Below are 72,089 nucleotides of genomic sequence, written 5' to 3'. Positions count from 1 at the left end.
CTAATGGTTTGCAATTAAAATTGAATATCTCAGCGTAAGCGGGTTGATCTAATGAAAATATGATGTCGTTAGGTGAAGGATTTTCTATTTCTACAAATCCGCGACTACCGGTAACAGTTGTAAGACATTCGTGAATAATGCAATTACATAGAACTTGTTCGTTAATAAAAACTTCGCCATCCGGGGCGTTAATGGGTATTTTTACTAATTTTGAACTTCTACCTGGGATAATATCTTCGTATAAATTAACGTTACGGGAATTGTAAACCTTAATAAAGTTTGTTGCATTTCGTGTAATTAATTTGAAATCTTTTAAATCTATTTTAGCTTGCCACTCAGATAATAAATCTAACCCTATTAAACCATCGAAATAATCATGAAAACGATAAACGAATAACTTTATATTATTATCTTCATTGAATTCGTTAAAACAGGGCAGTGTTACGGAATAATCATTTCTACTAATACCATGTACGTTTGTAACTTCGAAGGGGTCATAATTTAAAGGATAATTAGGATAAAAATTTTGTACGGCCTCGGGGCTAATAAACGATTGGTTAGCACCTGTATCTATCAAGAACTTTAAAGGTGGCTGTGAGATTTCAATATAGGGCAACTGTCGTTGAGTCTGTAAATTAACGTCTATCCTTGCTCTTTTGATTTTTTGTCTACTTGAAAATCCTGAGGTTGGGATTCACCGCTAGGGCCTGGCTGAGATTCTAACTCATTTACTATTTCATTGTCATAACTATCGTTACAGTAAGTCGGGTTGGCAGCATAATCATAGGGGTTGAAGTAGTCATTCGGGTCTGTATAATAGTCATAGTCCGGATAGTCAGTATAGTATGAACAGTCGGGTGAATAAAATTCATTTAGATTGACCTCGCGTGTTTTAAAATAATTAGTTGGTGGTGGGTTCCCAGATTTACGCCAATCATGACCTGACATCATAGGCTTAGGAGTATAATGTTGAACTCCACTCATTGGTTTCGCATTAAAATTTTGTGGTGGATTTGATCGGGGTGGTAAGCGAAACACATTACTTTGGGGGTTGTAATTCGGTGGTGGTGCGCGAAACATTTGTTGGGTTCGACTAGGGAAACGATTTTGTTGACTATTGAACTTAAAAGCTTGGGGCTGTGCGATAGGAGAGTTAAATCTAAAACCTTGGGGTTCCGGCTGGTAATAACGCGGTCCTACTGGAACGGGCCAGTTAGGTACGGGTCGCATAGCGCTGGGCGTATTTAATACTATGTTATGTGACGTAGCTTTAGACGTATTCTGAGTATTATGCTTAGGAAGATCATTACGCTGCTGTAAATAAATTACATTTAGTTCTTCTTGAACGAATTCTAAAGCCTTTTCAATAGTTTCCGGGCGCATGCAACGGATACGTGAACCTAGGGGTTCTTTTAAACCTCGTACGAAGGCCTGCATTGTAACCTTTTTATAAAGTGTCCGCTTAGCTTCAATTGTCGTCTGTAAGCTCTCATGTAACGTTACGTATGTCATTATAGTGCTGAACAAGGTTTGACATTGATCATAAAATTCCTGAGGGGATTTATTACCCTGCGTAGCTAAAGAGAGGTCATTGTACAAAGCCGTTTCATCTCTTTGATCCGAAAAATTATTAATTAATGCTGATCTTATACCAGTCCAAGTGTCAGGGATGCCGTTGGAATTAATAGTTGACGCGGCGGACCCTGTTATTTTATTTAGTATACCGTTTAAGAGACATAAATTACTTAATTCACTACCTGGCTCGGCACTCGCATATTGCAAAACTATTTGATCACATATATTTATGAACCTAGTTAATATATTCGGGTTACCATCGAACTCTGGCACCAGGCGTAAGGCCTTAAAAATAACGTCGGGATCGTATGACATGTTTGAATTATATGAAATATTTAAATTAAAATCTAATTTACTGTCTATATTTCTATAACTATCTACTATATAACGGCGAGCCTGACGGGATGCAGGTTCCCGGGGACAAGGCTTTTCGTGATGAAAAATCTTGAGGATAAAATGACTTAGGATAGAAGGAAGCAACACGAGAAAGATTCAAGTGTACTTACATATGTTTCATCTCTGGCTCTTTTTCGTGAATCGATGCTTGGATTCTCCACTCAGCTTGGCAGCTCCGTAGATTCTGGATACTCGTAGCGTGACTTGACAGCCTCCCGGGCGACTCGCGAACGCGAATATCGATATGAGAAAATTCTAATGCTCGCGAACCGGCCCGCGAGTATCCTACCGACTGCGCCAATTACGTTTACTGCAGCCGATGGATCGAAAAAAAACCAAAATGACTTAAAAAATACTTTAATTAATTAAAATAAAATTACAATTAAGAGAGGTGAAACCTATTCGATGCGAGAATTAGGAATGACAAAATTTTGAATAAAAATTAATAATGAAATTAAATTTAAAATATGACGAAATCGCTGCGTCGGCGGCTCGTGGCTGGACGGACGTTGCGACATGGGCTGCATCGGTTTTCCGTTGTTTATTGAATATGGATATTAAATGCATGCTCGGCATTTTCATGGATGAGCTTAGGGTACTGTATGATAGATAGTACGGTTCCGTACTTAACAGGCATGTAACAGCAAAGCTTAGGTACATGTTTCGCATAGTCATAATACTAAAATTAATGTTTATCTATACTAATATTATAAAGAGGTAAAGTTTCTAATTTTGTTTGTTTGTAGGGGGTAATCTTTGCAAATACTGATCCGATCATGAACATTCTTTCACTTACAGAAAGCTACACTATTCAGGAGTGATATAGGCTAAATTTTATTGTTATTGAACCAGATATTTAGTGAAAAATAATAGTATATGTAACTCAAGTCGGAGAAATGAGAGCGACATGAAAACTTTACTATATAAATATTTAAATCACAAAAATAATAATCAAAGCCCAACGAAGTGGACACGGGTCGGCTAGTAATGAATAAATTAAAAAAACTTCTGAATCTTTACCCAATATAATAACCTTATTCTTAGTATTTCTTAGAAATGGAAGACAGTGTAATACATAGTTTGAAAATTATAAGATTGAGCCGCCGTCGGTACACGCACTTTCAGTAGAAAACCACGATAGAAGCAACTTCATCTAAATTTGAATCCACTACTGCATCTACCGCTAGTTTATCTACAATAACTAAAAAGAGTTAGGTATTATGAAATAATAAACTACACTAATCAAATCAAATCTAAAATTCATTATTAAAGTAGGCTTCTATGACATTATCGAATAGTCATTTTAATAATTGTGTTTGCAAGCAAACGAAAAAACCCAACTTCAATTACATCGACAAGTAACATAACGTAAGTAGACGAAAAAAATTACAAACGCATTAGTGGCCACTAAGATTCCCCTCGATTTCCCTAGGATGCCATCTTCAGATTCTAGTTTTCTGATCATAGTAACACCCTTGGGACATCTCCTTGCCAACAAAAAAAAAGGACCATCAAAATCGATTCATAAACGACGAAGTCATCCGCGAACACATAAAAAAATACGGTCGAATTGAGTACCTCCTCCTTTTTAAAAAATTATGATTTTTAATAAATTAATTAAAGTTATATTAGTACGATGCTACCATCAATTAGGAATATACAAGCGACTAAGGCTACTTTTGCCGAACCATAATTATGCGAATATGGATGTCTTTATATTCAGTCTTTGTAATCATTCTTTGGTTTGTCTCATTGGATTCTATCTCAGTGAACGTTCGACATTTTCTAAATCATCTTAGCTCTTCCGATCGGTTTTTAATCGTTATAAAAAGCTATTATTAGAAAAAAGTATTCATTATTTTTAACCGACTTCCAAAAAAGGAGGAGGTTCTCAATTTTTTTCTATGTATGTTACATCAGAACTTTTGACCGGGTGGACCGATTTCGACAATTTTTTTTTTTATCGAAAGGTGGTGTGTGTCAATTGGTCCCATTTAAATTTATTTGAGATCTAACAACTACATTTCGAGTTATATCTAATAACGCGTTTTTACTTGACGCTTTTTTTGTCGACCTACGTTGTATTATACCGCATAACTTTCTACTGGATGTACCGATTTTGATAATTATTTTTTTGTTAGAAAGGGGATATCCCTAGTTTGGTATCATGATAAGGAAATCAGGATCTGATGATGGGATCTCCGAGAAATCGAGGGAAACTCTCGAAAATCCGCAATAACTTTTTACTGGGTGTACCGATTTTGATAATTTTAATTTAATCGAAAGCTGATGTTTATCCTGGGTCACATATAAATTTTATCGAGATCTGATTACTACTTTTTGAGTAATCTTTGATAACGCGTAGTTACTTGACTATTTTTTCGTCGATCTACGTTGTATTACTCGTCGATGTAATTGAAGTCGGTTTTTTTTTCGTTTGCGAGCAAACACAATTATTAATGGTATATTTTTAAGTATATATTTTTAATTGTGAACCATAAACAATGTTGATTTATAGTTGGTACCTAAATCGAATGCTTAACAAACAAGGTTCAAGTATACTTCATCCTAGTTAACATATGTCTAAAGTTAAAAAACCTTAACTTTGTCATTCTAATTAAAATAATCTATACAATTCGACGAATTCCATCTATTTTCCTTTCAGCCACACACAACCCGTGTCCAATCGCAATAAACACACATACCTATAGTATGAAACAAGATTATTTATTTACATTTTAAAATATCGACCGAAACTAATCATTTGCTACCGGGTATACCATTGACAAGCATCGCAGCAGGGACGTCGCTATATTGACAAATAAAACCTTTTTTGAGCAATCACTGTATGATTCTTAACGTAATTAAGGGTGGCGACTTTTTTCACTATTTTTTTTCGTCACGTCAAAATGTTGCCGTCGGAACAAGTAAGCGACGTCAGCGCTTTGTTTGAAATATTATGTCGAATGTAATATAAACGATTGCTTTTAACGCTGTTTGAAGAAATTCTGTAACAATTTCTTTCTGGTTAGATACTCGTAGCTTTGTATGGTTGGTTTTCTAGAAACGACTGTTTTTTTTTTACCAGCTTCCTGTTGTAACGTTTTTTTTTGACAGATGAGTCACTAAAGAAGCGATGTAATGCTTATTATTTATACAATCTATACTAATATTATAAAGCTGACGAGTTTGTTTGTCTGTTTGTTTGTTTGATTATTTGTTTGTTTGTTTGAAGGCGCTAATCTCAGGAGCTACTGGTCCGATTTGAAAAATTCTTTCAGTGTTAGATAACCCTATCGAGGAAGGCTATATGTCATTACACGGCGACCATTAGGAGCGGAGCACCATGAAGAATGTTTCAAAATCGGGGTTTTTTTCCTTTTGAAAGCTTCTGCTGCATACGCTGCGTAAACTGTTAAGCTTTCGAAAAATCATGTATGACAGAATGTTCTCCTTTAAAAGTTCAACGCGGACGAAGTCACGCGCAGAAGCTAGTATGTTTATAAAAAGTTTCCAAGTATGTTGTCGTATGAAATATGGATAAACATTTCGAATTCGTTTAGTAGTTTCATCGTAATACGCTTACAAAATACAGATACCTATATGAAAAAGACATTCAATTGTTTTTTTACTTTTTTATTCTATGGTCTCTGAAGAAATTTAAGTGGCAGCTGCTTTTTTTATCTGGGCCTTATGAAAGGGTCGATTTATAATCTATATTTATCTTTCCACACTTTAAATACAGAGCTTGTGAGCGTGAATAATATTAAATAAATAATAATAATGAAACAAATAACAAATAAAAACATAGAAAATAGGGCAGACAGAATGCTGGTAAAACCATGAAACATAATAATATTTTCTGCTGTGGCCTACCGCCTAACTCAATTGTACAATGCTGGTATGAAAAATCGCCGAAAATCCTTGTAAGCAAATTATTAGTACAACAACCGACTTGTTCACTTCGTAGTTCTTAACTGTTAAGCTGTTCTTTATACGTTTGTATATGTTTTTAGTTTTATTTGTGTTATAAGAATTGTGTTGGGCTTATTAATTAAAACACTTCAACTTTTACGTATTTTATTTAATTTCGAGGCACTAGGAAGATACAATATGCAATGTTAGCGCTTCAAGACGTAGTTATAAACTGAACAGATATTATCAAATTAGAGTGTATTTATATTTTTCTGAAGGAAGTCATAATCGCAACTATTTTAATAAGGAGCTAATTTTTGTATATTTTATTCACATAAACCAACACGCCCCCTCAAAAATTAATCCTTATTTATTACAATGCAATTTTTGTATATTATATCAGTCTTATCTTCCTAGTGCTACCCTGGGAGTAAAATATATTTACAATGGTCCAACATTTGTTGCAAAGGATCAGGAAAACCAGGGAAAACCTGACCAGACCATAAATCATTTATAACAGTAATTATAAATTAAACAATATAAATCAATGGATTATTCTAAACCAATTTTAGGTCTTAAGTATTGAAAAGACACAGCTGGAAGTGGCTTCGTTAGGATATCTGCAAGCTGCTGACCTGTGGGAATATAATTTAGTTTAATTATATTTCTTTCTACTTGCTCTCTTGAAAAATGATACTTTATATCAATATGTTTTGATCTTTTATGATTACTTGGATTACTGGCAATACAAATACACCCATTATTATCCTCATAAATCGGTATAGGTTTTTCAATACAAAAATTAATGCTGTTCGCCAGTGACTTGAGCCACAATGCCTCTTTAACAGCTTCATATAAAGCCATATATTCAGCTTCAGTAGAAGAAGCAGCTACTGATGTTTGCCTCTTTGTATTCCAGGTAATCGTACATTGATCAAATAACATAAACAAGTATCCTGTAGTGCTTTTTCTATCACTATTATCATTGCCACCCCAGTCAGAATCTACATAACCACTTAGTATATTATCATAGTTGCTACATTTTCGGTATGTCAGTTTTAAATTAATTGTGCCCTTTAAGTATCTTAATACCCGTTTTAGACATTTCCACAATTCCTCATTATTTTTATTCGTATATCTACTTAATATATTTACACATGCACTTAAATCAGGACGAGTACATACCATAAGATACATTAAATTCCCTACTAAATTTCTACACGGCGCATTACAAACGACATCTGAATTTAATGCTTCATAATTAAGTTTAGTTTCTAATGGAGTACCTATAGGGTTACAATCTTGCATACCATATTTGTTTAATATTGATTTTATGTAAGAACTGTGATCCAAAGTTATTTTATCATTTTCTCTAGTGACTTTAATACCAAGGAATAATTTAATATCTTGTGAATCTGTCATTTGAAATTTTTTTCATTAAATAAATCTTTACATCATTCATTATAATAATATCACCACAAGCTATCACTAAATCATCAACATACAATACTAAATAAACGTTTTTATTTATATTCCTATTGTCTAAAATGTATATACACCTGTCTACTAATGAATTTTGGAAACCTTTTTCTTTAATAAATTGTTCAAAAACTTGAAACCAGCATCTAGCCGCTTGCTTAAGACCGTATAAAGCTTTATTTAATTTACATACATAATTATCTTTACTTTGTATACCTTCAGGTACTTTCATGTATATTTCCTCACTTGGTTCGCCATTTAAAAATGCAGTTTTTACGTCTAAATGGTGAATTAATAAACTAAATTGATTAGCAAAGGCAACGATAAAACGAAAACTAGCTATTCTGGCAACTGGTGCAAAAGTTTCATCATAATCGCAAAGATATTTTTGACTAAAACCTCTAGCCACTAATCTAGCCTTATATCTTAAAGGTTTTCCAAATTCATCATTTTTAATATTAAAAATCCATTTGCAATCTACAATATTTTTACCTATCGGTTTAGGAACTAAAGTCCAAGTATTATTGATTAAAAGTGAATTTAACTCATCCTTGATAGCATTTTCCCATAAGATTTTATCATCACGAGATTCTATTTCACTATATGAATTAGGTATATTACATCCTACATACATTAGATAATCATTTTCAATTTTATCATAACGGATAGAGCGCTTATTCTTTAATCTATCACTCCTTCTAAGTTCCTGCGTGTTAACTGCGTTTTCACTTTGATTGTTACTTAATTGTGAAGTTACATTTTTAGTATTAACTTTGCGAATTTTTATGGGACTGTTATATATTTCATCAGATTTATTTGCATCTGATTTAGAGCTACTAGGCTCCTGAGACTTTAATAACACTGATTTAAATGCATCAGTTTCATTACAGGAATATTCTTTACTATTCCTTTCAAGCCCTATAGCTGGCCTGGTTTCCATAAAAGTTGTCTCATCAACAATAACATCCCTTACAGTAACATATTTTTCGCATTCTACATTCCACACTCTGTAACCATTTGGTTCATAGCCCACCAGTATTCCTTTCCAAGATTTGTCATCAAATTTTGATGTACTGGTTTTGTTATGGACATAAGCGGTGGAACCAAATACTTTTAAATATTTTATTGTAGGTTTCCTATTATGCCATAACTCATATGGTGTGCGAAATTCTTTTAAAGCCTTTGTTGGAGTAATATTAATTAAATATACAGCAGTTAATACCGCGTCACCCCAAAAAACTTTTTCTAATTTCGCACCATTTAATATACTACGGGCCTTTTCAGTTATAGTTCGAACCATTCGTTCTGAAACACCATTCTGTTGTGGTGTTCGTGGTACAGTTAAGTGGTAAGTAATTCCTTTCTCAATACAATAATTTTTCATGTCGGTAGATAAATATTCTCTACTGTTATCACTATAAAGATTTACTAATTTATAATTAAATTTTGCTTCACTTTTTGTAACAAAATCTTTAAAAACCGAAAACACATCCGATTTATATGTTATTAGGTACGTTACGCAGTAATGAGTAAATTGATCTACAAATAATACAAAATAATTTTTGTTGTTGAGGGTAGAAGGAGTGATAGGCCCACAAACATCCGTATGAACAATGAACAATGGCCGATTAACATAATTATTATTTTTACTTTTATTAAATGGTAATCTTGACTGTTTACCACTAATACAAGCCTCACATAAAGTATCATTAGGAATTACAGATTTTATTTGTATCAAGTCATCGACCATTCTATGACCTTTTAATTTTAAAAACTTATTTTTACTAATATGGCCCAAGCGCTGATGCCATAAATCATAACTGTGTTTTTCATTATTTAATTTTGAAATTAATTGACAGTTTTTAGGTAATAAGAATTCTATAACTACTAAATTATTTACATTCTTACCTCGCATTATGATTTTACCGTCTTTAAGTATTTGCACGCCATCTTTACCAAAGATGACCGTCATTCCAGCTCGCTGCATCTTTGAAACGGATAATAAATTGTACGGCACCTCCCGACAGAACAGCACATCCTCCAGAACTCCTTGTACATCCATATCACTTATGACATTAATATTTCCTCGTTTGGTAGCTGAAATAAATTCATTGTGCTTAGCAACAGACAATTTAATCGGAACCTGTAAATTTATAGAATTTATAAAGAGATCTTCCCTGTTAATAATGTGATCCGATGCTCCAGAGTCTAGTAAAAATATTAATTTATTTTCTTGTGTACTTTGTCCCAAAAATTGTCGTCCCATCATAAATGCAAAACCTGAAAAGTTATTAGCTTGCGACGTCGACCCTCGAGTTGTATCAATTGCTTGAACTGTCCGTGTATTTTTCTGTTGTCTTTTATAATAATAGCAATCCTTTTTAACATGACCCTTTCTTCCACAATGATGACACTTTGTAGTTTTTGACAACTTCCTTTTTGGTTTAAATTTATAATTTTGTTGGTAACTATTTAACGGTTTTTCGTTTTCAAATTTTCTTCTTTTATTTTCTATATATAGTACTTTATTACTTGTGTCACTACTTTCATTCTTTATCTTTATTTCATGGTCCAATAACCTCGTTTTAACAAACGACAAGGTTAAATTGTCTTCTGACAGAGTTTCTATAGCAGTAATAATACCGTCGTAGGTATTAGGAAGTGTAAGTAATAAGTGAGAAACCTTGTCAGTTTCGTCTAAATAAGCTCCTGCTGCTAACAATTCCGTGACTAGATCATCGAAAATTGTAAAATGTTTTATTAATTCTGTATCACCTTGTAATTTCAAACCTAATAATTTCTTGCGTAATGCCAACTGCGTCGCTAGACTTTTACGTTCATAGATTGCGTTCAAACTTTTAAAAATTTGTCGAGCTGAGCTCTCCTCTTTAGCGAAACCAAGAAACGAGTCAGAAAGATATTCAATAATAATACCTTTTGCAATCCGGTTATTTTTCTCCCAGTCCTGGCAAGGTGTATTAGGCGGTTCTTCATCAACTACATTTAAAACGTCCATTTCATTAAGTAGTGCGCGTATTCTAAATTTCCAAACGCTATACTTTTCACCATTAAATAGTGCTATATTTCTTTTTGATTTTAAATTCTCCATTCTTGATGATTAAAATGTAGGTAGATACAAAAAAAAACTTCGACAAAATCGTATGATTTTAAAGCCTCAGGGCCCATAACCTGTTGGGCTTATTAATTAAAACACTTCAACTTTTACGTATTTTATTTAATTTCGAGGCACTAGGAAGATACAATATGCAATGTTAGCGCTTCAAGACGTAGTTATAAACTGAACAGATATTATCAAATTAGAGTGTATTTATATTTTTCTGAAGGAAGTCATAATCGCAACTATTTTAATAAGGAGCTAATTTTTGTATATTTTATTCACATAAACCAACAAATTGTCTAAGTAGAATTGTTTTATGGATCAAATTGTTACCTGAAATAAAGAAATTATTATTATTATATACAAATCAACCACGAAATGAATACCCTCTGTTACAAGTGGGTCTCCATATTGCTGAATCAAATTAGCAACATATTGTCAAGATCAGTTTTTACAAAATCAAAAAGCTAACACGTTGCACCCCGCACGATAATGTCATCTCGCTCGGTTCATTTATACAAAAATATAAAAAAAAAGAAAATTTCCAAATTTAATCAGCCGAATTTAGTTGTGCAATATTTTCCGTAATAAGTTCCTAATAATGGTGTATTCTGAAACAAAAAGACTGACTTCAATTTACAGTGACAAGTAGGTACAGTAGTAGGTAGTTAGGTATCTATGACTCAAAAACTCGTCGGATACCGCACTTTTGAATGCGGGTATAAGACAAGTTGAATTGAGAATATCCTCCTGTTTTGAAGTCCGTTAAAAAGTGTCTGACGATATTACGATACAGGCTATCTGAATTTTAACCCATTTAGGATTAGAAGTCTTTAAAAATGACAGCATAGTATTTGTGGTGTCATTTCTGCTTCTAAATTAAATATGTTGTTTGAGAATATTTTTTTCGATATTGTGCTTTTTTAACCAAATTATTTTTTTTAATGTATGTTAGTTACTTTAGAACTTTTGACTTTTGAAAAAAAAATTTAATCGAAAGGTGGTGTGTGTCATTTGGACCCACTTAAATTTATTTGAGATCTAACAACTACTTTTCGAGCTATATCTAATAATGCGTATTACTTGTCGATGTAATTGAAATCGGTTTTTTTCGTTTGCGAGCAAATACAATTATTAACAAGAAGTATTTTAAATATAACAGTAGAAAATAGAACTGGTATAAATATCTAGTAATTTCAAACGACTTTAAAAAAGGAGGAGGTTCTCAATTCGACTGTATTTTTTTATCTCATCATGATCATCATTTCAGCCTAATATAGTCCTCTGCTGGACATAGGCCTCCACAAGTTCGGGTCAAACATGGCGTGAACTAATGTGTTTTGCCCATAGTCACCATGCTGGGTAGGCAGGTTGGTGACCGCAGGGCTGGCTTTGTCGCACCGAAGACCCTGCTCGGCCTGTGTATTTCAAAGCCAGCAGTTGGATGGTTATCCCGCCATCGTTCGGCTTCTTAAGTTTCAAGGTAGTAGTGGAACTGTGTTATCCCTTAGTCGTCTCTTACGACACCCACGGGAAGAGACGGGGTGGCTATATTTTTACTGCCGTAACTTTACCTCATAACTTTGTACTGAGTGGACTGATTTCAATGATTTAATTTTTAAAGCAAAAACTGATGTATGTCTTGTGGTCCTATTTATTTAAATTTGATCAAGATCTGACTAGTAATTTATGAGTCACCTCTAATGAGTAATGCGTATTAACTTAACTATTTTTTTCTTTACCTACGTTGTATTGTTGTACTTGGTTGATATAGTCGAAGAGGGGTTTTTTTTTTTCGTTTTCGAGCAAATAAATTTATTATGTAAGTGTACCTAGTGTACTTTTTGTTGATGCTTCAAAATAAATAAATTAATTAATAACATTGTTTAGGTATACGTATTTAATATCAATAAAAGTACACTTAACACAATAATCAGAAGCACAACAGAATTACATTATAATGAAAGCCGTGCGTGCCTCTGAAAAACAAATTGGGTCGGCCATTTTGCCGTGTAACTAAAATGGCAGCTTTCCGCGCCAAAATTAACGTCATTTAGAATTGTTTCCCGCCGCGGATAAACTGCTATCATTGTCCGTTCAACGTTCTGAAACTGCACGATTGTTTTATGATATTGTGCTATTAAAACGGCGCTACCATTTGAATGTTTTGTACGAGATTTCTGTTTTTTTTTTTTTTAATTTGTATTCAAATTTTGATAAATATGTATGGAAGTTAGTAACATTGTTTTAGAGTATATAAGTCAAATATCATAATAAAAAATAAAAATAATTGCATTTAAGTTCAACTCAAGTTTGTGGCAAAGACATAACAACATTTTAAATTTTTTTTTTCAAATTATATATTGATTTGATTGAGATTCTTATTAGAATGATACCTATCTTAGATACCTCATTAGTAGAACTATTTTTTTTATACAATGATAGGCTTGCGTTTGACCAATATTTATAACATTCTTTTTTATAACACTATAACAATTAATAAGTTTACTTAATTTTTAAATAATAATGTTTTGTCTCTAATCTAATACTCCTTAGTACCTACCGTTCACTTTAATATGTGCCCATAAAGTACACCTACCTACAAGATGCCCTACGTTGTTATACTGACATACATAGATAATCGACATTAGTCAAAATTATTAGAAATTAGCTACTGTGTGCTTATTGCTCCGTTTAATTAAGTATAAAGCATAGCTTGATGCTTTTCTTGTCATCTCTCTCTATCTTTTTACGCAAAAAGATTTTACTATCTCGGACTTTTCACCGTGGTTAAACTTAAGGATAAGATAAAAATATTATTAGTAAAAATAGAGTTAGAAAATACGATGAGTCAGTATAAGTAATAATAAGCGCTAATGTTAATGCTAAAAGATGATACAAAGCAAATCTACACACACTAGCCAAAAGAAATTAGATATTTCCATGCAGATTGGTCATATTTTAATAAACTGGACATTCATTGTAACGACAAAATAAAGAATATACGATTATCATACAATACTGCAATAAACAAGTTATTGTTGTCGATTATTTTTATAACGTACAATAATAACATTTTAGCTACAGAATAAATATTCTCAAACAACATAGTAGCGTTACAGCTTCGCGCTACGCGATGAATAAAAGGCAGAAAATTGCTTTACCGATACCAATGTACAGAACGACGTAACCACCACCCATTCCTATCTCTTTCCTTCACAAGAAAATATATATGTGTATCCTTTTCTGGTACAAGGAAAACGTCAAGCGAACTAAGTCGTTTTACGTTTTGAAACCGCTCATGAATCGCCCTCGGGTTCCATGATGGCTGATTATACAATACAGTACGGGCGAAAATACACTGAACGCTTTTCCCCGAGCAACCTGATCCAGAGGGTCAGGGTGTTTCCGAACGGAATAAACGAGCCTTCTTACTGTTCACCTATTGGTCGTTTTAAAAAAAGAACTCCCCTCACGATTGGCCGAAACAAATTGATCGTGCCGCGTTCTTTATTACATTAATTTAAAAAGTCTTAACCGCCATCTTGGTTCGTTCGAAAAGGTCCTAAGCAAGGAGTTTTCATATTACATTTATACGTTTTAGTTTTGCCGCGTGTTGGTGGACGCAGATATTATTTGGCTGAATTAAAATGCAATTTCGGTACAATTATCTGATTCTCGAGGGTTATGAAGCTTTAGAATTGTCTTTAAATTTTAAATGCAAGAATTCGCTTAAAGTATGCAATAATGTGGTAAGGAAAATAAGCCACTTACATTAGTCTTTTAAAGACCTATATTTAAGAAAATAATTTAATTTTTTGGATCAAACTTACTTCAATTTATGAAGATTTTTAACTAACTAATCTGTATCTGTTTTTAAAATAACTTTTTAATTAAAACGTAACGTGTACTCCCGATTTGATAGATAAGTAATCGTTAGAATTACTATTCTACATTTAAAGAATCGGTAAGCCTAATTACACAATAGTCGCGCGTTAGCAATAAGTATTGTGTAATTATTGTTCTTTTATTGCAATATCAAACGAAGTTTGGTGAGGAATTAGTATAAAAAAACCTAATAATATCATCAAGTACTATTTTATTTTATTTCGAGATGTGGGTGTACAGACGTATGCTAAGAATTTCTTGGAGGGACCGCGTACGAAACACCACCGTGCTACAAAGAATGGGGAAGGCCACAGAGATACTTACAACCATAAAGAGGAGGAAATTGGAATATTTTGGACACGTGATGCGCAACACCAAAAAATATGAACTCCTTCAACTTATCATTCAGGGGAAAGTAGCAGGCAGAAGGAGGCCTGGCCGCAGAAGGATATCGTGGCTAAAGAACTTGCGCCAGTGGTTCGGGAAGACTACAAGATCACTTTTTAGAGGAGCGGTCTCAAAAGTTGAAATCGCCCTAATGATTGCCAACCTTCGCAAGGAGACGGCACCTTAAGAAGAAGAAGACTATTTTATTACAAGTTAGATAAAAATATGTGATAGATGTCTGTTGTATAGGAACTATATTTTTCGGAGAATAATTAAAATACCCTTGAAATTATTACAGAATGTATCTACATTCCTCAGGCCATTATAATAACGAATAAGAAATGTAAAATAAGTTAAAACAAAATTATTCCACATGGGAAAAATTGTTCTTTGATGTTTTAAAAAATGTGCCAAAGTATCGTAAAATATATATATTACATACAAAACTTCTTTTGTCTTCCATTCAAAACCGACTCACACTCGACCTTTATCAATCAAATGAACACCCACATACAAATTTGAAAACCGAAACAATATCTTGGTAAGAATTCCATTACTCGAAACCAAAGAAAGCAACCTACGGGCATAAAGCGAATTTTGTACAAACATCTATAGTTATATAATGAAAACAAACAATTAACTGAGGCGTAGCGAATTGTTGGCTACTGTTCACGCAGCTTAACGTCAGTCATCTATTTATAAAGGACAATGATTTTACAAAACCATTATTCTTAAAACCATTATTCCCAGCTATACAACCTCTTTAGTTTCAAATTGACAATTATAACCTCTTTGGTCAGGACTCGTTTTGGCGTCAATTAAAAAAAGTATTGTATCTGCGTTTGCCAAGGAATTTGAAAAGAAAGAAGATTATTATAATAAACTAGTTAATTTGGCTGTATGGTAATTGATTTTCTTTCCCGCTAATGTTATTATTTATGGGTTGTATAGGTACCTTTTGAGAGAGTAAACCTTGAGTTATTTAATAGTTTCTTTTTAGTAGAAAATATTTTAAGTCGATGGTAGGTTCACATTAGCTATAGTAAAATGATGATTCAACAGTGCTTTTGAAGCCTACTTACTCAAGTTAAATGAATTTTGGTATGATTATGGCTTAGAATTTTTTAAAAGTAAATAACCTATCTATATCTATATAGTATGTAAAGGAGAGCTGTACTTATATGTATATATTTTTTGTATGTTCTGAGAACATTTACCATAGTAAGGTATATTTTTTTAAATCATCAGAAAATAGAGATTTCAACGAACAAAGCACCCACCGACTTTTAAATAAGCTGATATTTTGACGCGAGAGTTTTCGATTGAAAACGGGGATGCTTTTTCGATATTGAGGTCATATAAGGTGAAAAAATAAATATTTAAAATCAAAAAAATTACAGTGTGTTTGAAACATAAAAAGGTGAGTTTTCACCAAATTTCGCAACTAAAATTTTTTCTTGTAAAAGATAAAAATAATTTATTTTTCCTTTAATTTTAGTGGTATTCTCTTTCTTTTACAATGTTTCATCCTACTATATTTTTTTTTGGTTTCAAAAGCTAAAAGTACTAGTCTAATGAGGAAATTGTTTAGTATTTGGTGAAATAAAGAATTTAATATTTATTTATTGAATTATTATATATATTTAGTGCAAATTATTCGCACGGCTTATTGCTAGTTTCTTTTTAATGTAAGCAAATTACTTAGTGGGTAATATTTTTTCTTTTAAATAAAAATTGTCTTACTACTAATATGTATAGCTATGTATGTATGTGTGTATGAATGTTTGTTACTCTTTCACGCAGAAATGATTGAACTGATTTTAATGACCCTTGGTACGTAATTAGCTTGAGCTCTAGAATAACACATAGGATACTTACGTGTTGCATGTGCGTAAATTACGCGGTTGAAACCACGTGACGCAGTTAGTAAATTATAAATATGACGGAGTTTCCGTCAGATGTCAGGTTGACAAGCTGTCAACCTAGCGAAGCGTCATTGTTGATGGCAGTGCGGGCAGCCAGCTCGAACCTCATTCTCGTACGAGACGGCACCAGTGCACCACGCTTGTGACGAATCGCTGGATACTACCGCCATCACACCGCTTTTTAATTACTCATCTACCCACATTTTTGATAAGAAAAAAATGAGTTCTGATGAAGGTCCTCGTGGCTTTTCATCAGAAGTGGGATGCGATGTGGCCCAAGCTAAGGGTGAACGGACGAAAACGGACGCCGAAAAACTACTCGTCAGTATGGAGGCTTTGTGATCTCGAGTTCTCGGCTCAGCAAACACCAACTGCGAACACTAGTTATTCTACGCAATTGCTACCTTTTAATCCAGATGACGTGGAGTCTGACATTGGAGCCTGGTGCAATATAACCGAAGCTATGGTTCGTAAGAGAAATAGATGGAATAGACTTGCTCATGTCCCTCATGTCAACGCCTTGAAAAGACAAGCTGCATCCTGCATTACTAAACTAAATGTAAACGAAATGACCTGGAGCGTAGTCAAGCAATCTCTTATGGCGGAATTCTCAAAACCTAAGTTGCTGCAGGATTACTTCGACGACATCTTACGATTCCAAATCGGTGCCAAAGAAACAGCGTCGAAAACGTCGCGATAGCTTCGGATCTGCATCCCAAGACGTGCCGAGCTCGTCAAATACATAATAATAATTAATAATAAATATTTACAACATACACACACGGTCATCTGTTCCTAAGGTAAGCAACTTAGTGCTTGTGTTATAGGTAACAGCCGACTGGTGTAGCTACATATATTTTTTTGCGATAAACATACATATAAATAATACATAATTAAATATATATATTACACCCACACTCGGGGTGGTAATCGAACGAACAACCTCCGGAGTATAAAGCAGGGTCACTACAAACTGCGCCAACGGGCTAGTCGAACATAATGTCAAAATGATTTATAAGAAATCAAAGCGAGCAAAACCGCGTGGTAAGCCTACCATTATAAACTCGGAAACATTACAAACAATCTAGTCTTCCTCATTTCGTAGTAAATTAAGAGGGAGCGAGTGCCATCTCTATACTTTTCTATATTATGCACCCCGAAATTACAGGCTACAGGCTTTTTACATCATACGATTTATCGCGTATCTTACTAATAATATAAATGAGAGAATTTGTTAGGATAGATAGATGTTTGTTGCTTTCTAAGATAAAAACTAATGAGCTGATAGTTCTCTGGAAATGTCTTGCGGAAAGTTTGGAACAGCCCGTCTGGGGAAGTAATTCAACGTTAGGTACAAAAGATCTCAACTAAATAATACTGCTTTTAAGTGGTGTTGTGTTCTGTCGTGAGTAACGTGGCCAGATTTCCTGGTGAGGGTTGGGAGTAGGGCCGCCTGTAACACCAGGAGATTCGCAAGCGTATTACTCCTGACAGTGTTACAGGCACCTATAAAGTAACAATACATCTAAAAAGAATTATGCAAAACCGACTACAAATTACATTGACAAGCAATACAACGTAGGTAGTCAAAAAACTGGAGATTAAATATGCATTGTTATGGATAACACAAAAAGGATCTGTCACATCTCGATCAAATTTAAATAGGACCACACATCAAGCTCCAGCTTTCGATAAAAATCATCAAAATCGGTACATCCATTAAAAAGTTATGAGTAAGCACAAATAATGACATAGTTGAATTGAGAACCTTCTCCTTATTTTGAGGTCGTTAAAAAACAAACGTGTAAGCTTGTTTACACTACTAGTATAAAATTAAAAATATCGTCACGATATATCGCACGGATATATCGTATAGTATAAAGAACACTCGAAGGCAATAGCTCACGTCGTATCTCCGCTAAATAATAGAGTGACGCGTCTGTTTACCCTTAATATTCATTGGGTGTATTTTTCATTAGTCGCTGAGTCGCTATAATTGGACTGTCTTTATTGTATTTTTGCCTTGTGTGTGTTTTATTACGTTATATTGTTACATTAAAACGTATATGTTTGTGTGTGTTTTTATGTGTGTGTGTGTGAAGGTTAATCGTTAAGTTTACTTATTAAATTTTAAGTATATATAATATATGCTATTATGCTACATTTGTACGTTTCTCTGTGTATTGCTATTTTTCGTTAAGCTTTGTTATTGAGTCTTTAAGACTTATACATATATTAATGTTTTAAAGATTCGTTTTGTTTTTAATTTAAGTACTTTTATTTAGTATCTGTTAAGAGTTATTACATATATAATTACTACGATACGAAGTATGCTGTGGTTCAATTATTTAATTTGTTTTTGGAATTTTCATATAAGGCCTAGGTATTAATAAAATATGAGGATTAAAATCTATTGAACGAATGACGTTTTTGTTTTGTCACTACGTTCGTAACTCGTACGTTTACGTTTTGTTACGACGTTTTCTAATAACGCCATCTATCAGAAACCAATAGGGTTCCGATAGGTGGCGTTATTTGATTGGTATTAATCTTTTTCTTAGTCTAGTAAGCCTTTTTTGTGCTTATTAAACAGTCGATCTGAAGGAGTAAACTCCATTCGTGCGTCAGAACTGACACACACACTTTTCTTATTACATAAAAATGCTATGAATTAAATCTTACAAATATAATAGGCTAATTCATCATTATCAATTGTTTGTAAAGAATATTTATAATAAAATACTCTTTTGTTGAACAACCTTTAGCTTACAGAAACTGCCATAATTGTGCTTTGTATATTTTTACTTATAAAAGGATATTTAGTACAACTAGAAATATAATTTTACTGGCCCAGGATAGATATCCTGGGCCAGTAAAATTATGTTTTACATTTTAACATCATCTCGCTAATTTGACTGCGTGCTATTTCGTAGCCTATAAAATGAGAGGCTATAAAACATACACAACAGGAATAACGAATAAAAACGGTTTTTAAATGATTTTTGCTTTGAATATAGTAAAAGAGCAAATAATACTGTATAATATAATAGCAATGAAAATTTCTGTGTCCTACGTTTAAGTGTTCCACTGTCAACATAGTCACCCCACAGCAATATAGTATCCCCAGAACCTTATCATTTATTGCGTTCTTATCTTGATCGAATGAATATATTTTTCATGGCATATTATTATAAGAGATGTTTAAAGCTCCATAGTGTAATAGTGACGTATTCCGGCGGCCATGTTTGATCGTCTTTGATTGCTTATGAGCGGCCAGTACGGTTATTTTGTCGAAGTGTAATAATTTTATTACTAGTCGAAAATGAGAGGTTATTTTTTTTATTATAGTTCATCTATATATTTATTTTATTAGTGGCCAGTTTGACTTCGAGTATTAAATATTTTTTTTAGTTCACGCGTTATTTTTTATGAAAAGTACTTAGTGTATATTGCGTGAATTGGTTTCTTTTAGATACAATCTTGATATCCAAAAATTCCAAATTCCTATTTCTATCTTGTGTGTGAACTGCACATGTTCTTCAGACAGTCTAGGTATTCCATTATAGTCGTGTACGAAAATATTTATACAGATTTTTTTACAGATTATTTAGATCGATTGTTAACCAGGGAGACGGCTTTTAGTTTCGGGATCGCGGAGTCTAGTGGTTGAGTTATACAAGCGGGGCATACGTTTTTGGATAAATTGTTACCATACAGGAGCTTACCAAAGAGAACCAAAACGAGGAGCGAGACCCTTAAAGAGAAACGAAATTTGATTGGCTGGAACAAACAGACAGACAGACAAAAATTGTAAAAAAATGTTATGTTGGTAAATGTACCGTGTACACATTTATACGCATTTGGTGAAAAGCGGTTATTTTGATATTACAAGAGGATAATCCAATTTTTTTTAATCAATTTTATTTATTTGTATAGATAGGCTTAAGTTGAAAGCATCCTGAATTTCTTAGTTTATTATTTTGTTATTTCATTTTAGCGTTGTAAGTTTGATTGTTACAGTGTTATTTGGTAATTTTAGGGAAACCTGTTATTGGCAATACTATATAGCATATATATAGCTGTAAGGTACATTTTTAAAGCTGTTAGTTTTCTAAATAAAGAATTTAAAAAATAGTTGTGTTTGCTCGCAAATGAAAAAAAAACCGACTTCAATTACATCGACAAGTAATACAACGTAGATCGACGAAAAAATAGTCAAGCAACTACGCGTTATCAAAGATTATTCAAAAAGTAGTTATCAAATCTCGATAAAATTTATGTGTGACTACATGATAAACATCAGCTTTCGATTAAATTAAAAATTATCAAAATCGGTACATCCAGTAGAAAGTTATGCGGTATAATACAACGTAGGTCGACGAAAAAAGCGTCAAGTAAAAACGCATTATTAGATATAACTCGAAAATTAGTTGTTAGATCTCAAATAAATTTAAATGGGACCAATTGGCACACACCACCTTTCGATTAAAACAAAATTTGTTGAAATCGGTCTACCCGGTCAAAAGTTCTGATGTAACATACATAAAAAAAAGCAGTCGAATTGAGAACCTCCTCCTTTTTTGGAAGTCGGTTAAATAGAGATCTACTCGCACATTGACATCCAACTCGCATTTCATCAGTCACCCACGGTGACCACGTTCCAGAAACAACGGTCACGTGGTCAACGTCGTTAAAATACCGGAAGTTTCAAATTAAATAAAAAACAAGTGCGCTTTAGAGCACACGACTGAAGTAAAACTTCTTTAGATCCATCTGACTTATATCGTCCTCTTAACTTACGTTCGCCTCGCCCGATTACACTTTTCGTAACGCTCTCGTCACACATTCACCAGCTTACTCCCCAAGTCAAGCGTACGTAAAGAAGTTTTGCTTCAAAAACTCTGTAAATGCTGTAGAATCAAAAGTTTAATCTTGACCGTGAAAGTTTCAAAACTCTAATGTTTTTCAAACGAAGCGTTTAATTACAAGCGGGCACTTACGTCTGTATGGAATTAATAATCTAAATAATAGTTTAAATAAACTTAAAAACACGCTTGTATAAATAAGCCAACCTAAAAAGAAAAATCATTTAATCCAGACTGTCCTAATTAGTATAATGGAAATAATCTTATCCAATTAGCGTATTATCATCGGTCCTCGATAAGTCTACTAAGTTTAAATGAAATATGAACTTTTGAAGTGGGTCAAAATGAAGTTAAAAGGAGTCGGTTACGAACATACAGGTGAAGCTAATAAAAAGCGTGTAAAAATCCATTTTACCGAAGTGCCGAAAATTCATAAAAGAAAGCCGCATCGAAATTGGTCCATCCATTCGATACCTGCAATGCCCTACAAAGGCAGACAATTGTCTTAAAATAATAACAGCCGTCTTTTGCAGCGGAGCTTACAAAAAGATTTTTTTTACGAAGCATTAAATTTCGAACACGACATATTTATAAAAAAAGGCTTGTATTGGCTAGAATGTATGTTAATTGTTACATTCTAATTCAGCTCAATTCAGATTAGCATACCTATTAAATTTATTATAGTTTGGAATAAAAAAAATCCATACAGGGAAAAGATGGGGAAAATTCAAATTTTATTTATAATTATATTTCGAACGATTTCAGCAATTTTCAGCTTGTTGTAAATTTATGTCGATTCACTCTTATTTTTTGGTCTAATTTGATCGGACTATTACTAACTGATCCAGCAAACTGCGAACCTATCTATCGGCTGTTTTTTTTTTTTTATAAATGTATACATCCATTTTTTTTAAAGAATGATGACAATAAAAAAAAATCAGAAGTTATGCGCATGTAATTATACTTTAGCAATTTCAGCGGTTCATTTTTATTTGTTAAATAGTCTGTACTCAAGAGAAATATGGAAAGTCTATTATGGTCACCCCACGCGAATCTTTTTCTTTCGTACACACTTCACGCTTATCATTTATTACTTTTATCTGGAAGTGGATGTATGTATCCTATTTGTTATAGCTCCCTTATTATTCGAAAAATTTCCGTCAACTACTTCCTAGGAAATATTATTACCAACTCCGAAAAATGAATAAAATAATATATTAATCGTAGGTAAATTTCTTAATAGGCGTTAAAAATATACTCTCAAATCTCGTATATATTATTATATTATTCTCGTACATATTTTATTTGATAGTTTCCGAAACTACGGGACCGATTTTAATGAAATTTTGTACAGATATATAATGTCTCTTTGTCCAACTTAAAACATAGACATAAAAACATTAATAATAAGGTTTAAGACAAAGGCGGACTTATCCCTGAAAGAGGTTTCCTCCAGTCAACCCATGGTCATGAGTAAGTGCTTTATATAGCGAGGCAAACAGTGCAAGAAGTATTTACTTATTAATCGATTAATGACTGCGATATTTTCATTACAAAATTTAAACAAATATATGACGGTACGCAGTTCGCCAGGTCTATCAAAAACTGCCTATAGAAGCTAAGAACACTCTTGACTCGCCGCTGTAAAGAGGGTAAATGAAAATTTTTTTAACATATTTATTTAATTTAGTTCTTGTTTAGTGTTTGTGGACAAACTTGTTTGTGTTGTTAATGTTTTATTATTTATAGTGTTATAATATGTGATTAGGTTTGTGATCGAATTAAATTATTTATTATATTAATAGATAAAGGATATTTATTCGATGAAGGTAAATAAATGATAAAGATGTGTGGACTTAGATATTACCAGATCTTTTTTTTTAAAGTAATAATATTACGTATAATCTGAAGTGGTTTTATCATTGTACCTCTAAGTTATTTTTAGATTATTTTTTTATTAACTAATATCCTCTAAACTCTAATGGTATTATATTTAATTTAAAATATCGATACTAAATATTAATATCATACAAGCTGAAGAGTTTATTTATTTGTTTGCTTGATCGCGCTAATCTCATGTACTACTGGTCCGATTAAAAAAAATCTAGGCTAATTAGACTATATGTCATCACGCCGAGACCAATAGGAGCGGAATCCACGCGGACGTAGTTGGGGGCAGAAGCTAGTTTTTAATAAAATTAAGTTCAGTTCAAATTTTCTATTTTTAATTAAATAAGTTACTATTATTAAATTTTAATAATATATATTTTTATATTTTTTTAAACATTCACATAGTAGTTTTACGTTGTTAAGTTTTAATGAAAGTTTACACATAGGAACGTTATATTTACGTATGTACATAGATACCTAGATGACACGAAAAAATAGTTTTACATAATGATGTAAATAAAGATAAATTAAGACGCATGGCCTTTTGACCATCTAATAAAGTCCCGTTTGTGTTGCCGGTGAACAGAGCCGGACTGTGATGCGTAGGCCTCGGGGGAAATGTGTATTGCCCCTTTTTTAATTAGTACGAAAATAATAGAATTATTAAATTATTTTCTGTTACATCACTTATAATATAAATATTATTAGCACCTTAGACTTTATCTGTACCTAGAACTAGACTCAAAAATCATCTTGGTTCAAGAATATAAATGCCTGCCTTATTTTTTAAACATAGTTTACAGTAATTCTTATTATTATTCTTCTACATTATTTATTACGTAAATTCGATTATATTTACAAAAAAATTGCTAAAACTTCCTTAGATATAGATTTGCTATAATGCGATCTTATTACCTACTAAGAATAATTAATATTATAGATTAGTATATAATGGGCAAAACACATGAGTTCACGCCTTATTTGGCGCGAACTTGTGGAGGCCTATGTACAGCAGTGGAATACGATAGGCTGAAGTGATAGGTGAAGTGATAGATTAGTAGCTTCTTAGGTAAGTATACATTACTTACCTAATAAGCTACTAGTCACAGCCCTGGTTTGTTGTGGGTTCGATCTCTAAGCATGACAAACATTTGTATTGGCCATACAGATGTTTGCGTGGTCTTGGTGTTTTGGTTGGTGTGCCTCGGAGAGCACAATAAGCCTTCGGTCCCGTTTTTCATCATGTACATCTGATAGCAATTGTAGGCCTCTTTCCCCATGTAGGACAAAGTTCGGAACTAAACAAAAAAAATACAGAATTAGATTAGTATTCCTCTAGTTTCAAGTTTAGAAACGCGTTTAGCGGTTCATTTTTATTTACACTTTTATATTTATTTCCAACTTTAATTTGCGTTGAGTACGGTCCTGTTTCCGAGTTGTTAATTAGGCCGGCGTGTCTCATCTGTGACGAATTGACGTCAATTAGAAAGTATGGCGGTTTTATTAGTTTTAGCTTTTAGATGTTTTCAATATTAGGTACAGAATTTTTTTTTCTTTACTATACATATATTAGAAAATTTTATCTCACAAAACTGTCATTTATTTAAAATAATTAAACATTTTTAAAATGATAACTTAATTAAACTTATAAACTTAAAAATCAATACTTTTGGTGTACTCGGCAAGTAATTTAGTTTTCAGTTTTTTTTAGTCAACTTACTATATTTTTTTTTTCAAAATCTAGTTCTCCAAGCTTTACTAAGTTATCAAATAAGTATTTTAGTTACCAAATACAGATTCGTTCTTTTGCTATAAAAACTTACCTATATAACGAGCGAGGTGTTTACGTATGCGATTGCTGGTTATGTTTTGGTTAAATGTGTATTTTTAAATAAACTTAAAAAATATTATGTTAAGTTTTGTTTGTATTAAGTAATTAAATAAACAACTTATAGCTAATGTTGTAGGTTTTACTAGATGCGCTGGAGTAGTTAAATATTGTAACTGAAATATAGATAATCATAATTATTACTTAGGTAATCTACGTTTATATAATCATCAATTAAAAAATAAAAGTAGCATAAATCGTAAAATATTCTAATAAAAGTAAAAAAGTAATAAAAAAATCAAAGAAAGTTGTATAATTCGGATATATTGTGTTCTTTTTGGATAAAAAATATCACCTACACACACTAGGTTATATTATACAATAGACATACACATGAATACTAATACTACATTCAATATAATAAGTATCATAATGAAGGTATTATATTTTTTTTTTTTACTTAAACATATACGACCTTTTCAATATGACTGTTACTTTTTAAAAACTTTTTATTGAACAGTTTTGGTTACATATTCGTTAGGTAACTACTTAGTAAAAATATTTATTCACTAAAAGAAAAAAATAATAATTAAAAAAACAATATATCCAACGAATCGCACAATGTAAAAAGACGATAAAAGATAATGAAATCTTAGTATGAAAAAAGCCTCATTTTTTCAGCGAAAACCACAACAGATTACGTGCAATTATATTACTTTATAGCGTCCAACCAAAACATACTCTATATCCTTAAAATTAAAGTTCAAATTCGCTTAACGAACGTTTTGAATATCTATTTTAATGTGGTGTCAAAATGTATTGTACTCTAACACAATGGTAATGAGTTTGAAATTCGAATGGGCGTATTCTCGCAGTCAACTCCCCACTAGGAGGCGTGGTTCCTCACAATGGACAGATTGAACAAAGCTTATGAAGGATTTGTCAGATACGGACGTTCGATATTCAGAATTGTGTTAGTGGCCAGTGCGTGTAGTGCTCTATCGATTTAAAACCGTCAAACTAGTGATGGAATCGGATTTAAGTAAAATGCCGACGAAAATACCGCCTAAAAACTTTTCGATCGAATCGATAGTCGGTCTAAACGAAAGGCGTTCACCAGAAATAGACATCGAAAATACAATCGGTAATTTTAACAATGAACAGTCTGAAGACGAAGAGTTAAAAGTTCAGGAGGGAAAAGTAGATTATTACTTTCAACAGAATCGTGTCGCGAGTTTTCCGTTTTTCATGTCTTATGATAAAAGGGTTGTCGCTAATGGATATGCTGAGGGTCAAGGGAGTGAGGACATGAAGAGGGACAGTCCGAGGAGTGAGAGGAGCGAGATGGACAGCGATGGAGCTGATGAGAGACCGAACGGTGAGTTTTTGATGTATTTTCATTTTTTTTTTATTTGTTAGCCGACGGCTATTTTATGTGTGGCGTGTTTTATCTTTTTTTAACTTCTTATTTTTAACCTATTATAAAAACTCAAGAATTTAATAAATTTTTAAAAAAATCTATGATGTTGCGCACTTGCTTTAGATCCACTGTGTACTACTTACTTTGAGATACGTATCTATACTTGTTGGCGTAGGCACCATTATATTAACGTAGATAACTAGATAACTATTTAGGTACCATTAGCCACTTACTACCTACGTTAATATTAGCGCTTAACCCTAAAAAGATAACGTTATTTTTTATCACGGAAAAGATAAACATGTGCCTGAGAAGCACACAACTTTTAATATGGATTTACTTAAAAATTAAAATAAATAATAGGTAGGTATATAGTTTTTTAACTTCAGTTCAATTTTACAATTATTAATAAGTAAATAAAATACAAATACGTAATATTATTTGTTTATTGTTAGTAATTATGTAACAATTTACAAAAAGTAACAAAAATTAGAGGTATTTATAGTAGACATTTGTAGCATTTTGTATTACTAAATAATGTATTAACATATAATTACTGTTTAGTTATTATAATTACTGGAAAAATCAATAATTACAAACAGTTGTTGCAAACACATTTTCTATGTTCATCCCACGCGGTCTTTTTACACTTTATATACGTCATCTGCGAAGTTCTTTTTATTTGCCTCTACATAAGTCACAGCGATCCTGAACTTTAGTTGCAGGTTCTTCATCGGCCTCTTGAGCCTTTAAGTTTTGATCTCGTCACACAATGTATAATTTACATTTTAGTCGATAAATTTTTCATGTAATCTCTAAAGTTTAATCGTATTTTTTTTTTAGTTTTGATAAAACACTGTGAATGTCAATCTATATTACTAATATTATAAAGCTGAAGACTTTGTTTGTTTGTTTGAACGCGCTAATCTCAGAAACTACTGGTCCGATTTGAAAAATTCTTTTAGTGTTAGATAGCCCATTTATCGAGGAAGGTTATGGGCTATATATCATCATGCCAAGACCAAAAGGAGCGGAGCACCAATGAAGAATGTTTCAAAATCGGGGGTTACTTTTTCCTTTTGAGAGCTTCCGCTGCGTGCGCTGTGAAAACAGTTAAAGTTTCGCAAAAATAAAACATCGCAGCAAAATAATGATTAAGTATTGCACGCGCCTCTGTTCCACGCGGACGAAGTCGCGCGCAGAGGCTTGTTATATAATAATTGATAAAAGCTTTATTTAAAATACCTACCATTATTATTGACCATCTATTAGTCTTTCTAGACCAAGACATCTAGGATCTGTCTGAATGTGTCGACACCGCCTTTTATTTTCGTTGTATAACATCATTATCTCATCTTTATGAGTTGAAGGGTTTGTTGAATCTTCATAAACCATCTCTATAGGTTTGGCTTGTATACTGTAGGTTGTATGCTTGTATATTGTAAGGGTACAAGTTTTTTTTATGTCACTATGTCGGCAAACAAGCGTACGGCTCTCTCTCGGCATGGTAAGCGATTACCGTAGCTTATAGACGCCTGCAACACCAGAAGCATCGTAAGCGCGTTGCCGACCCAATCCCCAATCCCCCCAGGAGCTCTGGTCACCTTACTCACCAACAGGAACACAATACTGCTTGAAAACAGTATTATTTTGCTGTGATCTTCTGTAAGGTCGAGGTACTACCCCAGTCGGGCTGCTCCATATTTCGAGCAGGAAATTCCTGCTGTGCCCTACCTCAGTTAAATCACAGGTTAAACCACAGGTTCATCAAAATAGAACATAGATGTACCAACGCCTTGAGATATGGGTGTTTTAAAAATCTTCAGGATTATATCTATTGATTATAAATTGCTAGTTATAAGTTACGTCACTGTTCCATCGAAGTGTTTAGGTAATATTTTATCAGTTTTAGTTTTGAAAAACTTCATTCAGCTGTTGCGGTTGTAACTAAAAGGGGTCAAGAATAGAAAGCGAGCTGTTATTACCCCGGGAAAACTGGATGCAAGGCCATTGAATTTTATCAGCAATAATTTCATGACTTCCTTAATGGAATTAATTTTTTTGAATTTTGGATTTTAAGCATGTTTTCAGAGCAATTAATTTTTCATAAAGATTAACTAATCCCGCAATAATCGATGTAGGAAGTTGCTAACTTTTGGGCACATGCTTAAACCGGTAAAAAGGGGATTACTTTTTGACTTTTGTCATTTCTCAAATAAAAACTCTATAGGCACTAGTGACAGATTTTTTAAATGTTTTTTTCCCGGGAAGCACGAGATTACACACGTTACACGCTGGGCTACGAGGCCTCTGTAGTTCAGGGGCTCCGTATTATTAATACGGCTGATACGGCGGTAGCTACGCCCCTGGCTTTAAGTAGGTAGCACTGTAGCGTTTTTCTTGATTTCTTTTAAAAATGTATATTTTTCTGATTAAATACTTATTTTTTTACTAGCGACCCGCCCCGGCTTCGCACGGGTGCAATGCTGATACTAAATATACTACAGAATGTCTTTATTTATAGTGTGAAGCTAGCTTATAGCATGGTTATTAACATAATAACCACAACATTCAAATATGCGTCGTTAGATTACGCGTTGTTACAGAATGCGTTGAAGAAATAAAGGTTCACTGCTCGTTCCCTGTAGGATGATAATATGTAGCCTATATTTTGACCCGACCGAAACAGACAAAAATTCTAAAAACTATATTTTTGGTTTCGGTATCGATTGTAGATCACACCCCAAGTATTCTTTAAAAAAATATTCAATGTACAGTTTTGACTTTCCTACCATTTTATTATATGTATAGATTATCTACGGAAAACAATATCAACAGTGTCATATAACAGTGAAGTGTAAATAATAGCAATGTTCCACTTAAGTCCCGCAACGCCATTGACCACGACCACTGAAATTGCCGTTCCGCTAACGTTTAAACGCCGCGGGCGGTGCAGGCGAGATTTATTGGTGGAACGCATATTTGAACGCTGTGTGCTCGCGATATGGTGGAATGATAAAAACACGCAGCTGTGGGGTTTGTGAGTAAGCAGTTCTCATGGATTGCAGTCAAACTTAATTCAACATGGATTTACGTGAATTTGTCATTGCGTTTTTGAAGAACCGAATGAGAGGTAATGACTTGGAAAGTTTACTAAGTTCTGATGACATTCACGATTTAACGTTGAGAGGTGTTTTTTATTTTATTTATTTATTTAACATTAACACCAACAAGACATACACTAACAAGAACAGAAAAAGAATAAATTTTTACAATATTAAGTATAAGTGTTGCCTTAATTATAGGTGTTACACACAATTCGCAAAAAGAAAACAGACGCACAATATACAAATAAAGTTATATATAACAAATTCATATTAAATTAAATCACAATCATAATTTTTTCAAATTCCCACCACGTTTCGATGAAAGCCAACTCTGACCCACCTATATTTTGTGGGCGTGATGTAGGGGCGAACAGTGACGTCATCTGCGACGTCGAGCGATCGCTCGCGACGACCACGGGCCTTAGGTGGAACGATAGAGAGGACGTTACAATCGTTGCGGTCGCTTAGTGGAATGCACCCACTGTGTAATATTTTATAGTCTTTGCGAGTGAGTTTATTAAAAAACACAAATGTATATTCTTGAAAAAATTGTTTAACAAAAAAAAAAGCGATTCGATATTATAAATATCTTACTTAACATAATTATTATGATATTTATTTCCGTTTGTTTTTTCCAATGTATTATTTATGTTTTTACATTAAATATTTTTTATTTTTATTTTTTTATGTTATTAATTAATTATTACTATTAATTGAATTTTATTTATTAACTCCTAATAATTAACTACTAATTAACTATTTCCTATTACTTACGACTGATTCACTGTGTAGAAATGGACTCCTTGCTAGACTATCCTGATAACGGTATACTTTTTTTAGTCGGGGATCGTTACTCATAGTAGGGAATATATCCGCCAACCCGCATTGTAGCAGCGTGGTGGATTAAGCTCTGATCCTTCTCCTACATGGGGAAAGAGGCCTATGCCCAGTAGTGGGATATTACAGGCTGAAGCGATCTACCTATAAAATACCTACTAAGCTACTTGGGTCGAATATGGTCACATTAAGGTTTGTTATCCTTTTTTTATAATAACAAAGCTAAGAAAAATCTTTAATAAAGGCAAAAAAATACAAAGACAATAAAGGATAAATAGTATTTTAAGCAGTTTAAAGAAAATAGAAAGTGGCCATATTTCCGACGGTAGGTTAATAGGCTTTAGATTTTTTAGAATGTCTTTTACCTTTTTGATTAGAAGCCTTAGTTACTTACTGCTTTACTCTTGTTCATATCAGCAAAATATTGTTTTCTTTTTTGGGAAGACATTTTCGATGGTCCTGGCTCATTATTTTTCTCAGTAAACATTGATTTTGTTAGCTCCTGTGCCGAACTATTAATAGCTTTTGCCCTTGGTTGTAGTTTTAAGACTTGACGTTTTCCCAGAGTTTTTAAAATTTCACAAAATGATGAATATGGCTTATTCAATGTTGTGGAGCAAACGTTCCTGTAAATATGGCCAAACGCTGTCCATATTTACAGTCATGCAATTTTTTTGCTTTTATATTAACAGATAAAATACACGCAATGGCTTAGTAAATAAACAAAGAAATATTAAATTGCAATCGTCACACAACATCGTAATGTGAAAAGCAACGATTTTTATTTGAAAAGTAACAAATTACAAGGTAATACTTAATGTTTTTATAACCTCAACAGCACGTTTTACGATAGTGGCCGCTGGGCGACTAGCCAGTGCGCGGGAAGGCTGACAAATACGCTGTCAGATACATGCGACATTAGCGACAAGTTAAATATTGTCGTTTTGAGGTTATTACTAACTGTACTGTAACTGTTTTAAATAATGGCATGTGGCCATATTTTTCGGCTGGCCATATTCGACCGAAGTACTAAACATTAAAAAATTAAGTAAATCTCACCAAGTTAATTTGTTTAAAAAAAAATAACGAAAAATTTGTACTTAAGATTTTATACCTAAACCAAACCTCGATAAGTATCTAAAGCCGTCGGTCCTGACTGTAGTTAATCATAGACCTCACCTGATATGTCAGCTTTCGATTATAAAGAAGCATCAAAATCGGTACATCCAGTAAAAAGTTATGAGGTTATACCTACGCAATAAAATAAAAAACGGTTTTTTTTTGGAAAATAATCGGTTCACATCACTAGTAACAGTACGCTTAAATGAAATACAATATTTAATAAATTATTAATCTCTTGGTATCTCTTGGTATACATCGCCTTTTAAAATTGTCATCGGCTTGATTAAATAATAACTTGATCGAGACAGACAAAAACAGAAAATAACTTTCGGCACTTTCTATTTTTAATTTGTTATATAATAAAGAATTTGTTATAATATAAATATATATACCTATATACCTACTAGCTGACTTTGCGAACATCGTATTGCCTTATTTTTTTCTTAAATATAATAATTACATATATCAAAATAAAATATAGCCTATTTTTGAAGTTGGATCAAACTGTACATGGTGTGAAAATTTTATTAAAATCGGTTTAGTAGTTTTAGAGTCCATCGCGGACAAACAACGTGAAGCGTAATTTATGTAGTACCTGGGTGACCGAGCTTGGCTCGGTATTTTTAGTAAATCGTGTTTTTTTGGAAATCATATTTAAGTACGAATTACATATTGATAAAATTTGAATAATATTTTGCGATTTTACCGACATAATAGTAAAAAATATGAACTGGTTATTTAAATAAAAAATCACGGGGATTTGAACTGAGATCTTCTCGGTCGATCGCGACCGGCCGATTTCCCACCTGACCTATTGCAACTTTATTGACAATTGCGAAATTTACCTTCGTATTCTAACGATGTTGTAGCCATTTTTTCATTACCTAAAACAGGGATAAAACGACATTTTCTAAAAATGAATCCTACTATATCGATTTATCGCCCCCGAAATCCTCTGCATACTAAATTTCATGAAAATCGTTGGAGCCATTTCCGAGATTCAGATACAAGTATTGCTCGTTTAATAATATTATTAATATATAAGTATACATATATGTGTGTGTGTGTGTGTGTTTCTATTGATGTTAAGTTTGTTATTTTGTACAACATTTTAATTCAATTTTTTTTTGATACCAGTATCTCTTAGTGTTACGAGTATAATCATAAATCAGAAATGTTGCGTTAATTTTGTTGTTTATGCATGTAGGTACGTAAATCTATAGATTTGGTTGTTTCCCAAATAAAAATAAAAATTAGTTAAGTATACAAAAAATGCAGAGTAGATAAGTAAAATGATAAAACGAGTGTGCCTTAGATCAGACGACTGAAGTAAAACTTACGAAACGTAACCCTCTCTCTTTCTATCTTTACTAACTTATATCTCCCTCTCAGCTTCCGTTCGCCTCGCCCGGTCACACTTTTCGTAACACTCTCGTCACGCATTCACCAGCTTACTCCCCAAGTCAAGTGTGCGTATTGAAGTTTTACTTCAAAAACAAACATTTTCTCGTGTTGACTGTGAACGATGCAAATTTTATTGTATTTTTTTTACGCGAAAGAATAATAAATATCCATCTGCCTTCACAAACGTATGCATATGCATTCATCTATATGTCGGAGGTAGATTTCCCTCGCTCATCGTCTCCTGAGTACTCGGTCTACTTCGGTGGTCAATCAAAATCAAAATCAAAAACAGCTTTATTCAAATAGGCCAAGAGCACTTTCGAATCGTCATTTTACAAATTAAAACTTTAAAAATAAATTATTATTTTTGTAAAAGTGAAGCTACCACTGGTTCGGAATGTAGATTCTGCAGAGAAGAATCGGCAAGAAACTCCGCAGTTACTCTTTTGAAAAATAATATATAAACTGTGTTTTAGTACAAAATTAGTAACATGTTGCATAAAATACAGCGTCAATAAGTCCACACATCTTTATCAACTATGTAATCCTGCACCGAGTAATAAGCTTTATCTATTAATTTTTAATAAAAACTTTAAATTTATGTTGAGACAATTCCAAAATCGTTTGTGGTATTTTATTATACATGCGAATACCATGACCCAGAAAGGAAACGTTTACTTTGCGCAGTTGGAAACTTGGAGTTACAATTATGTTATTCGTGTTTACAATGCGATTATTACTATTTAATTCAAAACAATGAATATTTTGGTGAATATACATAATATTGTTATAAATATACTGCGACGCAAATGTTAATATGTCTACCATTTGGAAAACATCCCGTAGGGAGACTCGATGTTGACACAAATAAACACAATTTATGATATCACCAATTTCTTATAACACAGGAATCACTTAGCAGAAAGGTAGTTTAGTAGAAAGGTACGCAGCACGGAACGCGGGATTGTTATTAGTTAACGGGGCGGAGACTAACTTCTTAGCATTCGATGGAATCACCGTGTGGGTGCCGGGTCCATCGTGTGGCAGAGGGAGAAACTCAGAGCAGTTCCTAGGACTTGCGACCTGGGTGTAGGTCTAAGGAGATCCCCTTTGAGATGAACATCAACACCCACCTTCATTGCTCGAGTTGTCCGCCCTGCTTAGCCAAATTATTGATCGTAATATTAATTCGTTTGGACAAATTAATTGTTGAAAGAGTCTAGGTTAAGCTACTAGCAGGATACAACAAGTGCACCGTGCCAAGACTGCCTTAGCGGCGGTCGCACCGAGCGTTTTATACACGTCAGAATAACTCGAGTAATAGAATGAGTGAGGGTAGGTGAGTATTGAACGATGTGCGAGGTGGCGTGATTGGTGCATCTGTTGTTTATAAATTCCTTGTTAATTGCGCACGACAGCGCAAATGACGACATATATACCTATTACTACGTGAAGTAAAACTTTGTACCAGAGAGAGAAGTATGAAAATTCGCACAAATCAAATCAATCAAATCAAAAATTACTTTATTTAACTAGGCTTGGAAAGCACATTTAAATCGTCAAAATCAAAATCAAAATCAAAAATAGCTTTATTCAAATAGGCTCCAAGAGCACTTTCGAATCGTCATTTTACAAATTAAAACTTTAGAAATTAATTATTATTTTTGTAAAAGTGAAGCTACCACCGATTCGGAATGTAGATTCTGCAGAGAAGAATCGGCAAGAAAGTCATAGTTAATACACACGTATAGTTAATATAGAGAAAGAGTGCAGAATACTAATATTTATTTTTAAATTATGCATAAATATACATTAAATCTATAAAAAAAAAAAAAAAAAAAAAACATTACACACAATACAATATATTTGACACACGCGTCAATCAAATTGAGATAAGATTATTAGGTATAAAGATTAACATTTAATATTGTCTTTACTGAATGTCAAACATAATAGCTAATAACTAATATATATGTATATATATGTTCAAACTTATAATTTAAATTAATTATGGTTAAATTAATTTCGACCATTGGGCGATAACTAGTACAAATAAATACGTAAGTACAAACTATTTATCTCTTACCTGCTTTATTATTTTGTTGCAAGATATTTTTTTTTCCATTTTTATTGTTATATTTGTCAATGGCGTAGCGTGGTTTTTTGCCGCTCTGGGCCCACCGAAAATATGTCGCCCCTACCATATCATCTGAAGCACAATTTCATTATGTTCATTAACCGACTTTAAAAAAGGAAATTCTCAATTCTACTGTATTTTTTATGTGTTTTTAATTTATATTATGATTATTGCGCTAGCGGCCGTGGATTCATTCGACGTCTAAGAACAATATATCTAGGTTTATTTCTATGGTCCGTACAGATCTTTATCGAAGTCTTCGAATTATTTTGTATGACGTAGTCCGCAAGTGTAGTGATAGCTAATATTAAACTAATAACAAATATAGGCTGTTTGGCTATGTCATTAAAGAATATTGCCACCTCCTTTCTTCCCGTGGGTGTCGGAAGAGGCGACTAAGGGATAACATAGTTCCACTGTCCATTTATCCCTATTTCTTTACTAAACACCTGCACTTGTACTAATTAAAGTATAAACTAACCTTTACTCTATTAGTAATGCTTAAAAGCATATAGCGCTGATATTACCAATATCCCGACTAGAAAAAAGGTCAGGTTCAACCAGATCATGTATCCGGATCACCGGATCAGGATAGAATAAGGCATTCCAGAATCGGCAAACTCTTATCAGGACCAGGTCTGGTCCAGACAAGGATAGCCTGATGTAAAATATAATCAAGTATGGTAAGGCATAATGGATCAGGACCCGGTCCGGTCCAGATCAGGATAGCCTGAAAGAAATTACGCGAACTGAGCCTGAATCGCGCTATTAATGTTTTTAAGCGCACTTAGTATATATACAGTTATCAGGACAATCTAGCAGGGAGTCCATTCTACACAGTGGAGCAGTCGTAAGTAGTAGGAAGTAGTTAATTAGTAGTTATTTATTAGAAGTTAATAAATAAAATTTTATTAATAATAACAATTAATCAATAACATAAAAATAAATAAAAATACTTAATATTTAAAGTAAAAACATAAATAAATAATACATTGGAAAAAATAAACGGAAATAAATATTGTAACAATTATGTTAAGTAACATATTTATAATATCAATTCGCTTTTTTTTGTTAAAAAATTTTTTTCAAGAATATACATTTGTGTTTTTAAAAGCACCGGACCGAACCGACTGATCGGGATGAGATGAGATTGCCTGATCTGGACCCGATCAGGAAATCTCATCTCATCCTGATCAGGTCCAGAACAATCATCTGCGTTACATGCCTTATCTAGTCCTGATCAGTCATGCCTGGTCCGGTTCTTCTAAGGAAGACGACGAAATTTCTACTCGGGTGTAACAGATTCATTCAGTAGTAATTCACTTAGACAAATTTGTCTGCCGTTTTGACACAGCATTTTCAGCTAAAACAATGACAGAACAGACAATGAACGACACATTCACAGATAAACAATGAATATGTTTTTTTTTAATGTTTGGCCTAAAGTACTTTTAACTTAATTATCCTTTTTTCGTCCTTTATAAAACCTTCCACAAAGGACACCACTCCACCACCAATCCACATTGGTGTACGTTTTGTGGCACCTTTGCCATCAACTTTATGTATAATTTTCTCTAGAAGAGATCTCTCTTATCTCAAGAAGAGATCTCTTCCAGTCAACCAAGGGTCATGAGAGAGAGTGTCATAGCGGGGAACACAGTGCAAGAAATATTTTTTTTTATTTTTTTCATTTTATTTTTTTTACAGGAAAACTTACAGCTAAATTACATGGATTTAAATATACAAGTAGGTACATAAAGGCCAATTAAAAGTTTCCACATATAGGTACACAAGTGAACTTAAATATAGGATAGACACGTGCACTAATGCGCTAACAAAAGACTAGAGGACTAAAGTTAAAAAAGCCGTGCTGTGAGGCGACTAAGGGATAACAAGGTTCCACAACCACCTTGGAACTTAAGAAGCCGACCGATGGCGGGATAACCATTTAACTGCTGGCTTTGAAATACACAGGCCGAAGACGGGCAGCAGCGTCTTCGGTGCGACAAAGCCAGTACTGCGGTCACCAACCCGCCTGCCCAGCGTGGTGACTATGGGCAAAACATATGGGTTCACGTTATTTTTGGCGTAAACTTGTGGAGGCCTATGTCCAGCAGTGGACTGTATAGGCTGTAATGATGTAATGATGAAGTTAAAAAAATAAAATAAAACTAAAAATTTGTTTCCCTAGGCCAACAGTCTACCTATGGTTAAAAAACTAATAACGTAATAGCTAAAGAACTACCCCAGTCGGGCTGCTCCATATTTTGAGCAGGAAATTCCTGCTGTGCCCGGTGTGGTCGAGGGTCCTCGACCTTACAGAAGATCACAGCAAAATAATACTGTTTTCAAGCAGTATTGTGTTCCTGTTGGTGAGTAAGGTGACCAGAGCTCCTGGGGGGATTGGGGATTGGGTCGGCAACGCGCTTGCGATGCTTCTGGTGTTGCAGGCGTCTATAAGCTACGGTAATCGCTTACCATCAGGTGAGCCGTACGCTTGTTTGCCGACCTAGTGACATTAAAAAAAAAATTACCTGTTTATCAAATCAGGTAAATTTTATCTAACCGACACAAACCGGTGTTTATAAAAGTGTCAGGTAGGTATCTTATTTTAACAATGTGAATAGCTATAAAAAATGACTACTACGAGTGTTAACATCGTTTTAATCAAACAGTTGGGTAAATTTTTATGATTTTTTTTTATTTATATTTGAACTTTAAATCGCTTTCCTGTAAAGTTTACTGAATGTCGCTTAGTAAGGATTGCCTTTCAAGCGTCGATATACATACATACGTACACACATAAATACAAATACATGATATAATATTATAGGTATATACTTACATATTCATTAAGTAGATGATTGTAAATTGAGTAGAGAAATAAAGTGCTTCCTTATTTATTATTAAATTATTTGTTATTTTAATTAAATGTTGAAAATGAATATTTGTTGATGACGGACATAGCGATCACAGCGCTGATTATCTTGATCTTCGATTGATTCGAATGACAACAACGATCACAAAAAAAAACAAATATACGACGGGAGAAAAAAGACGAGGAAAATTCGGTATCAGGTAGACACCTATAGTTTCTGAAATTAGCGCGTTTAAACAATCAAAATGAAAATCAACTTTGTAGTAGATATAGCTAAGTAATAAAGATGAGAATGTAAAAAGGAAGATACCATATTCTGTAAACTATATAGGTTAGGTTAGGTTAGACTAGACTAGACAGGTTAGTCCGCAGGCGACGAACGGGGGTGCGTAGGAGGCGCTACTTAATGCGCCTCCAGTAACGCCCCCGTGCCCGTGTCGGGCCGGGATGGGAACCCGGTCCTGCTAGACACGGCGTCGTCGGGATTATTCAGAGGTGAGCCGGATAGTTCCCATGGAGGAGAAGTCTGGCCTTTTCGCCGAGGTCAGCCTGTCGCTGGAGGGATCCTGTTGCCTGCAGATCCGGGACCCTCCAATTAAAGCGGCTGAAGGTTCCCGCAGGGGTTTGGTCGGTAGTGCACCTCCAAGTGTTGAAGCCGACATACGGTCTAGGACTGCCTACCCGGGCTTCTTGGATATCACCCGTAAATGGGTTCCCCTGCGATAACAAAAAAAAAGACTAGACAGGTTAGGTTTATAGACCTATAGACGTTTTAGCATAGTTGGTATTTAAAATGGCTACATTTTAAATGTTAACAGATAATGCGCGAGATAAAGTCTAGACACAGAGATTTAATCGTTAAAGCTGTAACAGTTAATAAAACAATTTGTCAGAGGTGTTATAACGTATTAATAACTCGGGCCGAGTAATAACGCCCGATGATGCTGGGATATTAAATTGAGATGAGCGAATTAAACTGTTAGGGCGAGGACAGACGTGCGCTTTCATTTGTAAATCGTTGAGTAAGGAGTTTTTATTATAGTTATTTTAATATCTACGATTTTATTTTTCTGTTACCCACACATTAGGAATTCTAAACATTTTTGATCACATCGATCTAGCGGGTACATCGTTCCATAGCTTAATTAGCTAGAGCGCTGACACGTTCAGTCGGAGACGCGGGTTCGAATCCCGCTGGAGCGGTCAATTTTTGATATGATATTCAAAAATGTTTATAGTTGTTTTGTTGTGATGTTAAGCAAGAAGTCTTTGTATTTTTGTGGTTTGATAAAACTGATCTGTTAAGTATAATAAATGTAGGGAATCTAAATACTTATTGTATTGATTAATAATTGTATAAAGCTGAAAATGAAAGTAATAAAAATATACAAATAGTAGTGAAAATGTTTATTTTGATCACAATGAACAAAAAAAATTAAACTTAAAAACTAAGGCAGCATGGTTATGTTCGTTCAATCGTTTTTACAAATAAATAATAAAAAAGTAATAAAAATTAAGGTCACGTCAGCGACATTTTATTATTATAGAAATATGCAAAAAAGTTTTTTCCATTCTACGTAACATTGGCGAAATCATCTGTGCATTGAAAGTCATTAACACTAAAGAAGAAGAAGAATATGAAAAAAGTACTAATCCTAATATCACTTTAAGTAAAACGCAAGTACGGAAGGAGCTTAACCCGTTCATAGATTAAGCTCGTAAAAGCTAGTGAGCGAAAGAGACGGGCATATCCTTATCGCCCCGCCCCTGATGGTGGGGAGAAAAATGAGCAACGTTATTGGCTGACGAATTATGGATTTTTAGTAGACTTAACCACGCTCTGACGTAAGCGAGTTAAGTCTTTATTTGTGTGACGAAAAAGGACAATATTGTATACTTTCTTTGTGTACACTGACAGTGACAGTTTACTTTTTCAGAGCGTTTTAGCTGCCAGTGCTTTTTTATTTTTATTTTTATTATAATTTAAAATGGATTCGTTTGATGGTAGATTAAATCCTCCGTGTAATCTGTTTAGATGCCAAACGCCCCCTTCTTCGCCAAATATTGGAGGTAGGGTTATTTTAATTTTTATTATTTTAAATATAAGTATTATTATACCCAGGTATTGTAAGGTACCTAGGTATATACTATTCTATATTTATAACAATTTATTTTAGACCTATAAAAATTATATAGATATAAATAGCTTTGTACAGAACAAATAATGTGATTTACTATATTTTTAAAACAGTTTTTTTTTTTTTTTTGTACCTAAACAACATGTTATTAAACTACCATCGTTCTGGTTACCTTCGCTATCAAAATCATCGTTGAAACTTAAATAAACAACTTAAATATGATAACTCTTTAATAACGATGTGAAACTGAATATAATATCAGTCTCGTGATCAAGACATTCGCAGTTAATGTCGAAATATCGAGTTCCGCAAAACGAAAATAAAAAACATGGTAATTTTGTTTTTTTTTTTTTTAAATATATAGACTAGCGCTTGACTGTGATCTCATCTGATGGCAAGTGAAGATGCAGCCTAAGGTGGTGCGCGCTTGCCTAGAAGATGCCTATTCACTCTTGATTTATAATATCCCGTTTATGAATACTTTTAGTAATAGAAGTAACCATGTTAATCTAAAATCATATATAGGTATTTATTGAGAAATGTTATAAATAAAAACAATAAAATTGAATTTATATGTGTGGTACATGGGTATAATTTGAGCTCGCTTCGGCCTGTAATATCCCACTGCTGGGCATAGGTCTCTTTCCTCATGTAGGAGAACGATCAGAGCTTAATCCACCACGCTCTCCGATGCGGTTTGGCGGATATATTCCCTACTATGAGTAAGGATCGCTATCAGGTGTGCATGATAACAACCGGTACCGACGGCCTAACGTGCTCTTCGAGGCACGGTGGGGAGACCAGTGGCGTGCATAAAGTTTTTAGGCAGGGTAGGCAGTCAAAAAAAAATTGAACAGCAAAACTGCACTTACTTTCTCGCAATTTTTTCCTAATTTATTTTAATTTTGTTGGGAATAGAGGCTTTTAGATCATTTCAAGAACAGACAAGTAAATTATTGGACACGTAAAGTGTATTTATACTAATAATGCAGGCATACAAATACACGTACAGCAACCAACTGATACCTTATTACACTTGGGTAACTCAAGAGTGATTGTTACAAATGAAACATCAAACAAATCAGTTACTGGTACCTCATAACGGATAATTTCGTTTGTGTCAAACATAGGAAATCATTGATAATACTATTAATTAGTTACGAAATTGTATTATTAATGAAAGTACTTGTTTATTTATTAATAAACGTATAACCGTATAACGTCATTGTTATTTATGTGTTAAATCGATACGCCTGAACAATTTTTAATTTATCTGTAACATCGAACGTGTTGAATTTTGATGCACTATTTACTTTCATCAAACACACGTCTCCGTTACATACTTCACAAGTAAACTTATTCATCACTAATATATTAATATTTTCACTAATAACAAGAACGCACAAACGAAAAATTAAAAGTGAACTGTCATAATATTACTCTGTGGAATGTTGCGATTACGCGACCGTGTTAAAAATCATAATTATTAGTACAAATGGCATCGAATTCAAGACAATTTAATTTGATAGGTTATTCTCAGGAAGTGCCTAATTTCGTTGTTAAACCGACCAATGTTAAAAACACAATACTTTGTTCGTATTCCTTAAGACGCGCGCGACATTATAAAATTGTAGGATTATATAATGTCTTACTGTCATTGGTGACATTTATTAAGCGATTAAAGGCAGTTTTATAGTGTAAGTTTCATAAAAGGCCCGTTGTCGATGCGCACGAAGCGCTGATATATTGATATCGGCGGGTTTTTTTGAAGCGGATTTAAATTGCATTATGATTTATGTATTTTTCAAAAATATGTATTCAAAAATAATTGTAATGTTCATGTTTTATATATCATTTTTAGTAACGTGCCATGGTAGGCAGTGCCTTTCTGCCTATATGAAATGCACGCTACGGGGGGAGACCCTCAAGGACTGTAGTTTGAGTGCAATATTTGTATTTATATATGTAATATTTCTATGTATAATTATCGACTGGCTACGGCATTAAAGAATATAGCCACCCCCTCTTTTCCCGTGGGTGTCGTAAGAGGCGACTAAGGGATAACACAGTTCCACTACCGCCTTGGAACTTATAAAGCCGACCGATGGCGGGATAATCATCCAACTGCTGGCTTTGAAATACACAGGCCGAAGACGGGCAGCAGTGTCTTCGGTGTGAAAAAGCCAGCCCTGCAGTCACCAACCCGCCTGCCCAGCGTGGTGACTATGGGCAACACACACGAGTTCACGCCACTTTTGGCGCGAACTTGTGGAGGCCTATATCCAGCAGTGGACTGCCATAGGCTGAAATGATGATGATGATGATATTTCTTAAAAAAAAAATAAGTATTTAGCTATATCAGCCGGCTAACCGCTACCTATAACACAAGCATTAAGTTGGTTACCATAGGAACAGACAATCGTGTGTATGTGTTGTAAGATATTTATATTTATTTATTTAAAAATACTTTGAACTATATTAAATAATAATTTCAGTTTAAATTAAATGATCTACTTATGTTATGGCAGTGAAAACTGACTGAGCCGAGAACAAAAGACCATTCACCACCAGTATCGGGACATGTCGCTACAAGTTCGATTTCGTTCAATTAAAAAATATTCATTGACGGATCGTTGCTGGAGTGAGATTTGATCGAAACTTGACTGTTATTAATATTGTGAATACACTCATTGTTTCTCGTTTAACAATATTTTACCGGATCGAGATCGGACCGAAAACTAACTCACATCAGGCACTATAATGTGGATCGAGTCTTGACGATCAACGCCTTTCAAATCAGGTAGTAAGTAATAAAAAATAATAAGTAATATTTCAAAATAGGTAATTATTAAAATTAAAAATTACTTTTTTCAAGGAATCTTAAGCACTTTTCTTAATTTTTTAATAAATTAATTCAAGTCAATGTGATATTACCACAGATTCGGAATGTAAATTCTGCAAATATTAAAATAAGCAAAAAACCCCGCAGTTACTCTTTGAAAAAAAAAATAATTATTATGTGGTGTCATGTGACACCTGGAAGGAACGAAGTTTCTTCAGATAGTATAGAACCAACACAATTTGAAAAAAAAAATGTTGAATTTTATATAATATTTTCTAGTTCTTGATTTTTTTTTTTAATTTTGTTGATTGGTTTTTATTAAGTACATAAAAGTATTTAGGAAATTTAGTATTTTAGAAAATAACAAATACCGTAAAATAAAATAAATCAAACAAAATAATAATTATTATTATGAAATAATAATAATTCAAACTATTAAGTGAAATAAAAAACATGTGTCTTTATTTATTTCTGTCGACAGTATAAAATTACATAAATAATTAAAAAAAAAGTTTACCAGTAATATTTTTAGTTTAACAAACGTCATATTATACAGTCGTGTGACTGATATTACCTCACTTCCGTTATTATATTTTTCTTACGGTTTTAGTTTCACATTTTTTTCAGTTCAGTCGCCGAGCTAAATGTCAAGCCTGCCGTAAGGAACTTCGTTCCAAAACTATTAGTAATAAATTGACAGACACCTGTAGGATCTTATATTAATATTTGTCACGTGCTTAGAACGAACCCGCTGTAATTTATCGCAACAGATGCAGTGACCGCTGGACGGATGCGTTAATAATCTCAATACATCTCAGAGCAATGCTCAATATTAGAAATACGATTACCTATATTAGTTTTTCATAAACCTGATTTCCATTTTTAAATATATTTTTTTTGTATAGTTTTCAGACTGTTAAATTTTGAGTACGACACGTTGAAAATGAATTGGTTTAGTGACTACGAAATCGAATTCTTCTATACATCATCATCATTTCAGCCTATCACAGTCCACTGCTGGACATCGGCCTCCATAAGTTCACGCACAAAAATGGCCCCTACGGGTGATAACTCTTCACAACTACATGGTGCTTTGTTTATAAAACGCACCCCAGGAGTTCTGGCTACCTCACTCACAACAGGAACACAACACATATTTAACTGCCACTAATCTGCTGTGACTGTGTGTGTGAGCTGTGTGGCTATGTCGTTAAAGAATATAGCCACCCCCTCTCTTCCTGTGGGTGTCGTAAGAGGCGATTAAGGGATAATACAGTTCCATTACCATCTTGGATAACTATCCAACTGCTGGCTTTGAAATACATAGGCCGAAGACCTGTCCAGCGTGGTGACTATGGGCAACACTCATGAGTTCACTCCATTTTTGGCGCGAAATTGTGGAGGCCTATGTCCAGCAAAGGAAGCAAATGAAAAAAATACCGACTTCAATTACATCGACAAGTAATACAACGTAGGTAGACAAAAAATAGTCAAGTAAATACGAATTATCAAAGATTACTCCAAAAGCTATAAATAGATATCGATGAAATTTAAACGTGACCACATGACAAACATCGGCTTTCGATTAAGTTAAAAATCATCAAAATCGGTACACCCAGTAAAAAGTTATGCGGATTTTCTAGGGTTTCCCACGATTTCTCTGGGATCCCATCATCAGATCCTGGTTTCCTTATCATGGTATCACACTTAAAATATCTTCTTTCCAACAAAAAAAGAATTATCAAAATCGGTTCATAAATGACGAAGTTATCCCCGAACATACATAAAATATATATATAGTTGTGACGAGTTGAGCGCCAGCGATCGCGCTACTATGAAATGAAGTTTAGTACGATTCCTAGCACTGTATTCAATGAGTGTGAAAGAGAAACTTCGACTCAGGCCGGCGCATGAAACAAAAGATTTCGTATGAAAAATTATTATAACCGACAAAAATGTCTTGAATAATTGGAACGAAGTTCCTTACGGCAGACTTGACATTTGGCTGGGCGACCGAACTGAAATAAATGTGATACTAAAACCGTAAGAAAAATATATACCGGAAGTGACGTAATGTCAGTCACACGACTGTATAAGTATGACGTTTGTTAAACTAAAAATATTACTGGTAAACTTTTTTAAAATTATTTATGTAAATTTATACTGTCGACAAAAATAAATAGACACATGTTTTTTATAGTTTGAATTATTATTATTAGTATTATTATTTTGTTTGATTTATTTTATTTTACGGTATTTTTTATTTTCTAAAATACTAAATTTCCTGAATACTTTTATGTACTTAATTAAAAACCAATCAACAAAATTAAAAAAAAAATCAAAACCTAGAAAATATATATAAAATTCAACAGTTTTTTCAAATTGTGTTGCTTCTATACTATCCGAAAGAACTTGGTTCCTACCTGGTGTCCCATGACACCACATAATTTAATTATTTTGTTTTCGTATTCTATAAATAATAAATTAAAAGGTAAAAAAATTTAAGTTGCCAAAAACATTTTTTGGGCTATTTTTTTTTTGCAAATGTTATATGATGCTTCGAAGCAAAATAACCTAAAAGAAACTAAAAGACACTCAGAATGGATTCGCTAATTGATGAAATGTAATTTTTCGCAATTTCAGTTTGCTTAAAGAACCTTCCCAAAATTCGTCATCAGCTCTTGGACCAACGCCTAGCTAGGCAATAGCTTATGCGATATAGGCGTCACTGAGGTATCCGCCGATTTTTTATTATTTTCTTTTTTTTTAGCAACCTAACCTAACGTAAGAATGTTTTATAATTTTTCCTTAAATACCCATACGAAGCTGGGGTGAGCCGCTAGTGTTTTTTGTGTATCTATTTATTCAAAAAGATAAGGTACCAAGTAAATATTATGTACCTATGTCATTATTACGAATTGAACAATATTATATATCCATTTTTACAATGAAAACCTTACCTAATAGCAAATAATTTACAAAAAAAAAAAAAAAAAATTTAGTTTATTATTTTTATTTAGCTGTGATCTTTTATAGGTTATAATTTCCAAGTTCACGTGTACGTGTCACGTGTAGAACGTCGCTAAATAAAAACATTTTTAATTGTTTCTATTTAAAAAAAACCGTTTAAAAAAGGTTGCATTTAAATAAACTTTCGCTGAATTCACTTTTATTGTTTCAAAAGTTTGCAACACACAAACTATTCATAAAGAAATCAAACAATGTTCGGTAATTCAATTAGTGCCGTATAAACGTACGACAAAACCAGCATGCGGAATACGGTTCATTTCAAACATTAAACTATCATTAATGTTTTATAATACAAACATAGAAAAAATTAATCTCTTTTAAACTCTATCACATTATAAATATAGTTCGAATTTCTTTGAAGGTTACAAAGTTACCTGCGTTTGCTATACAATATCGTTTAGTTAAAAAACTTAGATTTTATTGTCGACGTAACGACAATTAAGGATAACGGTACGTTTGAAAGGGACCTTATGAAAGAAATGTTTTTAAAATGTCATTGTATTAATTGTTTGTAGTTGCCGCCAAGACTAAGAAATAAAAATATTTTGTCTTTGAAAATAATAAACTATAAAAACATAACGTTATAATTATATGGAGCCCTTCGGAAGAACACAAGTGTGCTTTGGACCACACGACTGAAGTAAATCTTCTTTAATTGCTCCTACAGTAATATACTTGTATTTTCTAACTACCAACCTATACACTCCTGTCAATTTCCATTCACCGCCCCACATCACACTTTTCGTAACCCTTTCGACACGCGTTCACCAGCTTACTCCCAAAGTCAAGAAGATTTATACTTGACATCAGATGCAAACCAAACTTACCAAGATATTAGCTATGAGATCTAAGAAAATTCGTCCATGTTGTTATGAGGTCTATGTGATTTTTTACATATTATAGGTATCGGCATAGATATTGAGCGCTCAGTAAGTAAATACGCATTATTAAAGATTACTTCAAAAGTTGTAATCAGATCTCGATGAAATTTAAATGTGACCACATGATAAACATCGGCCTTCGATCAAATTAAAAATCATCAAAATCGGTACACCCAGTATGTTATGCGGATTTTCGAGAGTTACCCTCGATTTCTCTGGGATCCCATCATCAGATCCTGGTTTCCTTATCATGGTACCAAACTAGGAATATCTCCTTTCCAACAAAAAAAGAATTATCAAAATCGGTTCATAAACGACGGAGTTATCCTCGAACATACGTAAAAATATATACGTTCGAATTGAGTAACCTCCTCCTTTTTTTGAAGTCGGTTAAAAAAGTGTGAACGCTATAATTATTTGGCAGTAAAACAAGTAATAATTTATTTTTTGCAAGTTTATGATTATTATTATTATTATTATTACCATACCTGACTATCATGTAATTTATTATTATTATTTTTCATATGTTTAATATGGGTCATTTTCACAGACTCCTTGGGACAAACGCCCTTTTTTATAGTTTTTAAAAATTAGTGTAAGAAAAAAAAATTAGAATTACAAGCTAAATGACAAAATAAGAAGGGGCTATTGATATAATGTAAGTTATGGTTCCTAATTGATTAACGTACTTTTGTTTTAAACTAGCTTTTACCGGTTTTGTTCGCATTGATTTTTTTTTAAATAAAAAGTATCCTATGCTACTTCTAATACCTTCAAGAATATGTGTACAACGTTTCACGATGATCGGTTAAATAGTTTTCACGTGAAGGCGTAACAAACAAACTAGCATTCACATTTACAATATTAGTAGGGATGTTCTTACTTTAATAAAATACAAAAGCGAATTGTTGTCAGTTTCACTTTTAACGTAGATCAATTAATTTATGTATAGTCTTAACTTGTAAAATGAATATACAAAGCGCTTTTGAAGCATATTTGAATGAATTATTTTTTTTAATTTTTTTCATTTCTATTTTGAATGTTTGCAAAAAAAATTTGGCAAGAATACGATTATTAGCAGTTTACGATCCCTTTATAAAACACATCATCAACAATTTATACTTTAACATTTCCATTCCATATTTAAACAAAAGTAAATTTTACAAATTGTGAACATTACAACAAAAGATGGCATAATTTAAAGACAATATAGTGTCACACTATTTAATGCAATAATGACTAGTCTTTTCGATTTTGTTAGTCTTTTTGCAATACTATTATTTGCGTGTTAACAATACACTGTTTATTGAGGTACCTTTGGCAACTGTTGCTTAAATATAGAGCAGCCAGGCTTGAGACGTAGTTACAGAAGATCACGGTCAAACAATACGTTTTTCAAGTAGTGTCGTGTCCCTGTGGCGTGTAAGGTAGCCAGAGCTTCTAAGAATTTGGTCCGTTGACAGCGGGGGTAGGTTCGACAAGGAGTTTATGATGCTCTTGGTGTTTTGTAGGATAGGGTAACCGCTTACCATTAGGTGGACCCTACGCACCATTGTGTATAGAAAAAGCTAAGTTTTAGATAAAATTACTGGATAGGTATTCCAGCGATAGATTTGTCATGCGATTCGTATGTAGATACCTTTACCTTGTCTGTTTTAAAATTAATCGATATAACTGATACCAAAACTGTAAGTTACGGTTTACGTTTGCAGATAAAATTGTTATAAAATATATAGGAAATTTTACTTACTAATTACTTGAATCAGAAAAATGTGAAAAAAAAGATCGCCATTGATTCTTAATAAACTACTTTGCGTACACATTTTTTTAAAGAGGAAAGGGTACCTGAATAAAATAAGATATTTGAATAAAATGTTCCTGTAATAAGGGGTATAGAATAGGGGTATGCTCTCGTTTTTTTAACCGAATTCGAAGGAGGTTACCTAATTCGACCTATATATATTTTTTTTGTATCGATTTTGATAATTCTTTTTTTGTTGGAAAGGAGATATCCCTAGTTTGGTACCATGATAAGGAAACCGGGATCTACTGATGGGATCCCAGAGAAATCGAGGGAAACTCTCGAAAATCCGCATAACATTTTACTGGGTGTACTGATTTTGATGATTTTTAAATTTAATCAAAAGCCGATGTTTATCATGTGGTCACATTTAAATTTCATCGAGATCTGATTACAACTTTTAGAGTAATCTTTAATAATGCGTATTTATTTAACTATTTTTTCGTCTACCTACGTTGTATTACTTGTCGATATAATTGAAGTCGGTTTTTCTTCGTTTGTCTGCAAACACAATTATTGTAAATGTGCGTAATTTTTTTAATGAGTGTCTCAAAAGGTATTAAAAATTGGACCATATTTCTAGTTTTTGAAGATTCCTACTCCCTTGATAATAAGAATTTGAAAAAAACCATGACCATGCCGGTCATAGCAGTTAAACGTTTTATGTTACAAAAACATTTGATCTAGTGTCATCCAGGGAGAAATCATTCGACTTTTGTATGGAGAAAGAGCTGGTATCCTTTCGTCTTAAGGCTTTGATAATTATACTTATATCAAATCTATAGATGTGATATTATAAAGCTGGAAGAGTTTGCAAACGTGTCTACCGGTTTCAATAGAAAAATTATTTAATTGTTGGATAGTCCATTTACTTACGGCGGAAGACTTTATAATATTATAGTACCTTCTATCCTTAAGTTAATTAACACGGGTGAAATCGCAGGTTATAGCTAGTAAATTATATTTTTACATAATCATCTTTCTATGGAAGTAAGTTTTAAAAAATTAACCTTAAACTACTTTAATAGAAAAATTTCGAACAATTTTTCCGTGATACACACACAACAACATCGATCAATCTATTTACACACACAAAAATACATTCCAAATCTCTAAAACTAAATAAATAGCACGTAATAAATACGATCGCATTCAAACCAATTAACAGACGAAATTTCTTACTAATTGACCACAGCTGGCCACAAAAGTCAATCGTCCGTGTCTATGGCCAATAGAAGAAAAAAAAACTGTCAAGCGTGGGTGGAATATGCGCCAAAATTTGCAAGGACGCGTATTTTTAATTACCCAGATTGTAAAACCTGTCAATTGAGCCTAAACTGATTCCATTTGCTCCCCAGGGCGATATTTATCTTCATTACAATCGGAGCACGGATTTTATTATGAAGATTGGTTTAGGGGAGCGTGCCGAGGGATGACACCGTATAATTGGTTCTACATTGGATAATTGTTCAAATGTTTTGCTTTGTACGTTGTAAATTGTTTATGCGATGGGGTAACTAATACTCTTTGTTATCGAGTTAAGCTCTGCGTGACATATTTTTTTTACTAATAATAATAAGTTTATTTTATACCAATATAAAAACAAAGTGTAGGTATGGCCATATGCTTTGTAAGTAGTTATATAGGTATTGTAGATAATATAAAAAATATTCACATATGTCACATTGCTTAACTATTTACTGAGAAATAAGGATGTATCAAAAACTTCAAGTAATAATACGTCAACTCCATAATCAGACGTCTAACCCTAGTTAGGCCATAGATAAAGTAAAAAACTTGATCTATGAGTTAGGCATATACTTCGTATAATTTTTATTTGTTACTAGTAACAAATAAAATATTTATTACTAGTAACTTTGTGTTGTATAAACGAAAAAAAAATTTTTTTTACTATATTAATATATTTTTGATAAAATACTGGGATCAATATTAAGATTATGAATCGTTTTCATATTAAGACAGAAACAAAACTTAGTAGACGTTAAATTCCTTGGAGGCGACGTTATGATCTGTATCTATAATAAAATCAAAAAAGAAATAAACGTTCCAATTTCAAATCGGTCGTAACGATCAGCGTGTCATAGACAATAAACATGGCTACAATTCTGTAATTGTTCTGTAACAATGTACGGCGCGTGGCGTGCGTGCGAGGGCGATGGTTATTCTCGATAATTCCAATTGTTAATGGATGGCAATCGCTTTACGGCCATTACAAGGGCTATTTGGTATACGAATTGGTTATGCCACTATTAATTAACCATTTAGTGTAAAGGTAATCGGATTAGCCGATGGCTACTGGGTGACAGGAATCGCTTTGTTTATTTATGTTTATTTCAATATTAATTACGTGTTACTCTTATATTATTATGTAATCTGTAATTAATTATTACTTTGCATATATAAATTAAACATGTAATGTACAGGTACTCTGTTTAGCCGATGGCTGTTGGATGAAAGTATTATTTACCTACTATTAGTTGTTAGATTAAATATATATTTGAAATAATATTGTATTAGATCCGTTATTAATAGTATTGTAGGTCCCAATAGTTTCTTTTTATAACCATAACAGAGATAAATTTCTTCGATGATTTTTATAGGAACATTTAACATTCCCGTTAGGAGCTTAACATTAAATATAATTAAATTATTAAAAACTAATATAAATATAATTTCTTAAATGACAATTCAAAAGTTCTCTAGCATGATTTATTTTATAAGGGTTTAAGTAGTGTTAGAACTATTACCAATATGTATTATTAATACCTTTACCTACTTATTATCTAGCACGTGAAAAAAAATGAATAAAAATCCTATACGTAATATTAGTACAGATAAATGGAATCATTACATTGGGAAGTGTTAATAAAGCAAAACAAACACTATTTCATAACATCTCAAAATTTTGCTTATTAGATTCCGTCTAAATATTCAATGTATCTAAAAATTATCTTTGTATGCTTTGTACTTAGTAAATAGCATAAACGCTTGATAGATTTTTGACATTGTGACCATTTAGGTCAAGGTAAATAATAATGTATGATCGTTTTGCTGAAGTATTAACGTTATATTTAAGTGTTAAGGAAAAATGAGTCACTAAAATTTTTTTTAGATTTGTATCTTACTTATTCAAAAATTAAGAAGAATATTGAAATAAAATACACATTTTAAGCCTATACAAGTTTTGCCCCTTCACGAAGAGAGTTCGCTGAAAACAAATTTAAAATTAAGGTAGGGTACGTTAGCAAATATTATATTGATTGATGTTTGAAGTAGTACGGGAAGTAGTTTAAAGGTACAGAAGATGACGACCAAATAAAGTGTTATTACATTTTACATTACATTCACAAGTAGTGTTGTTCGTGTGGTGAGTGAGTCAGTCAGAGAGTGTGGTGAGTAGTCAGAGCTGCTGAGGTGGTTGATTGAGGTGATTGAGGTTGATTGAGGTTGATTGAGGTGAGGTATGTTGACACAGGGTCAACAACACACTTGCAAAGCTGCTGGTTTTGCACGCGTTTGTATATTACGGTAATCGCTTGCCATCAGGAGAACCGTAAGCTTCATTGCTATAAAAAATATTGGAAACATCTCATTTTTAGTTAATGTCTACTGCTCATAGTCTGCGTACCTGCTGAATTTGTAATTCATAGATCTATTACTTTTCAAAATGCAATCAGATGCTTCATAAGATTACATCGTTCAAATAAGGATTAAATTCCATTTTCAAAATATTAACACAGATAAAAAACAACACTAAGTGCACAGATAACATAATATAATACATTATAAACTCTTTACAGTGGCGTGTCATCGGCCTTACTCTCAAGTTTATGACGATACGTTTGTCCGTCAATTAGCACATGTTGAAACAATGACTGACGGTTACGAAATCATTTAGGGAGAGACATGTTTTAACTCGTACCACTTGAATACCCGTTTAACGAAACTTTTTGGTGTTTTTAATAGTATAATTAGATAAATTTAGGATAACACCAATTTTTGTTTTGTTTTAAGGGCCAGTTATTGATAAAGTTTATTCTGCAAATAAATTATATAAATAGGAATACCTTAGCGGTGGGAGGGAAAATAAGTCATTAGGACCTGTTTCACCACTATCAATAAACTATAACTTTTAGAATTATATTTGGAGTATAGAAATAGCTTATAAATATAGTGGTTTTCGATGCTAAGCACAATACAGATATATTATCAAAAACTTTTATCTGTTGGATACAGTTCTCTAACAATAAGTGTTATCCATAACCCGTGCAACAGGCTCTAATTTTAATATTAAAAATCAGAATTAATTTTATTTAAATACGCTTTAAAAGCACATTCTAATCGATATCTTACAAATTAAAACTTTGATACACTCGGTGGCTCTCGGTGGATCAGTAAACTCGGGATCGGTGGTAATTTCACTTTGAACAAGTTACCACCGATTCGGAATGTAGATTCTGTAGAGAAAAATGTGTAAATGCTAAGAAATGTAACGAAATATTTCCAAAATTATTCATATTTACAATTCACAATTTAAATATAAATAATGTTAAATATCTAGACCATTAATAAAGTCGGTTTTACACGCTAAGAGTTCTGTTTGGTGTAATGTATGAAAATATATTGCTGAATCCTCCCGACGAGTCGGTCTCGGTATGAACTTGGACAAAACGAAAGTTATGCTTAACAACCAAATCAAATCGAGACCGGTATCGGTCGATGGTACCCTTCTCGAAGTTGTTCAGGATTATGTATGCCTAGGCCATACCATCCAACTAGGCCGCAACAACTTCGAGAAGGAGGCCGATAGGAGGATTCGGTTGGGCTGGGTGGCATTTGGCAGGCTTCGTCGAGTCTTCACCTCGAAAATTCCTTGAAGACAAAAGTCTTCGACAAATGCGTCCTGCCTGTGTTAACATATAGAGCCGAGATGTGGACACTGATGAAGGGACTGGTCCACAAGCTTAAAGTCACTCAACGCACAATGGAACGGACTATGCTTGGGGTTTCTCTCAAAGATAGAATTAGAAATGAGACTATCTGCGAGAGAACGTAAGTTACCGACATAGCCCGCGAAATTAGCAAGTTGAAGTGGCAGTGGGCTGGTCACCTGTATCGCAGGACCGGTGGCCGCTGGAGCAGACCGCGAGTGGTCAAACGCGCTGGAGTGAAGACCGCGTCTGGTCAAACGCAATGTGGACAAGAACTTTGGGACGCCTATGTCCAGCTGTGGACTAGTATAAGCTGAAGTGTAGAAATTTAAAACTTAAACTATAACCGGTCCTACTCTTTACATTGAACATATATTGAAAAATATTTTTAAGACATTTTATAATAATGACAAAAAATTTGAATGAAACTTAAGATGATATCAGTTCATACTACAATTGATCAAAGTAATCCCTTGTGAGAAGGGAATGTCGAAATCCTAATTGCGAACGAAGCGAGGGTAAAGCTAGTGTTAAAGAAAAATGTTTTTCATGTCCCCTTTATCCCTTATTTAGACACATAAATGCTTATTCTTTAAAAAATATATATTTAGAAAGTCTATTTTCTGCAGACAATATCAGTTTTTCATGTATCCTCTATGAAGACTGTAGCTATTTTTTTTTCAGATACAGCAATACTTTTTAAATAAAACTCTTTAGTCTTGTGACGACGATCCACTTAGTTTTTTTTTACCGAAATCAATTAAAACGTCATTCGTTTCATACTTATTGCTCACTTAAAATCCAATTATAAAACACATCCCATGTCGCCAGATATAAAAATAACATAACGGAAGCTAATTCAGGAAGCGTTCATAGACAACATTTTTTTTAACGACACACGCCATAACAGCTGCACAGAGGTTCGGACTAAATAGGTTGCATTTAACAAAAAGGAAGTAAGGCTAGACTATGCGAATTATTTAAGTGATCTGTCGCCACCCAGCATGGGAACTTTTCAAGTGGTTCAGAATGAAAAAAAAAGATTGTCTCAAGTAGTACACGCAATAAATATACTATAATGATATTTGTTTTTAATGTACTTTTGAAATATGTTTATATTTGTTTTCAAAATAGCTGCCTTTTGACTGATGAAAGTCTTCATATTAAATATTTTGTGTTAATTAATATTTATTGGCGTTTTAATTATAGGTTTATACATATACACGATAAAAAACAAGTTATATTCAATTTTTTTTAAGTTCGAAATATAAAGATGTTGTTAACTGCGTTAAGAACCCTTAATACAGAATATTGCAGGGTAAGTCAATAATAAATAAATATCTTTAATGTAATCTTATGTTAATGTATCTTTAGTGTAACACAAACAATCTTCTGTTCCTAAGGTGCATACTTAACTTACTGCTTGTGTTAAAGGTAACACTCGACTGATGTAGATACATATTGTTTTAAATAAATAAATAATTATTAAATAATATACAACGGAATAGCATTGAAAGTGACACAAATCATACGAAACACCGGAAACAATCGAACGTCTTAATCACGCCGCCATTACGAACATAGACAATAAACGTGACTTGAAAGCATTCAACGGCTAGTGTCAATAACGGCGCGCCCTTTTTAAATTTAGAACCACTTCAAATACTAATCAGATTTGTAAAGTCGGCGGTTTTTGTTTTTTTTTCGCTTTTTTTTCTAAATTAAGCCGAAGATCGCTCCCGTTCGGTACCTTTGTAAAATACTCATAGCAGAAAGCATGGGAAAATATTTAATTATACAATAGCTTATTTGTGTTTGTTCTCTGTTAATGTACTCCTTTTGAGACTCGGTCTGGACAATTAACACCTCTAGCTACTGGTTCCGCGGCTTTATGATATGTCAATCTATAGGCTTAATTAGTTTTTAAATGTCTATGGTACGTTGCTGTAAATCAATCAATGACTTTTTAAATTTTAATTGGCATAAATATTTCACGAAATTGAAATTATAATTCATTAGAGAAAGAACTGTCATTGTCAAATCTTATTTTTTTAATTCAATAAAGTGTATCATTATAAAAATTAAAAAGTAAAAGTAATATTATCCCTTATAAAGTAGGACTTAAGTACAAGCAGCAAGTAGCTGATGTCTAGACAAAACAGTAATTAAGATAATTCCATTGAAACTCGCCGCTCGAGTACTCATAACCCTTTGGAGCATCTTTGAAGACGTTAAGTGTTCGTTCAGAAGTTAATATTAGCCATTATACTTGTATTGCTGTTAATTATAAGTAATGTTTATGTATATTAATGTTATGGTATTGTGCTTGTGTTTTTTTTTATTGATTTGATAGATTCAGCCTGCAACATCTCACTGCTGGGCATAGAACTATTTATTCAGATAGAAGTTTGTTGGCCGAAAATTATATTTTATTTTAGTAGAAAATGTTTAAAAAAGACGCTACCTAATACTAATATAATAAATAGATAAAAGTTTGTAAGATAGTTTGTATGTTTGTATGAGCTAATCTGTCACTACAAAAGCAACTTTAAATTTTATTATTTAACATTAAAAAGATAGACGTAAAGAGCGTCATAGACTATATTTAATTTCTATGATAATAAGTTTACATTTGCAAAACAAGTCTGAATAAACAATAATTATGTTTGCTCGCAAACGAAAAAAACCGACTTCAATTACATCGATCGACAAGTAATACAATGCAAGAAGAAGAAAAAAATTAACAAACGCACTAGCCGTCACTACGATTTTCGAGGGTTTCCCTCGATTTCTCTGGGATTCCATCATCAGATCCTGGTTTCCTTATCATAGTACCACAATTGGGATATTTCCTTCTCAAGAAAAAAAAAATCATCAAAATCGGTTCAAAAAATATATAATATACGGTCGAATTGAGTAACCTCCTTCTTTTTTTAAGTCGGTTAAAAAGGCACTACTGTGACACTTTATTCGTTTAAGATGACATTAAAATAATAGATACGCTAATAAAATGTAATACCATAGTAAATAATAATTAAATGTCTCCTAGTATAATAATGATTTGTTTATATTGTTCACAGAATCTGTGAGTCCCCGGTCAGAACCCATGAATTCAACTGGTTCTGCACCAGATCCTAATATAAGGTAAGAATCACAATAATATTTTATTAGCGGATAAAATCGCTATATAAAAATAATCAGCCAAATACACGCAGTAGTTTAGGCACAAGATAGTTTTTAAACTGAAAAATAAATACAATAGCAATCAATGTTGATCAAGTGGAATGAAGTGACCATGGTTGCTGTAAAGTATTCGAAATGGCGGGCATTCAAAAAGACATAGAATTATATTGAGCCTTACTTTAATTATTGTTGTCACTATTATAATTATTATTATTATCTATGTTTATATATACACTTATATATACACGCTCGCGTCATTTAAAAAACTTAATAAGCAGCGATAAAATCCGAAAAGGTTGTTTCATTATTATGAGTGAAATTACGTAAACATTAGAAAGCAATAAGAATGAATATATGTTTTTTTGTAGGAGTGAATCGATTTGCATATGAGGCCCCGGTATAAAAAAATATGAAGAGTAAAATAATAATAATAATATACTTTATTGCATATTTAAATAACGAACAAAATTTACATTACAAGCAATTATAGTAACAAATTGTACAACCAGGCGATCTCATTGCTAAAAAGCAATTTCTTCCACACAACCTGATAATGAAAGGGATATTGCTTTTCAGATCGGCAGGTGGTATATAAATATAAATAAGTAAAAAAATAGAATATATAACAATTATATATACATATAAATTATACACATACGTAGACAATACAAAATAAATAAATACAAACATGTACATGCACATAAATATATTAAAAAAAAATCTACTGAACGAATGACCTCGTCACGTTTTCTAATAACGCCATCTAGATAGATGGCGTTATTTCATTCGTTTATTAACCATTTGATATGGTATTAATCTTTTTATTAGACTAGTAAAATTTTTTTGTGCCTATTTAGATAGTTGATCTGTAGAAGTAAACTCCAGTCGTGCGTCGGAGCTAACACAAACACGTTTTTTTGAAGTAAAACTATGGTACTTGCAGATATTCAATGAGTACTAAATGCTGTTACATTTTTTTATTTATTTTTCTCTTTTCTGATCAAATCTGCTTTGTTTACAATTCCTGCACGATGCGCAAAACGATTCTCACTCTGTAACTGAGCGCTCAATATTTATGCCGATACCTTCAATATGGAAAAATCACATAGACCCCATAAAATCGTTGACGAACCCTCTTAGATCCCATAGCTAATAACTCGGTATATTTGGGCTGCATTTGTCCATGTTTTTACGAGGTTTATACATTTTTGAAGTAAATCATCTTTACGCAAGTCTGACTCAGAGAAAAAGCTGGAGAAAAAAAAGCATAACGAGTATGACGAGCATGAAAAGCATGACGCGAGCGTTACGAAAAGTGTGATTGGGCGAAGTGAATGGAAATTGAGACGGAGATATAAGTCAGTGAACATAGAAAGAGAGAGAGTTTTGTAAGTTTTTTTCAGTCGTGTGGTCTGAAGTACACTCGTTTTTTTGTTTTTTGTTTTGGTTATTTTGATATACATAATTCCATACACATAATAATCACAATGAATGACTGAATTGCGTCTATGGTAACGTAATAATCATTGTGAGTTACTTTGTAATTGCGGTATAATATGACATGTGCTGTGTGGCTACGGCACTAAAGAATTTAGCCACCCCCTCTCTTCCCGTGGGTGTCGTAAGAGGCGACTAAGGGATAACAAGGTTCCACAACCACCTTGGAACTTAAGAAGCCGACCGATGGCGGGATAACCATCCAACTGCTGGCTTTGAAATACACAGGCCGAAGACGGGCAGCAGCGTCTTCGGTGCGACAAAGCCAGTACTGCGGTCATCAACCCGCCTGCCCAGCGTGGTGACTATGGGCAAAACACATGAGTTCACGTTATTTTTGGCGTAAACTTGTGGAGGCCTATGTCTAGCAGTGGACTATATAGGCTGCAATGATGACAATAACTTTTAATATTGTTAACTTTCTTAAGAAATATTCATGTATACGCTTTGTGTAAAGGAAATAAATATTTTTTCTTCCTCCAGGAGATATCGTACAGCATTCACGAGGGAGCAACTCGCTCGTCTAGAAAAGGAGTTCATGAAAGAGAACTACGTCTCCCGACCGAGGAGGTGCGAGCTGGCAACTCAGTTGCAACTACCAGAGTCTACGATTAAGGTATTGTCTATGATTGTCTGTGGTTTTCGAATTATGAAAATGGAATAGCTGTTTTTTAGTAACATCTGAGTTTAAGTCTACCTATTTATACGATTTTAAAATTTCGTACTTTTATTATAACATTTCAAGACAGTAAACGTTTTTACTAATATAAGACTTATTACGACTGTCATTTTGAATCACCAATCTAATATTTCGGTGAAGATACAGGCGTTATGATTACACGCAATGAAAAAAAAAGTATGTGTACTATGTACGCAAGTAAAAAGTTATACTTCATTGGGTAGTTAACTTCACGTTGCTAACTTCTTCTTCGTTGTCTAGTTAACTTACGGGTGTAGGGTTTTCTGATGGAGTGCGCGCGCATCGTAATAATTCACTCTTATCACTTTTCACTAACGAGTCAAAAGAAGTATAACTTCAAAGATCTCAAAAATCATAGATCTCATTGTCTCTCATAACTCAGTATGAGAATTCGGTTTGCATTTGTCCATATTTTATGTCTTTTATTAGATTTTTTTCAAAGGACCGTCAACAGTCACATTTGCTAGTGAAACAACCTATTTCACTATTTCTATTATTCATTCATTGTTTTATGTAATATGTCGTAAGTTTCAATTTAAAAAGTAATTCAACCTCCAAGCAACCACCCACATTCATTTTCATTAATTTTCACAACGAACTTCAGTGTTATGAAATTTCAGTCCACCCACGTCGCGACCTCAATACACCATTCATACTAACTGGTGTTGCTGTAACATCAGTTGACACGCTGTCATGTGACTCATACATAAATTAAAATACACTTAATTTAAGTAAGTATTTTGAAATGTTTGTAAATATGATTATGAACGGTTAAAAATGTAGGGACAGCTAAAAATATAACGCACACATTTAATTTTACAGTATGCATTAATACACGTGTGAAAAAGGAGTGATTTCAGTATTATTATCAGATATTATGTAGAATTAATGGCTTTGACCAGTAGCTGTGTGGGTACGGCAGTAAAGAATAAAGTCACACCCTCTCTTCACATGGGTGTCGTAAGAGGTGACTAAGGGATAACAGAGTTCCACTACCACCTTGGAACTTATAAAGCCGACCGAGGGCGGTATAACCATCCAACTGCTGGCTTCGAAATGCACAGGCCTAAGACGGGTAGCAGCGTCTTCGGTGCGACAAGGCCAGCCGTGCGGTCACCAACCCGCCTACCCAGCGTGGTGACTATGGGCAAAACACATCAGTTGACGCCATTTTTGTCACGAACTTGAGGAGGACTATGTCCAGCAGTGGACTGCGATAGGCTGTAGTGATAATGTTATTTGAAGTGATGAGTACCAAGATAGTACGTACAGATGATTTGCCAACGTCACGTAGAATGCATAATATAAGTACAAAGGTGATTGTTCGATGAATTAAAGAATTCAGTACCTAATTAGCAATTATGCTTCGCTTGGTAAAGCTAATTGTATGTGTGATCATCACATGATCTTATGTGTGGTTATTTACGTGTGTGTACAAAATACAATGTTATATGTATAGTATGTCACACATACACACTTCCTATAACTACATCAACTTATCATTTTACGAGTAGAGTATGATGGTTCAATTAGTGTGTCAATAATTTCCATCGCTTCAATTCTTGCTGGTCCGCTAATTCGCAGAAACTTACAAAAGTGTGAAACGACATATCAATATGAATACGGCCTTTTAAATGTAGAATGATTGAATAATTTTGCTTGTTTTTAAACGACTTCAAAAAAGGATGAGGTTACTCAATTATATAGATATATATATATATATCTATATAATTAAATAATATATATATATATATATATATATATATATATATATATATATATATATATATATATATATATATATATAGAGAGAGAGAGAGAGAGAGAGAGAGAAAGAGAGAGAGAGATCGAGGAAAGTCCCCGAAAATCGTAGTGACGACTAATGCGTTTGTTAATTTTTTTCGTCAACTTACGTTGCATTACTTGTCGATGTAATTGAAGTCGATTTTTTTTTTCGTTTGCAAGCAAACACAATTATTTGTATTGTTTTAGATATTCCCAACTAAGGAATTTACATTTTTTTACAAACTGAGTCGCGACCCTAATGTACACAGTACAATAAAAAATTTATAATATCAGTGACAAGACTATTACACCTATCTGAAGGTAGTCGCTAGAACTTTACAACTTTAGGGTTCACATGTTCGAAAAGGTTGAAAATACTTATGCTCTGATTATACTGACTGACTGACTGAAATATAGTATAAAGTTTGTTAGTATAACGGTAATTTTGAGTCACTTTATTGAGGAGACACCCATACGCAGGCAAAATCGCAGGTAACAGCTAGTTAATCTCAGTAATTCTTAATATGTTATATATATTAATCAAATTAGTTTCAATATTGTAGAAGTAATATATAAAATATTTTTATGTAATAAACATAATTGATACAAAAATACCGTACGCCAATTTAAATTCAAATCCAACCGTAAACAGTTCAGTCATAATGTCAATTATCACTTCCACAAAAAAAAAGAAAACCGGCGATAAAAAAAAAAATGTGTTTATGGCTCATTCGAATTTTACATGCACGCTAATTTGTTGATATGCATTAATAAAAGAAACCGACCGAATTATTCAGTAGCTGTACGATGCTAATGAACATTATAGGGAACATTCGAGAATTTATAATAAAAAAAGATCGTTATAACCATAGACAAATATCAAAAAAGATTGTGTACCTATTGACGTTTTTATTCTTATATTATCTATTTTGAAATAATTTCTTATATTTCACGTGTATTAGAAGTTTATTATAAATTCAATGTTTAATATTTCTATTTCTTTTTTTTTTGCTTTTTTTTTGAGTCCAACGTAAAAAATAAGTCAATAAAACGTCTCAATGAAGAGTTCATCTGTTCTCTATGGTCTGTCCGGTTTTATGGCGAGATTATACCAATTAAAAACTATTAAATTAAGACGCGGCTACCATTTGATGCGTTGTAAAAGTCGGTATTTTTGTGTGTTTGTTTATTGTGATGAACTTTTATGACGGTAAAAAAGACCTTAAAATGTTTAGAATATTTTAACGTAATTAAAACTGAATGTGTTAAAGATGTATATTTCGATTAATGTATAATGAGTTTGAGGCAAATAGGCCGCATAAAAAAAATTTAAACTTAAGCTTTATATTTTAGTGTCATAGTCATACTTGATATTTGTATTTGTATAAATATTTTTTTACTTCAGGTATTTTTTCTCATGTTTATTTGTTTCCCGTGGGAGGTATTTATACTAACTTTTTCACGATAAAAATAAATTGATTGCCAATCCGCATTAGAGCTGCGTGCCATTAAACGCTATTCTTTTGTATGAGAACATGCCTTCTCACTGTTACAGTTATGTTTATAACTTACTGTCCTGTCAAATTCTGAACTGTCGATGTCGTCAAATTCTGAATATGTCTAATATATATGGTTATTTTTTTAATTTAAAAGTTAAAATATTATCTGTGACACATCTGCAAAGTCCGCCATTTTGCGCGCGTTTTCTCTGCGAATTCCCGCCAATTAACACGTCCTTTACAAAAGACGTTCTAAAGGTTTAAGGGTGTTTGTTCATTTTGCGGCCATAACTGTTTTAATGATTCCAAGATGGCTACTAATGTTTACTGTTTGTTTTATTTTAACTTGCGAACATAATTTTGCTCTTACTTACGTTTGCCGTAAAATGTTACATGCATTTGAGGCTAAGAATATAAAGCCTATAAGTAAATGCCCAAACTATAAATGCCTATAACTATAGTTTACATTATAGGTATTTGACATTTTTTCTTGATTTTATATTGTTATTTAATCATCTATTTAAATAACAATAAATGCCGAAATACATGTAGGCGTATATGCGTATAATTTCTGTACGACTGATACAAATTAGATGATTCGATCGTCATCTCTCTTGGTCACCTCAACTAACTGAGCTAAGCAGAAATTGTTTGCAGCCGTCGGTTCACTCCGTCGACTCCAGTAGGTACTTTCTTCCCTTGCCTACCAAACTTGCGCTGGCACAATCACTACTTTTACCAATCCTTGACTATGCAGATACGTGTTTTCTGGATCTCAAAGAAGAGCAACTAAATAAGCTTGAGCGCCTTCAAAATCTTTGTATAAGGTTCATTTTTGATTTTCGCAAATATGACCACGTCTCTGATTTTCGCAGTAAACTCAAGTGGCTCCCAATTCGCCTTTGCAGGAATACCCACGTACTTACTCTACTCTATTGTGTTCTTTTTAATCCTACCATCATCCATCATTACCTTAATAAAGAACGGTTTACGATTCTTTGCAATTCCCATGAACGCTCCCTTAGATCTGAATCCTATTTGCTTCTGAAAATTCCTCCCCATTCTACCTGCTTCTACTCCAATTAATTTACTGTTAATGCTGTCCGTCTGTGGAACTCTCTTCCGCTTTCAATAAAACAAGCTTGCTTCAAGCAACGCCTTAAAAAGCATTATATGTCGCTCATTAAGTCATAACTGTCGCGATTTGTAGTTTATGTGTACAAATATATATATATTTTTATATATGTATGTATATATCTGTGTATGTATGTATATTATATACTGAGATATTATATGTATATTTAATTATATGTTTTTTTTAAATAATTATGGAAGTCTATCATATCGTAGTTTTATCTATTTATTATTGATTTTTCCTCCTTAATTTGTATACACTTCTAACCGCTGATGCTACTGTATCGTGTCCAGTACCCAAAGGTTATCTGGAAGAAATCACTATTTAGCGATAAGATCGCCTTTGTATACAGAACTTATGTTCTTTAGAATGCGTATGTGTATATGTATGTAAGTATATTATGTATATATGAAGTATATTTAATTCTTTTTTATATCATATAGCTTTTAAACTCCATACCAATTCTTCATCTACTCTTTGTACACTTCCCTACCGCTTTTCAATTTCTACGGTCTATCCTGTACCCCAATTTTGTCTGGAAGAAATCGGTCTTAGCGATAAAACCGCCTTTGTAGATCTTTCTTTGTATGTATCACTTTTTTTTGTAACGTTTCCATATGATGTACAATAAGAAGTATTCATTATTATTATTATAACTTAAATTTGAAACACATTATCTGTATTTAGTTTGTGTGTTAGAACGCGCTAACCTCAGGGTTTCAGTTTAAAAATTATTTTTGTATTGGATAGTCCATTTACCGAGGATTTATTTATATTATAATATTTTAGTACGTTTTCACCTTAAGTTATTTCGAATGAAGCAGTAAGACACGTCTAGTTAAAAGTAAGTAAGAATCCTAAGATAAAAGTAATTTAATTTTTTTTGGCAAAAAAAATTGTCAATTTTATTAAATGATTTCTATCATTCTTTCGCGCCATTAATCAAAAATTCCGGCAAAGAGTTGATTCCCACAAAAAAAAAAAGAATATAAATCCAGTAAGAATTATTATTTTGCGAGTTTCAGTCTCATTTATTAGCGGCACCGTGTGAATATGGTAAATGTAGGAATAATCGAGGAATTAAGCAGAGTGATAACGCATTAGGTATTTATTGGTACCCGCTTGGCCTGATTCGACTTTGAGGTTCTTTATGGCGTCGAGTTTTATATTTTGTTTTGCTTTTTTTTTAAATTTAAGCCAAAGAGTTTTTATAATCGAAATCATTACCTACGTTTATTGAATTGTTTATAGTATTTGAATATGTTTTTTTTTTGTTTTATGTTTTATTCTTTTTTTTTAAATTATATTCAAACTATGTATAATTGAAATTAAGATATTTGTTCTATTGTCCATAGTATTTGAATTTTTTTTTTGTGTTTTAGATTCTTTATATTTTCGGTATATTTTTATTTTAATTCAAATAGTTTTTATAATCGAAATAATGACGTTACGTTAATTAAAAATGACTTTAGTTTACGACTTATGCTCGTTTTGTTTCAAATGATTTTAAGAACAATAACTTCAATATTTTAAAGCATCTTTTGTTCTGTACGGCGTCCTTTGTACCTTTTTAAGTCGTCGAATTGTTTTTTACAGTTTTTTGAAACACGGTGACAGTATAATGATGAAGTTCTTAGGGACTAGGAGTGATCAGTCAAATGAAGTAATAAGTATATCTATATCGGTTGCGGGTTCGATCCCCGCACGTAACAAGCATTTGTATTGGCCATGCAGATATTTGCCGTGGTCTGGGTGTTTGTGAAGTCCTTGTGGATCTTCCCACCGTGTCTCGGAGAGCACTTTAAGTCGTCGGTCCCGGTTGTTATCATGTACACTTGATAGCGATCGTTATTCATAATAGGGAATATATCCACCAACCAGCACTAGAGCAGCGTGGTTGATTGAGCGCTGATCCTTCTCCTACATGAGGAAAGAGAGCTATGCCCAGTAGTGGGATATTACAGGCTGAAGCGTATATATATATACTCATTTTTGTAAACGACAAAACCATAAACCTTTTTTTTATTTCACTGGTAACTAATTTATAGAAAGGAACGAAGCGTATTTTTGACGCGTTGGCGTAGTCACAGGGCACTGGGCTTTTTATTGGCACTTACGGGATCGACCAACGCTCTCGATGAATCATAGACCTATTGGGTCTTTCAAATGTTTGTCCTGGTATTTTTTCATTTTGTATGTGTATGTGTGTGTGTGTGTGTGTGGTTACAGGCGTAAACCCAACCTGGGACATTTAAGTGTGAGGCGTTTATCTGGCTGACCCCGCAAACGTTATTTTGCCATACCTATATGTTATTAACCCCCTTAATCTCCTCCCTTATAACTTAGGGGTATGAAAAAAAGATTTTGGCCGATTCTCAGACCTACCTGATATGCACGCAAAATTTCATAAAAATCGGTCCAGCCTTTTCGGGGGAGTATGTTAGCTAACATTGTGATACGAGAATTATATATATATATGATTAGCTTAATATTGATATAAATACTCATTTTTCAACAGGTATGGTTCCAAAATCGAAGAATGAAAGACAAAAGACAGCGCATAGCTGTCGCTTGGCCCTACGCTGCAGTATACAGCGACCCAGCGTTCGCTGCCTCCATCCTCCAAGCCGCTGCATCAACAGTAGGACTACCTTACGGTTACCCCTCCCCCACAATACTACCCCCCTTCCACAACCCACAATTGCTCCCCTCCGGCTACCCCTACCCTTACCCCCCCTACCCAAGATACCCCTACATAGCCCCTACCCCAACGTCCCCGGTAAACACAGAGTCAAACCTGAGACCGGCGTACCAAAATTTCAATTTAAACGTTGATAAATAAGCTTAGAATTGATAAGTTTAGTATAGTTTAGGAATAAACCAACTAGATTTTTTAAGGTGTATTAACAATACTCATAAAATGTTAATTATGATTTTTTTATTTCACTTTTTATGGGAAAACTAGAAAGCGTTTTAAGAATGCTCTAATTGTGGCTACTGCGTTTTTTTTTTTTTATTACTGTTAAGTAAAAAGTTTAATATTGCAGACACACTGGCAGTGTTTACAAAAAGGAAAATTAATAAGAATTTTTTTTAACAGATTGTTAGTAGGTAGTATTGTTAGTAGATATTTTGAGCCGTTTTCTTTTTTACCATACATCGCAGTTTAAAACACGAACTACGTGAGATTATTATTATTAGTTTGTAAGTAAAACTAGAGATCGAGACCTATATTCATAAACAATCCGTCTTATGACCGATTATGTATGTAAAACTAATCGTTTACGCACTTTGAAATCGATCCAACGATTTTTTTTTAATTGTTAAAAATACTTAGGGCCTGTATTACCAGTTGCTGATAGAGCTATCTAACTTATAACAATATCCAATAGATAAAGCGTGTGATATGTTTTTCATTTTCAAGAACTGGTGCCACTTTATCAGTCAGATATTTCTATTCTCAACTTATGAATCTAGAATTTGTTGTTCATTAGTTGTGACGTCACAGGCCTTTTTTACCTAAAAATGCTCAAAAAATTAGTATTCCAATGGACTATTTGTTGTAATACTCACCAGATAGCGATCGTTACTCATAGTAGGATATAATATAATGATGATGATGATGTCCAAAAGAAGTATGTTGCAAAATTTTTTTTGTAAATTTTTGATAGCAAAAGACATAGATAATAAAATTGTTTATATGTAAATAAGGTTTGTTTTTAATAATTAGGTAATTTATTACATAATAATAACCTAACGATATTTTTTTTACTATTGTATCTTATAGTTACATTTTTTTTAGTTTGGGTGCCGTGCCTCGGACAGCACGCTAAGCTTTCAGTCCCGGTTGTTATCACATACACATGATGGGCGCGTTCCACCTAAGGCCCACAACGCTATCGATCACGACCGCCGAAATTGTCGTGCCACTAACGTAAAAAACGCCGCGGGCGATGTGAGCCAATTTTATAAGTGGAACACATATTTGGGCGCTGTCAAGTGTCAAGTGTCAGCTGTGTGCTCGCAATATGGCGGCATGGTGAAAACATGCAGCTGTGGGGGTTCTGATTAACTATTTCGCATGGATTAGATTAAAACTTAATTCAACATGGATTCCTGGGATTTTATCGTTGCGTTTTTACAGGCTCAAATGAGAGATAACATTCACAATTTGACATTGACAGTTGTTTTTTTTAAATTACCGTCACTTTTTGATGACAGTCAACTTTGTCCCACTTATATTTTGTGGGCGATGTGGTCGCGAACAGTGACGTCGTCTATGACATCGAGCGATCCCTCGCGATGAGCACGGGCCTTAGGTGAAACGATAGAATGGGCGTTGCGGGCGCTTAGTGGAACGCTGCCGATAGCGATCGTTAATCGTAGAAGGGAATATATCCGCCAAAACGCAGTGGAGCAGCGTGGTAGATTAAGTTCCTTTACTTTTCCACATGGAAAAACAGGCCTATGCCCAGCAGTGGGACTTATAGGATGAATCCTATTTTTCAGACGGGATAATATCTAATACAGTTTGATGCTTTATTAAGAAACTTACAAAATTTAGGAAGTCATGTGCGATAAAAACATTGTAAAATAACCTATTTTAACAGACTTCAAGAAGGAGGAGGTTGTCAACTCGACTGTATTTCTTTATGTGTGCTTCTCATACCTTTTTTGATCGAAAGCTTGTCGTCTGACCCTATTTTAAATCTGATCCGATGAGTACTGTTTGAGTCGTCCCTAATTATGCGTATTAAATTGAATCTTTTTTACTAAGTTGTCTTAAGGGGTTTGGCCACCCTGGCGGACTAAAAATGCACTTTTTTTCTAAAAAATTAATAAATTCGAAACTATCGGTCGGGGTATTTTTATTTTTTAACTCAATATCATAAAGGGTTTCAAGGGTAGACTGTAAAATGTATTTGAAAATATTAAAAAATGGCGCCGTGATGTTGGTCGTCGCATGATACGCTGAGGTCCTCCACACGATACGCGCGGTCCTTGTCCCGCCTGGTACTCGGTTATAGTACATCTGAAAAAGCTAAAATAAAATTCAGGTTATACTTAGGTAGACTTACAACTACAATGTAGTGTACTTAAGCTTAGTCCGTTAGGTTACATACGGCGTGATTCGCGTATTATTATTGTTCTAGTTCAGATATGATTCCCTAGATGTCGCTACACTAATCAAGTTGTTTTTCCAAATCGCGCTGGTCAGATTATTTCGCGTCTAATGACCTCCCTCGGTCGTACCAACACCAATATCGGTTCTCGGCATATAATCTCGAATCAAAGTGTGATAACTGTTTTTTTTTCAGGCCAATAATCTAAAGCTCCCGCACTGTGGAACCAGTAGGTACTCACTTCAGTTTACCGCAGTCCACTGCTGGACATAGGCCTCCCCAAGTTCGCGCCAGACATTTTGGCGCGAACTCGTATGTTTTCTGTAGGTATTAGGTATATTTATAGCTGATTTTTGGAAAACGATGGGAAGTTAGGGGCTCACTCCACTCCCGTCACGGCTCGGCACGGCATTGCAGTGCCGCCCTGTGTCAAAGGTGTGCTTATTAAGAACCAAGCATGGCCCAGTCCTGACAATTAAGTATGGCCCAGTCTTGGTAATTAAGCACGGTCCAGTTTTGGCAACCAAATCTGGCCCAGTCCCATTTTCATGTCATTCCCAGACTTCTACCAAGACTGGGTCAAGCCTGGCTTGCAAGCTTGGCCCAGAGTTCTACATTGTTGTCCAGGCTTGTCCCGGACTTGGCCCTATGGTACTTTTCTTAATGGGCCGCAGTGTTCTGTCGAGAAATGCCTGTAACTTGGCCAATTTTGAGTGTTTCGATACGCAAAAGGTCTTAAAATATTCGTTACAGTTTAGGGTTTATTAAAAAAAATAATAATAATAAGACAAACCCTTTATATGTCGATGTAAATTAAAGTAGGTTTTTTTAGTTTTCGAGCAAACACCATTATGTCAATTAATTTTTATCCATTCCATATTGTACAAATGCTTATAAAATTGACTGACCCGTTGGCGCGATTGGCAGTTTCGCTGTATCTGTGTATCAGTCGGCTGTTACCTATTACACAAGCACAGTTGCTTACATTATAGGAAAAGACGACTGTGTGTGTATATATGTTATAATATTAAAATGATGAACGCAAGTTGAAAGGAATCTCGTGTGTGTTTCTACCATATCTTAAGTATATTTTTTTTTCAATTTATATTTCAATTAATAAATAACTTTATTTATTACACTTCGATTTGACTTAAACTTACTGTTTTATCAAATGTATTCATTAAGTCCAAGAATAATTAATTATCAAATGTATCGACGAATATTATTTTGTGCTTTGTTTTCCAAAAAAAAAAAAAAAAAAAAAAAAAAAAAAAACGAAAAAAAAATATAAAAGGGAATATTTATTTGTTTACGTTTTAGAAAATAAAGTTATTTATTATTATTTAATATATTAAACTTTGTTTTATTTAGAAATTGCCACGTTTTTATTAGTTCATACAAGAAGATTATTGAGAAAATATTTTCATTACAAAACCAAGAACCTTTTATAAGTTGTGCAATAAATAACTATACATTTTTTAAATAGTATCCTTAAACTGTGTTTTAATTTAGTTTCATAATAAGTAAATTAAAATGGGTACAAAAAAAAAATTGCGTCTGTAATTTTTTTTGTATTTTTTTTATTTCTCAATGTTTTTTTAGAACACTCGTCAACTTTGTAACGTGTATACTTTTATTAATTATTTCATTTTTATGTCTTTTATGATAGTATTTAATATTATGATTGTTTTTAGATTTGTAAAAAATGTAAATTTTTTCTAGTGTAATTAGTACTTAATGTTTTATGTAAAATATTAAATTAAAAAGACAATTATAATATTATATAAAAATAATTTATTCTTTTATTTACATTCTGTATAATTAATAAATGCCAGTTAAAATATAATCTTAAATAGGAAATTGAATTTTAAAGTACGATTATGAATCAATTTCTAATGAAGTATGATATCTCTGGAATAGAACGTAGGTACCTACATACGTACCTACATAACGTAATGATCGTATTGTCAGTGCCCTTAAGTCGACGACAACTATTAACCAGAACAATTTTTTACAATGGTGACGGCAGCTGACCGACAGGTTCAACGAGATCAAGTACGACTGTGTAAAATCATAAAAAGATTGTTTTTCGATGAGTTAGTGCTAGACGTAAAGAGACATACTGCGTTCCTGTAACCAGAACTAATTTCACACGAAAATTATTTATCAATAGAAGTTGTTATAAGTTGTTTCTAGACTCTCAGTAATATCATTCACTCACGCGTATATAGATTGGTCACTCACACATGTAAGTGCGCCACGCGCTCTTAGATTGCAAGCTCTATAGTAAGTATGGATTGATTCTTTGACATTCTTTATTATAGATTAAGCTAATAAATACAAACAAATACAGTACATACATACAGCAATAAATATATACTAAAGTTATATCTTGTAGTTCTTCAAAATTACTATGTTACGAACAATGATGTCGGAGCGCGAAGGAGTTTTATACTTTTTACATTATTTTTCTTTCAATAAAGGTACCATTTCTCTCTCAGAGCCCGAAAAGAAAAACGGTGGACCGTGGCACCACTGCTGCAGAAACGGTTCATAGCTCGTATTCGTAAATAACACGATATTTCAAGTTTTCCATTTTGTAAAGTGAGTGACGCAAAGATGAAAGACAAAAGAGGAGAAAACAAAAGAATTGCGGTTTTCGAAACGCAAATGCGTGAGTATATAGCTGTATGACTTTGAATTTGGAATTCTTAACCAAAGAGGAAATATTTGATATCAAAGTGGTAAGGACCCAATATATATAGGTTAGAAGTATGGAATTCATAACAGTCACAAGCGCTTAGACCGCGACAAGCATCTATGGTTATGGTTTACACAACAAACATTTTTCAAGTCCATTTAAGGAACTCTCTTCCCGTGGGTGTCGTAAGAGGCGACTAAGGGATAACACAGTTTCACTACCACCTTGGAACTTAAAAAGCCGATCGATGGCGGGATAACCATCCAACTGCTGGCTTTGAAATACACAGGCCGCATCTTCAGTGCGCGGGGCCAGACCTGCGGTCACAAATCCGTCTGCCAAGCGTGGTGACTATGGGCAAAACACAGTCATGAGTTCACACCATTTTTGGCGTGAACTTGTGGAGGCTTATTTCCAGTAGTGGACTGCGAAAGGCTGCTGTGTGTGTGTGGGTGTTATGGAACTCATGACCGTTAGCGTAATAATCAGATGTTGTCACTATTGCGCTAACGTGTAATCAAAATATGTATTTTACAACAAATTTGTTTTTTAATTACCTAAATCATTCATCATACATTAATAGCAGTTTTAAAACTTTGTTGGGTGGCTTTTGGTTTAATTTATGTATTTTTTGAATTAGTTGGTAGTACC

General features: G+C 33.3%; 1 protein-coding gene across 1 annotated transcript; it reads left to right on the top strand.

The window, feature by feature from the left end:
• Positions 1-26,292: 26,292 nt before the first annotated feature.
• On the top strand, positions 26,293-66,456 carry LOC123667951 (segmentation protein even-skipped). Its single transcript, XM_045601779.1, has 4 exons — positions 26,293-26,644; positions 56,896-56,959; positions 58,979-59,111; positions 66,133-66,456. Exons 1-4 carry the CDS (start codon positions 26,293-26,295, stop codon positions 66,454-66,456), a joined length of 873 nt encoding a protein of 290 aa, XP_045457735.1.
• Positions 66,457-72,089: the final 5,633 nt, after the last annotated feature.

The sequence above is a fragment of the Melitaea cinxia genome, chromosome 29 (assembly GCF_905220565.1).
Source record: "Melitaea cinxia chromosome 29, ilMelCinx1.1, whole genome shotgun sequence".
NCBI lineage: Eukaryota > Metazoa > Arthropoda > Insecta > Lepidoptera > Nymphalidae > Melitaea > Melitaea cinxia.
Note: the sequence above shows the minus strand (reverse complement) of the source record. Positions and strands in the feature narration are given on the sequence as shown.

Bases quoted from the DNA above. Each gene is read 5' to 3' on its own strand.
- LOC123667951 (XM_045601779.1), top strand. From the start codon at position 26,293: ATGGAATCGGATTTAAGTAAAATGCCGACGAAAATACCGCCTAAAAAC. The intron at 26,645-56,895 runs GTGAGTTTTTGA...TATTGTTCACAG, and splicing joins AGCTGATGAGAGACCGAACG to AATCTGTGAGTCCCCGGTCA. The intron at 59,112-66,132 runs GTATTGTCTATG...ATTTTTCAACAG, and splicing joins TACCAGAGTCTACGATTAAG to GTATGGTTCCAAAATCGAAG.